Source organism: Ursus maritimus, unplaced genomic scaffold, assembly GCF_017311325.1.
Source record: "Ursus maritimus isolate PB19 unplaced genomic scaffold, ASM1731132v1 scaffold_6, whole genome shotgun sequence".
Classification (NCBI taxonomy): domain Eukaryota; kingdom Metazoa; phylum Chordata; class Mammalia; order Carnivora; family Ursidae; genus Ursus; species Ursus maritimus.
The window spans coordinates 65,404,034-65,476,122 of record NW_024426774.1 but is presented as its reverse complement, the minus strand read 5'-3'; positions in this window follow the sequence as shown (position 1 = coordinate 65,476,122).

The following is a 72,089-nucleotide window of genomic DNA, read 5'->3' as shown; positions in this document are numbered from 1 at the left end:
GGAGGGGGAGAGTAGATGAGTCAGGGACAGCAATGAGTCCTTCATTGGTTAGGTTCCCATAACCTTTTGCACTCAACTTCATGGTGGCACTTACCATGCTGATTTTGTGAGATTCTGCATTCTTGTTGATATTTCCATTAGATTATACATTTCCTGAGGGCAGGACTGTGCTTTATTTATTGTTGAACCCTGAGAGACTACCCTAATATCTTGCATATAATAGGCTGAATGCAATATTTAGTAGTAATATTGGACAGAGCAAATTTACATGGAAAAAATCACAATATTTGCTGAATTACACGTCCAATCAACCTAAGAGCATACAACAAATGATTATTTGGAATCTCTATGCTTTTTCTTAAATCGAAGTGTAATTGACATATAATATTCTATTAGTTTCATGTGTACAGCAGAGTGATTGGGCATTTGTATACATTGCAAATTCATTACCAAAATAGGTCTAGTTATAATCTGTCACCATACAAAGTTAATACAATATTGTTGATTGTATTTCTCATGCTGTATATTATATCCCCATGACTTATGTATTTTATAACTGGAAGTTTATACCTTTTGAGCCCTTCACACATTTCATGCTTCTCCAGCCACCCACTCTGGCAACCACCACTCTGCGTTCTGTATCTGTGAATCTGGGTTTATTTTGTTGTTTGTTTTGCTTTTTAGATTTCACTTATAAGTGAAATAATGTAGTATTTGTCTTTCTCTGTCCTACTTATTTCACATGGCATAATACTCTCAAGATTCATTCATGTTGTCACAAATGGCTAGAATGCATTCTTTTTTATTGCTAAGTAGTATTTCATTGTATATATACCACATCTTCTTTATCCATTCAACTATCAGTGGACACTTAGATTATTTCCATATTTTGGCTATTATAAATAATGCTTCAACAAACATGGGGATGTTTACATCTTTTCAAATTAGTATTTTTGTTTCCCTTGGGTAGATACCCAAAAGACAAATTGCTGAATCATATGGTAGTTGTTTTTTAAATTCTTTGAGGAATCTCCATACTGTTTCCATGGTTGCACCAGTTTACATTCCCACCAACAGTGCAGGAAGATTCCTTTTTCTCCACATGCTTGCCAATACTTGTTACTTCTTGTCTTTTTGATACTAGTTATCTCACTCATGTGAGGTGATACCTCATTGTGGTTTTGATTTGCATTTCCCTGATGATGAGTGATGTCTAGCATCTTTTCATATTTCTCTTTGCCATCTCTATGTCTTTGGAAAAATGTCTATCCAGACCCTATCCCCTTTTTAAATCAAATTGGTTTGGGTTTTTTTGTTATTAAGTTGCATGAGTTCTTTATATATTTTGAATATTGACTTATCAAATATCAAATATATGATTTACAAATATCTTTTCATTCAGTGGGTTGCCTTTCCATTTTGTTGATGGTTTCCTTTGCTGTGAGGAAGGTTTTTAGTTTAATGTAGTCCCATATGTTTATTTTTGCTTCTGATGCTCTTGCCTTTGCAGTCAGATCCAAAAAACATTGCTAAGAATGATGTCAAGGCGCTTACTGCCTATCTTTTCTTCTGGAAATTTTATGATTTTGGGTATTAAATTCAAGTCTTTAGTCCATCTTGTCTTAGTTTTTGTGTATGGTGTAACATAGTGGCCCATTTTTATTCTTTTGACTACAGCTATCCAATTTTTCCAACATCATTTATTTCAGAGACTGTCTTTTCCCCATCGTATATTCTTGCCTCCCTTGTCATAGATTAATTGACCATGTACGCATGGATTTATTTTTGGGCTTTCTTTACTGTTCCGTTTATCATCATGTCTGTTTTTATTCCAATACCATATCGTTTTGATTACTATAGCTTTGTAGTATAGTTTGAAATCAAGGCTTATCATACCTCTGACTTTGTTCTTTCTCAAGATTGCTTTGGCTACTTGGGGTCTTTTGTGATTCCATACAAATTTTAGAATTATTTGTTCTAGTTCTGTGAAAAATGTCATTGACATTTTGGTAGGGATTGCACTGAATCTATAGATTCTTTTGGCTAGTAAGGACATTTTAAGAGTATTAATTTTTCCAATTCATGAACATGCTATATCTTTCCATTTATTTGTGTCTTCTTCAATTCCTTTCAACAGTATCTTATATTTTATAAGTGTACGGGTCTTTCACAGGTTAAATTTACTCCTAGGTGTTTTATTCTTTTGATCCAATTGTAATTGGGATTGTTTTCTTTATTTCTCTTTCTGATAATCCATTATTAGTACATAGAAATGCAATAAATTCTGTATATTAATTTGGTATCCTGAAAGTTTACTGATTTCCCTCCCTTTTGAGGGTAGATTATCTCTGCCCTATTCTTGGTCAAATGACATATTTATGTCCCCACATTCTACTGCAGAAGCATAAATCATCTCTGAAGACTTTCTCTGACAGATTCCTTTTCTCACTACCTACCATGGGCACATAGTGTTTGTTCTAATCAGACTCTTCTGAGATTAAATTTTGAGTGACCGATCAAAGATGGAAAAAAATGGCTATAATTTACTTCAGCAAAGGCTCCCTGACTAGTCCATGTCTGCTAGGAGTCCATCCTTAATAAATCTTTTATTCTAGTTAGCTGGGGTTTCCTGGGTTCTTGCCATTGCCAAGAAATTTCCACTGTTCTTCCTATTGATTATGACAGCTCTCATTAGCCACTGTTCACCTATTTTTTTTTTTCTTATAACTAAAAATCCCTAATCATTCTAGTGGCTAAGAACATAAGCTTCAGAAGCAGATAACCTAGGTTCATATCTTGGTCTTCCACTTACTAGTAGTTGAGTGAAATTTCCTTTATCTCTCTTTGCATATTTTCTCAGCTATAAACAGGTATATTAATATCTAGTACCTAGGGTTGTTCTAAGAATTACATTAGGCAACATAGATAAGATATATAATATAATTTCTTGGAACTCAAAAAGTTCTCAAAAATCGATAATGGTAGTAAGTTAATTGAACCTTAGTTTCCTCAACTGTAAAATAGGGAATAATAATACACTTTACATATGTTTTCTGGGAGAGTAGAAAAAAATATGACATGTATGGATTTATGTAAAGCATTATAACATGCCTGGTACTCATGTGTTATCTTTGGTGGATGATTCTGTAATGTTCCTTGGCTTGGCATGATGTCATCATGATCATCATGGGTATCTTTGTTATCATCAACATCTCACATTCGTATAGGAAGCATTTTGTTTTAAATATTATAGACAATATATCTGTAGTAATGAAAAGATATTGTTATACTCATCTTATAGGTAAAGAATCTCAAGGTCAGAGGATTTAAGTGATTTGCCCAAAGTTTCTCAGCTAGTAGTAGGTAATCAGGGACCTAAAACCACTCATGTCTGAATCCAAAGCTCATGCTCTTTGTTACAAGGCTCTGAAGGGGAATGAAAAGTTCGCAGTTTGTCCAATGGGCCTGTCTTTCAAGCAGAAAAAAATGTCTAATTCTGTGAAGTGTATTAACCAACTAACGAAAAAAGAACCTTTTTGTCAAGGTCTCTGGTCCATCTTTTGGTTCTGAATTCTTTAAACCAGTTGAATTTCTCGCTTATTATTTGAAATACAGAGCGTATCGTGTCACACACACAAAAATGTAAGAAGTTTCTAAGTAGAAGATGGAGTAGTTACCAAAGTTTAATTTTCTGTAAACTTTATGTGGAAAAAAAGGCAGTTCTTACAGCATTGTTTTTACAAAAAAATTAAAATTGAACGGTTAAATTTTGTCAAAATCTGTGCTTCTAAGTGCTGGAGCTATGAAAATTTGCTGTCTTTATTAGACAAGGTATCATGTAAAGGGTAAAGTGTATAAGTAAACATTTACTCTAGAACACAACATCTCCCAAAGGAAGGCTTTTTCTACATCTCTTTCTCATAATTTAACACTATGTCAGGGTGTTTTTATTTCTTACCGACTGAAAAATAAGAGTGATTTCTGGGGACTTGAAACTTACTGGGTTCAGATTCTGAAACTTAAAGGAATTTCCTTCATGTTGATATTTATTTAGTCTTTGAACAACTACAAACTTTCAAAACATGCAATATATGCACATGAAAGCTTAAATAGGTGATTTGAACCATGTACCTGACCTGTTTAATGGAATTTCTATGATACATTTTCTCTAGGATATATCAATCCTTCTTAAAATCAGGGTTTTGTTTTGGTTTCTATATACAACTATAAAACTGAATAAGGCACACATTTATGTATTCACTAAACAAATACATCTTGATTTTCTTCTTTGTGCCTTGTGATAGGCTATGGCTGTGGATAGAAAGATGAAAGAGAATCAGTTTCCAAGAAACTCACAGTCTATAGGAGAAATCGCAATAGAGGCAATTATATTAAACTAGGTGATCTGTTATGATAGAGACACATAATTGCTTGGCCTGGGAATACTGAGGAACATTTAATCTGCATCTCATATTTGACTATAATATGAGAAAGCTAACCTTCAGTCAGAGTTGAGTATTGATGGGAGTGTGAAGGAAAGCTATGTTCCTAGGCTTTAGTGTTAGGGTGATCACAAAATTCATCATTTAATTGTATTGTTTTCCACACATTGTTATAAGATTGATATATAGCCTAGTGTTTAAGAGTATAGCTTCTGCAATCAGATATTTTCATGTCTAAAACCTGTTTTACCACTGGCTTGGGCACATTTTTTACCATTTTAAAACTTCATATTCCTTAATTTTAAAAGGTAGATGGTAGTTGTTTCATCTCATATTAGCACCATTTGGGTATTAAATCAAACAATCTGCATAATAAATGTTTAACACATTTTCTGTCATGTGGTCAATAAGTGACAGCTACTATTACTGTTATTGTTATCATCAGTAGTATTTCCTCTCATAGATTGTACTTTTGTTTTATTGTGGACATGATACAGTTTTTTAATGGTAGAAAATTTGGAAATAAGAAAATGTAACCAGCATTTCTTCTGGAGGAAAAGAAGGATTCTTGTGCTGGCCATTAGGTGAAAAAAGGAAGCATATGAGGTACAGGCTTTCTGAGCAGCTTGGAAAGATGGCTGCTTTAGAGGAAAATGCCAGCCAAAGGATTCTCAACTTCCATATAGGGCATAACACTTGGTCTAACATAATGCCATTTTTATGGTTTTAACATTTGTCCACAAATTCCCCAATACTCTCTATTTAGGAGGTAAAGCCTAATTCTCTTACCTTTGTAGGTTGTGTGGCCTTGTTAGAAGTTATTCACTTCTAATAGACTATGGAAGAAAATGACAGTAATTCAGAGAGTAGGTAATAAAAAGCCTCTGTAGATTCTGTGAAGGTTTTTCTGATTCGTCTTTCTTGGATTACTCACATTGTGAGGAAACTCTGTAGCCTATACAAGGGCCCATGTGGCAAAGAACTGAGGTCTCCAACTAATAGCCAGTGATGAACTGAGGCCTCCCAAGAACTTGGGTCTGAATCCTTCCCTAGTCAAGTCTCTGGACTGCAGCCTCATGAAAGTCCTGAGTGAGAGCCAGTCAGTTAAGCAAATACCCCAACTGATACATTCTAATTGATCCCAATTTTCTTGTCTTTATATATTCTCAGACACTTCCATCTCATCCATTAAGAGATTGTTACAAAGGAATTTTGAGATTCTTGTGAAACTAGCTCTCCTTCCCCTAGTGTTGGGAGAATACCTTTGCCCTACTTAAATATCTTTTTGGCAAAAATGCCACAAAATGATGTTGTGCCCTTCTCAGTGTATCACATGATATCCATATGTCTTGTTGATGATGCTAACTTTGATCACTTAATTGTGGTGATGTATTCCAGGTTTTGCTACTATTAAGTTATTATTTTTCACTTTATAATTAATAAGTATTTTGAAACTATACAAATATTCTGTTTTTTAAATTCATGTATTTGCCTATTAATTTTAGCTTGGGATAATTATTACTGTGCTGTTTGCCAAATGGTGATTTTTCTATTTCTATCATTATTTCTACATTTATAATTGGAATTCTAGTACAAGGAAGAGCATTCCCTTCTCCCCTCTAGCTTATTTATTTAATTACATTTTAAAGATTTTTGGGTACTACTTTTGTAACTTACTTGCAAATATGAAACTCTTTCAAAGTAAAAAGTTAGAAAGTTTTTAAAATCTTAAAAAATCTCTTAATGTTTAGTCAAGGAAGCCATTGAAGTGTCTTATAACTTTAATGTAGTGTAGGGCTATTTGTAAATTTAGATGTTTTCAAGTAATATGTACATCACTGAAATAGAATTGAAGATGGTATTGTCAAGATCACCATTGACTCTGCCAATTATGATAATACGATTTCTATTAGAGGATAATCATCATATACAAAAGTTTGAGACAAATATTATAGTAGTTATTTCTTTCAATTATTGAAATCTATCCTAGTAAATTTACTTTCAAAGTGAATATCTCCTAACTCTAAATAATGAACAAATTCGTTTTTTAAAAAAGAACAGTATATTGAAGAGTCTTTAATTTTATCCCAGCTTTTCCAGTGCTGCTACAAGCATGAGGCATAGAGAAATGGCCAAAATAAAAAGGTCTTAAGTTTTTCATATTTTAAAATCTTTTAATATTCTAGATAGTATCAAGGAAACTAAAATTGATTAAACGTATACCATTTAGCTGCCTCTGTTATTCTATCTGTACATATATTAGACAATGTTTATTGACACTGATAGATATGTTCACTGATTAGATTAATGGATCCTCAACACAACTGCTATGGTGAATATTATCTTTATTTTAGATGAAAACATGAACTCAGAGAAGTTAGGTATCTTTTCTCTGTCTCCCTGCTAGAACTATGAGGATTGTGATTTGGAAACCACATAGTTTTTTCCTTTGTATCACAATATCTTAGTCTATAATTCAATAAAGATCCATGTTTAAATTATGACGTATTTATTGAGATTGTAACAATTCTATGTATTTTGTCTCTGTTTTCTAGTGTTTTTTCTTTTACTAAGCTCTTTGTTGTTTTTTTCAAATTAATATTGTAATTTCTTGCTCAGAGTGGAAATTGAAACAAGTCCATTTTCTTGAAATGTACTTTTGATGCAACTGTTTCACAAAGAGAAAAATAGAAAGAAAATAAAGATTTCCGTTACTGTGTTTATGATTACTTGACATTATTAGAAACTGACTATGTTTGGTAAAGTATGGTTTTTATTCTTTATAATATATTATTAAATATATTGCTATTTATCTTGCCAAGGAAAATGTAAGAGGAAAAAATAAGCTGAAAATATTTTCCTTTAGCTGGAATGTTAGTATCTCTATTTTCACTTGATCAGGATTAGTTGGCAAGAGGTGCCCTGGTGATGGCCCTTGACTTTGTTTTGGCAAGGAGGTCTCAGAAAGATTTCCCAATTAGTTTGGATGCAATGAAAAGTGATGAAGCAGCATAGCTGGTTGGATATATGGAACAGGAATGCATATTAAAGGGAATTCATGTTGTACAATATACTTTCAAAAAGAAGATGCTTATTTGTACAGCTAGAATTGCAGTGCCCTAATGTTTTCCTTTCCAAATGATGTATGATTGTCTGTAGTCATCTGCATTGTTTCTAAGTTGAAAATATTGTAAGGACAGTGTGATGGTGAATTTTATGTGTTAGACTGATTGGCCATGGGGTGTCTGGATTAAACATTATTTCTGGGTGTGTTTGTAAGGGTGTTTCTGAATGCAAATGGCATTTGACCATATGGACTCTATATTGCCATCTTCAGTGTGGATGGGAATTATCCAGTCTGTTGAGAGCCTGAACAGATAAAAAAGATAGAAGGAAGGAGAAATTCATCCTTTATACTTGCCTCACTGACTGAGCTGAGGCATCTCACCTTATTTTCTCTGGCCTTCACACTGGAATCTATATCATTGTCTCCTCTGGTTTTCAGGCTTTTGGACTTGTACTGAATTATACCACTGGCTTTCCTGGATTTTCAGTTTGCAAATGGCAGATTGTGGGACTTTTTGGCCTCCATAATTGTATGAACCAGTTCCTCACAACAATTTCAATATAATAAACACATATATATTATATGTGTAATATATATTATCATATATATATACATATATTATTTTATATATACATATTATATAAAATATGTGATAGATGATAGATAGATATCTTATTGGTTTTATGTTCTCTGGAGAACCTTGACTAATACAGGCAGGAACAAAATATTTTAAAACAAATGATCTACAGCACTTTGTACACAATTGCTATCCGATTAAGTATTTATTGACACTGACTAATGCCTTTGTCTAGAGTCAGTGAATTGATGTGTAATACCTTCAAGAATTAAAGTTAGAGTAGATTAAATCTGAAGAGTTATTCATAGCATCCTGGCAAATGGCCTGGTTTCCCCTTCTTTGTTCTGTTTCTATCTGCATTACCTTGTGTTTCATTTTTTAAAACTGCAGGACTCTGATGACACTGTTCCAGTCCCATGTATAGCCCAGCAAACCTTTTAGAGCTAAACGAGCAAAGACATGAATCAGCTCATTAAGCAGATGCTGGGCTCTGGGTCTGAAAGAAATGGACAACCTAGGTTATAAATATTAATTGGATAAAATAGCAGTCAGGCAACACTCCTAATTTTGAAAAATGTGCAATAACAAAGGGTGTTATAAGTACATGTTAAATAAGCCACTCTGAAGACATCCTCTGAGAAAAATTCCACATAAAAATGCACAGAATTGTAACTTGTTAGGGTAATAGAGAGAAATACTCTGATTTTCCAAAGTATTTTTAGAATAGACACCTTATTTTTCCTTGTAATTCAATCAATTTAGAATGTCTATTCAGGAGTAATGTCAGTAAGAAATCAGAATAGGAAGTCTCAGCCCTTGTCTCCCACAGAAACACCAATTTAACAACAACATATGGACCAAAATACTTTTCTGAGAAGTTTTGAATCCAGTTAAGAAGTTGCAGTACTTCAGACAAGCACAAAACCAAAAAAAGCCACATTGAAATGGGTAAAAAGAACAATCTCACTTTACCCGTATCAGCCCCACCTCCAAACGACCATAATTCAATGACTTGGTCTATGACTTATCTCTCAAGGAAAAAGAGAAAGTGGAGTGTGCATTCATTGCCCCAGGACTCTCACTGCATTGCCTGAAAAACGAGTTTCTTTCTTTTTTTTTTTTTTTTAAGATTTTATTTATTTGTTTGACAGAGAGAGACAGCCAGCAAGAGAGGGAACACAAGCAGGGGGAGTGGGAGAGGAAGAAGCAGGCTCCTAGCAGAGAAGCCTGATGTGGGCCTTGCTCCTAGAACACTGGGATCACGCCCTGAGCCAAAGGCAGACAATTAATGACTGAGCCACCCAGGCAACCCTGAAAAACAAGTTTCCATCTTACCTCACCAGAAGTACTAACAGAACTAGCATAGTTTTGGCAGCTAAGAGCAAGGAAAAGTATAGTGTCTTGCTGTTGCTGGCAGAGCTGTGAAAGATTTGGAGAATGCGCAGAATCTGAGGCATAGAATCTTAGGGAGATGAGCAGACCATGCCTCCAGCATCCTGGTGTTTGGGTATGTTTCCAAAGGACTGGTTTCTGGCTTGTTGCACATGGAGAGCTGATGGGATGAGCATTGTTTGGGTGCCTAGGGACACTTAAAAACAAAGTGAAAAGGCAGGAAGCTTGCTATACCCTGCATTGTTCTACAAGATTGGGGCAAGGTGCAGAACCTGAGGCTTCTTTCCAAGAAGGGAGAAAGAGTGCAGCATGCCTCCAACATCCTGGGTTGCAGTAGAGCAGCCAGACACCCAAGGGAACAAGAGATTATGGACTCCTGAAAAAAGTTAAAATTCTTAAATTCCTATAATTAGGAATTCGTGCACAAAAGCCCACAGAAGATACATCCATAAAAAGGGTTTGAGAAGCTCCCAGAATGTATAGCTCAGGTGATTCGTGACTATCTTTCCCAGTTGAAGCCAACTGGTAAAGACTGGGACGAATAGCTGTTTCTTCAAATATGTAGATATCAACACAAAGCTACAAGGAACTAAGAGAATCGGAAACATGACCGATCAAAGGAACAAATAAATCTCCAGTAGCCAACCTAAAGAAATGGAAATCTATTTATTATTTGACAAAGAATTCGAAATAATCAAAGAAGCTGATTTATAAGAGAATTATAAATGCATTATAAGAGAACACAGGTAACTAAATGAAATTAAGAAAATGATACATGAACAAAACGAGAATATCAACAGAGATATTATTATAAAAAAGAACCAAAGAGAAATCTGGAGCTGAAAAGTATAGTAATTGAACCAAAAATATTGCTAGAATTATATAGCAATTGGCTTTATCAAGCAGAGGAAAGAATCAGCAAACTAGAAGACAAGTCATTTGAAATCATCTAGTACTAGAAACAAAAAGAAAAAAAAAATGGAAAAGGGTAAAGAAAGCCCAAGGGATAGACAGATTACAAGCCATCCAATACATTATGGATGAAAATTTCCAAATCTGGGGAGGAAAATGGATACTCAGATTCATGAAGCCAAAAAAATTTCAAATATGATGTATCCAAATAATTCTATGCCAAGACACATTATAATCAAAGACAATTTTGAAATCCGTAAGAGAGAAACAACTCATCACATACAAGGGCACCCCCATAAAACAATCAGATTTCTCAGTAGAAACCTTGAAAGTCAGAAGGGGTATGGATGATATATTCAGAGTGTTGAGGAAAAAAAAAAAAAACCTAAGAATACTATATGTGGTAAAACTGTCCTCCAGAATGAAGAGAAAAAAACTTTCCAGGCAAACAAAAGCTGAAGGAATTCATCACCTCTAGACTTGATTTACAAATAATGCCACAGGGAGTCCTTCAGATTGAAATAAAAGCCATTGTACAACACCACAAAAGTATATGAAAGTGTAAAACTCACTGGTCAAGGTAAACATGTAAACAAATACAGAATACTTTAATGCTGTAATGCAGCTGTATAAGTCACTTTTAAGTCTAGCCTAAGAGTCAAAATACAAAAGTATTAAAATAGCTATTATTACAAAAATATGTTAAGGGGACCTGGGTGGCTCAGTTGGTTAAGCCTCTGCCTTTTGGCTCAGGTCATGATCCTGGGGTCCTGGGAAAGAGCCCTGTCCTGCCTAGGGCTTCCCTGCTCAGAAGGGTGTCTGCTTCTCCCTCTGCCCCTCCCCCCACTCATGCTCGCTCTCGCTCTCTCAAGTAAATAAATAAAATCTTTTTAAAAATATGTTAATGGTACACAATATAAAAAGACAAAGTGTGACATCAATAACATAAAATGTGTGGAGGTAGAAGGGAAAGTCTGGAGTTTTATATGCAATCAAAGTTGTTTATCAGTTTAAAATAGACCATTATAACTATAAGATGTTTTATGTAAGCCACATGGTAGTGAAATACCTAGAGGAGATGCGAAAAAGTGGGGGAGAAGAGATCAAAATATGTTCTAAAAAAATTGAATGATTCACGAGGAAAGAAAGAGAGGACAATAGAGACAAAAAACTATGAGACAGACAGAAAACTGCAATAATAAGTCCTTCCTTGGTAATGATTGCTTAAACATAAGTGTATTAACTTTTCTAATAAAAAATATAGAGTAGATGAATGGATTTAAAAAACCGAAACTCAAGTATATGATGTCTACAAAAGACTCACTTTAGCTTTAAGGACCATATGGGCTAAAAGTGAATGGATAGAAAAAATCCTATATGTGAATGGTAACCAAAAGAGAGCAAAGGTAGTATATTTACCTCAGACAAAACATATTTTAAGTGAAAACTGTCACTGACAGAAAGAAGATCGTTATATAATAACAAAGCAGTCAATTCATCAGGAAGATATAAAATTATAAATATATATACACCCAACACCAGAAAACCTAAATATATAAAGCAAATATTGATGGATATGAAGGGAGAAATAGACAGCAATACAACAGTACTAGGAGACTTCAATACCCCCATTCAACAATGGATAAAACGCCCAGACAGAAAATCAATAAGGAAACAGCATACTTGAATGACCCTATAGATCAAATAGACCTAAGACACATATATAGAACATTCCAACCACCAACAGCAGAATACACATTCTTCTCAAGTACATATGGAACAGTCTTTAGGATAGATCAACTTAGGTCACAAAAAAACTGTTAACAAACTTAAGAAGATTGAAATTATACCAAGTAACTTTTCCAACCACAACGCAATGAAACTAGAGATCAGTAACATACGAACAACTAGAAAATTCACAGATATATGATAATTAATGTACTCTTTAAAAGAATTGATAGATCAAAGAAGAAATCAAAAAGAAAATTTAAAATCTTGAGGAAAATTAAAATGATAATATACCAAAATTTATGGAATGCAGAAAAATCTTTCTAAGAGAGAAGTTTATAGTGATAAATACCTACATTTAAAAAAGAAATATTTCAAATAAAAACTTTGCACCTTAAGGAGCTAGAAGAAAGAACAAGCTAGCCCAAATTGACCAAAAGGAAGGATAACAAGTATTAGAGCATAAATAAATGAAATAGAAAAACAGTGGGAAAAAATCAAAACTAAGGGTTGGTTTTTGAAAAGATAAACAAAATTGAAAAACCTTCAGCTAGAAAGGTCTAAAAAAAGGAGAGAAGACTAAAATCGTAAATGAAAGGAGACATTGCAAATGATACCACAGAAATACAAAGACTATAAGACTTCTATGAACACTTGTATGCCAACGAATTGGATAATCTATAAGAAATAGACAAATTGCTAGAAACATAGAACCAACCAAGACTGGATCATGAAGAAAAAGAGAAAATAATGAACAAATAGAAAATATGAAGAAACAAATAATAAGAAGATGAGTCAGTAATCAAAAACTTCCCAACAAAGAAAAACCCAGGACCAGGTGACTTCCCTCACTGGTGAATTCTATTAAACATTTAAGAAAGCATTAATATAACACCTTGTTATATGTCAAATAAATTTCAATTTAAAAAACCCAAACATCTTTATTACATGTACTTTAACCATTTCTCTTAATGCATTACAGAAAAGCTATCACATTCATTATCTGAAATAATGCTTATGTCAAAGTACCTTGCACAAAACACTCATATACTCGTGGTTAATAAAAATAATAATAATAATAATTCTTCTCAAACCCTTCCAAAAAATTGAAAAGGAGAAAATACTTCAAACTTGTTTTACAATGTTAGAATTACTCTGATACCAAAGCCAGATAAGGGAACTACACAAAAAAAGAAAATTACAGTCCAATATCTCTTGAACATAGGTGCGAACATTCTCAACAAAATACTGGTAAAAAGAATTCAACAGCACATAGAGTGGATAATACTCTATGATCAAGTGGGATTTATCCCTGAGATGTGAGGATGGTTCAACATATGCAAATTAATAAGTGTGATACATGACATTAATAAAATGAAAGATAAAAATCATATGATAACCTCAATAAACACCAAAAAAGATTAGACAAAATATAACATCTTTTCTGGATAAAAACTCTCAACAAGTTGGGTATAGAAGGAATTTACCTCAACATAGTAAAAGCTAACAACTGTTAGCTAACATCATACACAATTGTGAAGGATTAAAATCTTTTTCACTAAGATCAGGAAAAAAGACAATGGTGCCCATTCTCACTACTGCTATTCAACACAGTAGTGAAAGTCCAAGCCAGAACAATAAGGTAAGAAAAAGAAATAAAAGGCATCCAAACTGAAAGGAGAAGTAAAAATTATCTCTGTTCGAAGAGAACATGATCTCATACAGGTATACGTCATTTTAATGTGCTCACTTTATTGCACTTTGCAGATTCTGCCTTTTTTTTTTCACTAATTGAAGGTTTGTGGCAACCCTGAGTTGAACAAGTCTACCAGCACCATTTTTCCAATGGTATTTGCTTACTTCATGTCTCTGTATCACATTTTGTTAATTCTCACAGTATTTCAAACTTTTTCATTATTATTGTATTTGTTACAGTGATCTGTGATCAGTGATCTTTGATGTTACTTTTGTAATTATTTTGGGTGCCATGAACCATGCCTATATAAATTGATAAATGCTGTGTGTGTTCTAACTGCTCAAGTAACCCACCATTCTCCCGTCTCTCTCCCTTTCTGTGGCCTCCCTATTCCCTAAAACACAACAGCATTGAAATTAGGCCAATTGATAACCCTACATTGGCCTCTTAGTGTTCAACTCATACATCTCTAACTTTAAATCAAAAGCTAGAAATGATTAAGCTTAGTGAGGAAGGCATGCCAAAAGCTGAGATAGGGCAAAGCTAGGCCTCTTGTGCCAGTTAGCAAAGTTGTGAATGCAAAGGAAAAGTTCTTGAAGGAAATTAAAAGTGCCACTTGAGTGAATTCATGAATGGTAAGAAAGCAAAACTGCCTTATTGCTGATATGGAAAAAATTCTAGTGATCCGGATAGAGCAAATCACCCACAACATTCCCTTAAACAAAGCCTAATCCAGTGCAAAGCCTGGACTCTCTTCAATTCTTTGATGTTTGAGAGAAGTGAGGCAGCTGCAGACTAAAAGTGTGAAGCTAACCGAGGTAGGTCCGTGACGTTTCAGGAAGGAAGCCAGCTCTATAATATAAAAGTACAAGGTAAAATAGCAAGTACCGATACAGAAGCTGCAGCAAACTATCTGGATTTAGCTAAGATAATATATGAAGGTGGTTACACTGACCAACAGATTTTCTATGCAGAATAAACAGCCTATTACTGGAAGAAGATGCGATCTTAGACTTCTGTAGCTAGAGACGACAAGTCAATGCCTGGCTTCAAACCTTCAAGGACAAGTTGACACTCTTGTTAGGCTCTGATGTAGCTGATAACTTCAAGCTGAGGCCAATGGTGATTTACCATTCCAAAAATCCTGGAACCCTTAAAAATTATGTTAAATCCACTCTGCCTGTGCTTTACAAATGGGACAGAAAATCTTGGATGACAGCACTTCCGTTTACAGCATGGTTTGCTCAATATTTTAAGCCCCCTGTGGAGACCTACTGCTCAGAAAAAAGTTACTATCGAAATATTACTATTCATTGACACTAACTCTGCTCACCCCAGAGCTCTGATAGAGATGTACAGTGATATTAATGATTGTTTTCATGCCTGCTAACACAACATCCATTCCGCAGTCCATGGATCAAGGAGTCATCTTGACTTTCAAGTCTTAGTATTTAAAAAAATGCATTTCTTAAGGTTATAGCTGCCACAGATAGTGATTCCTCTGGTGGGTTTGGGCAAAATAAATTGAAAACCCCTGGAAAAGATTCACCATTCTAGATGCTATTGAGAACATTTATGATTAATGAGAAGAAGTGAAAATACCAACATTAACAGGAGTTTGAAAGAAGTTGACTCCAAACCTCATGGATGACTTTCAGGGGTTCATGACTTCAGTGGAGGAAGTAACTGCAGATGTGGTGGAAATAACAAGAAAACTAGAATTAGAAGTGGAGCCTGAAGATGAGATTGGATGGCTGCAATCTCATGATCAAACTTGAGCAGGTAAAGTTTCTTCTTATGGATGAGCAAAAAAAAAAAAAAGTGTTTTCTTGAGATGTATACTTCACTTTGTGATGATGCTGTGAAGATTATTGCAATGACAACAAAGGACTTAGAATATTACATAAACTTAGTTGATAAATCTTTGGCAAGGTTTGAGAGGATTAACTCCAATTCTGAAAGCAGTTCTACTGCAAGTGAAATGCTATCAAATGCATCACATGCTACAGAAAAATCATTTATGAGAGGGATAGTCTATAAATGCTGCAAACTTTGATAAGGTGTTATTTTAAGAAATTGCCACAGCCACCCCAGCCTTTAGCAACCACCATACTGATCAGTCAGGAGCTATCAACATGAAGAAAACATCCTCCATAAGGAAAAGGAATATGACTTATTGAAAGCTCAGATAAAGGATAGCAATTTTTAGCATAACATTTCTTTTAATTAAGGCGTGTGCATTGTATCTTAGAAATAATGCTATTGCACACTTAATAGGCTATTGTAGAGTGTAAACGTATATTTTTTAAAGATTTTTAAAAATTTATTTGAGAGAGAGAGAGGGAAAGGGAGCACAAGCAGGTGGAGGGGCAGAAGGAGAAGCAGACTTCCTGCTGAGCAGGTAGCCCAAAGCAAAGTTTGATCCCAGGCCCCTGGGATCATAACCTGAATCAAAGGCAGACACTTAACCAACTGAGGCACCCAGGTGCCCCTGAACATAGATTTTGTACACACTGAAAAACAAAAAAAAAACATTCTTTTGAATCACTGTATTGTCATATTTGCTTTATGATATTGGTCTGGAAGGGAATCACAGTATCTCCAAAGTATGCCTGTATATAATATCACGTCGTCTATAAATAGTGACAGCTTTACTTCTTTCCAATTTAGATGACTTTTTTTTTCTTACCTAATTGCTGTGGCTGGGATTTTCATAACTGTATTGAATAAGAGTGGTGAGAGTAGGCATCCTTTTCTCTTCCTTTTCTTAGAGAAAAAGCTTTCAGTTTTTTCTTGGGTACAATGTTAGCTGTTAGCCTTTTCCTATGTTGAGGCACGTTCTTTCTGTACCCACTTTGTTAAGAGTTTTTGTTATAACTAATTGTTGAATTTTGTCAAATGCCTTTTATGCATCTATTGAGATGAACATATGATTTTAATTCTTTGTTTCATTAATATGGTATATCGCATTGATTGTTTTGTGAATGTTTATCCTTGAATCTCTAGAATAAATCCTACTTGATCATGGTGTATGATTATTTAATGTATTGCTGAAATTGGTTTGCTAATATTTTGTTGAGGATTTTCACATCTATATTCATCAGGGATATTGGCCTTTAATTTCCTTTTTATTGGTGGAGTGTATCTTTCTCTGATCTTGGTATCAGGGTAATGCTGACTTCATAAAATGAATCTGGAAACATTCTTTCCTCTTAAATTTTTTGGAATAATTTCAGAAGCATAGGTACCCTATTTCTTTTGGTCACATTTGTTTTTTCTAGGGATTTATCTAAATGGGATCATAATATGTAGTCTTTGGTTTCTTTCACTTAGCATAATATTTTATGTTTATTTGTGTTGTTTTTTGTTTAAATAGATGCTTCTTTTAAGTTTCTGAGTAGTGTTCTATTCTATGGAAATAAAACAGTATGTTTATTTACCAGTTGGTAGACATTTAGAATGTTTCTAGTTTGGGCCATTACAAATAAAGCTGTTATGAAAATTTAGAACAAATCTTTGTTTGAACACAGGTTCTCTCTCTCTCTCTCTCTCTCTCTCTGTTTCTTTCTCTTTCTATAAATGCTTAGGAAAGAGATTGCTGAATCTTATATGATGAGTATGTATTTAAGTATATAAGAGACCTACAAACTGTTTTCCATAGTATTATGCCATTTCACATTCCCACGAGCAACAGAACTCCATCTGCTCCACATCCTTATTGATCCTTAGTATTGTCAGACAGTTTAATTTTAGTCATTCTAATGGGAATATAGAAGTATCTCATTGTGGTTCTAATTAACATTTAGGAGGGGGGTGGGGGAATGGGATAGACCGGTGATGGGTAGTAAGGAGGGCACGTATTGCATGGTGCACTGGGTGTTATACACAACTAATGAATCATCGAGCCTTACATCGAAAACCGGGGATGTACTGTATGGTGACTAACATAATATAATAAAAAATCATTATTAATAAAAAAAAAAAAAAGAAAATATGGAATAAAATGTAGTGGAAACTATAATGTGATTCGCCCTGGGTTTAGCTTTAGATTCTAAAAAGGATGTCATAGTAATTCAACTAAAATTTTGCTTGAGCTATGTCTAATTGATGCTGAATCACTAATTATGTGATTGGGGAGAGTGGACGTTTCATTGTATGTTTCTGGCTACAGTGACTTACATTAAACCTTTCTGAAAAACATAAAACTGAATGGCGTTGTTGGCATTAGAACTAGGGAAATGCAACAGAATACTTAAAAGAAAGTGAAACTATCGTTAATGCTGTGGATATTTATTTATTTATTTATTTATTTTAATGCTATAGATTTTAAAGAGATAAGTATTAATGTTGCTAACATTATCCCCCTAAAAATAGCCCTACATTACTAATTTTCAGTATAGATTTAAGAACACTTTGGAAGGCAAACTTTGAAATTCATTTAGGAATATAAATTTTTAAATTAATATTTATTACTTAGTGTATATATTTTATTACATAGGTTATTTTATTTAATACTTTCAGCAACCCAATAAATGGTATTACTGCCATCCACTTCATAAAGAAGAAACCAAAGTTTGGGTAAATTAATTTATTCTTGTAGGTTCACAGCTGGTAAGAGAGAGAGCTGGCTTTTGGGTTCAGGCACAGCTAGATTCAAAGTTCATGTTCTTTCACCTTGCACAACTCTGGACAACAGTTAATACACAGTGAATGATAAATAGTAGAGCTTATGGAATTTTATCATTCTAAAAATGAATGTTTCCAAAATAAACCTAAAAAGCCATATCATTATCAGTAGCTTTGCTTAAGGAGTTGAAGGAAATAATGTAGTATGTGATAGAATGTAGTTGGTTGGTTGCCTTAGTTCCTTCTCTTACAGAACTAGAAATTGCTTAAATGCTATTACCTATTTTAAAAGGGAATACTTCTGACGGTCTTTTATACCATTATGGTTTTAATATTTTTGATTAAGTTATTAAATATAGAATTATGAATTCAAGGATAACAAAGTTAACAAGCTTTGTATTATCGTCGCTACCAAACTAGCACAAAAATAATGCTATCAATGTTTTAAATGAGAAAAAAATAAAATTAAGAATATATATTAATGTACCGCTGTGAGAAAATTGAATAATAAGCACAGCACTAAAGCACAATAAAAATAAAGACATATAATAGAAATTTTCGGGCCGAAAATAATAGGAATATAAAGTAAATTTTATTTAGCCTTAAAATAACTTTGAAGTGCTTATTATTGTAAAAATAGAAAATATTGAATTTAAACTTATTACATCTGTGGATAATGAAATAGTTCTTGTTGCCATTTTGTAGAGTCAGTTAAATTGAAATGTTTTTAAATTTGAGGAAAAGGATTGATGAAAATGGGGAAATGAGTTAAATTTTAGATTAAATATAATATATTCAGGGAAGGATGTTAGGATACTTTTATTGCTCCAAATAAGATTTATAAGGGGCTGAGAATAGACTAGTGCAGATCCATCAATAGCACATTAGCAGTAGGAGATACTTTTTAACATAGCCCAGAAGATTAGGGAAGGACACACAGAAAGTTAAAGAAGATATTCAGAAGAATAACAGGAGAGTAGATTTATATGGTAACTTTCATAAAGTAATGACTTTGAAGTGCCTTTAAAAAGAGAAAGATAGCAAGCCAACTGTTTTTCATGTACATTTAAAGTAATAGGTCCAACGGCCCAGGAATACGAAATTGTGGAGGAGAGAGCTACTTCTTCACAGTACACAGGGCAAAAAAATGAAAAGGGAGGTATGTCCAGATTGATACCAATCCAGTATCGATGATCCATGCTAGACTGCTGAACTGGACTTGCTAAATAAATGGAAGCGAAATTTTAGAAGCAGTTCAAGGCAAACAGGGATGTGCTCCATATCTCTGCCCTGGCCAGGAGAAACTAACATAGTATTAGCAAAATAGAAAACTAACTCAGTTTCTTGGAAATGATGGAATAAATTAGACTGCCCTTTCCTTCCAGTTGCAGTGGGTACAATATTTTGTTTGGAAACACACTTAAGTTGTGTTCACTTCTCATCTGATCTCTCAGTTAGTCCAAATCTCATGATTTGTCTGGAAGGCAGCAGTATCGCTGGCTGAGGGTTGGAGCTTTTAGGAACAGCGACTGGCCCATTTGTAGGCTGCACTATGTAGTGATTTTATGATGCCATAGTCTAATCAGAGCAATTCAAAAATTATTTCAGCACTGACGTGTAGCAGGTGAGGATTTAAGTTTATAGACTCAAAAAATAAAAGTTTAAAACAACAGATCTCTAGAACATATTGATCTTATTTAACTGAAACTTTATGCCCAGTGATTAATAACTCTTCCTCATCCCCTCCCCCAGCTCCTGGAAACCATCATTTCACTCTGATTCTTTTAGATTGCTCATGTACGTGGAATCATGCAGTATTTGTCTCTGTGTCTGGCACATTTTATTTAGCATAGTATCCTCAAATTTCTTGCATGTTGTCACATTAATGCAGAATTTCCTTCTTTTTTAAAAGCTGAATAACATTCCATTGTCTATATACCATATTTTCTTTATCCTTTCATCTGTTGAATGACATTTAGGTCGTTTCTATATTTTGACTATTGTGAATAATGTTGCAAAGAACATGGGAGTGTTAGTATCCCTTGGAGACCCCAATTTCAATTCTTTTGGATAAATACCCAGAAGTAGGATCTCTGAAAGCTTCTTTTCGAGAATTATAAAGATTTTTCAATTCTATTTTTCAATGTTCAGTTCAATATTTCAGTTTTCTGGACTAGTTTGAGCACCCTTTCTCACAGTCCCTGGCCAGCTCCTGTGCAGTACGTAACTCCAGAAAAGCCCTATAGAGACCATGCTGTGCAAAGTGTCTCCCAAAGCTCTGCACTGCAGTGCCCTCCTATCTTGTCAGGATGAGAAAAATAACCTCAGCCAGTTTGGGACTGCTACACCCTATTCTTCCTGAGGGTGTCTCTACATAAAAGGGCATGGGGATCAGCATCTGATTTTTTGTGTGTCATTTGCCCATGCTCACATCTCTGAAATATTGTCTCATGGTTCTTTGCTCAGTGATCTTTGCAAGTTGTTGCTATATGGGAAATTCTATGAGGAAGGATGGGTCAGGCCCTCTGTTGGATGTAGGGGTGAAATTACAGTTCATAATTGATTGACAATAAGGGGAGGTTTTTTGGTTTTGTTTTTTTTACCTTAGGACTCTCAAGGTTTTTTATCCAGAGATTTTGACGTTACATCAATAGTGTTATTTCTTTGGACTCTGCCAACAGCATTTGCCAGCAACTGCTGGCGGATTAAGAACAAGTTGATAATTTGACACCTAAAGTACTAAATGAATTTGTTCTGCTAATCCTGGTTCAGTATTGCTGTAATTTTATAAAATTTCACTATGATTTATTGTTAACTCTGAACTGAAGCTTAATACATAAATAACTGATTTTGATCATGTGCATTCTTTGAAGCTATAATTAGAATTACTACTTACCAGTATTGCATTTCTGTCTCTTCTGGTAAACTCAGTTCTTATCTCTATCTATCTATCTATCTATCTATCTATCTATCTATCTCTATCTATCTATCTATCTATCCATCTATCTCTTTGTTTTTGGGTAATAAAAATTGTAACTCGAACTGACTGATTTTTTTTTATTTTAACCTGAGACCAATATTTAAGCATGAATCGCCACTCCTCTAAACCTTCTGGTAAGTAACTTTCACTCTGGGCAAGTCACTTAACCTTTCTGGATAAATTTCTTTATATGCAAAAATAATTTTGAAACAATCTCTAAAATTTCTCTGAAATCTATAATTCTATGAATTTATGATGTTCATCTATTGACATGCTGATACTTAAGTATAGACAATTACTACGTGGAAGGTTGCGCAATGTCTGGCCTGAGAGTCAGAGCTGCTGTAGTAGCTACAGTACTATTTAAGGCCACGAAAGTGATTTAATCAGAGTACCTCTTGCTCAACAGACCAAGTGCTGTAATAAGTAGTAGCAAGTTTAAATAGGAAGCCTCATTTAGAGGTAAGATCTGTATTTCATAGCTAAATAAATTACAACAAAAGTCAAAATTCACAGAATAGGAAACAAGGAGTCTTACAAAATGATTTGTAGAAATTAGAGAGGAACTAAGTCTTCCAGGGTCTTATATCAGTGTCAAGAAATTAGTAATAAAGCAAAAATTAAGACGCATTGAGATGTTTTAGGCAAAACTCAGGTTTGAGGTTTAGGTTAACTACTTATGACAGTGAGAGTGGATCTGAAAAGGCTACACCAGTGGAAGAGAAAAGGAAAGAGACGGGTCTCAATTGAGGCAGTGGATGAGGAGACAGGATCACAAGCAGAACTAGCTATGAGCAGCTGTCAAAGAAGATGTCAGGGGAAATTACAGAATAAAAGACAGACACTGCATTCTGAAATTCTTCATTCATACCTTTCCTGTATCTTCAAACAGATAGTCCACAACTTGAGTTTGAGGCTATGATACCTATTTCTTTTTTTTAATCTCCCATAACTTGTAGCAGAGACTGGACTCGGTTTTTGCTCAGGAGATAGTTTTCATTTGTCTTGACCAGTTACACCAGAATAAGATCTCTATGAGCCAGTATTTTGACCTGATAGTATTTTGTATACTTGTGTGTTGTCACCCTTTTCCAGAGGTTTCCTGACATAGTATTGGCAATTACTAGAAGCTTTGTGAAATTCGGCCCTCCTTATTATAACATCAATAAACCTGACTTGATAATAGCTATTGACGTCAATAAAGTTTAAGTGTTTTACCACAGTCATTATGTCATTGGTGCTAATTGACATTAATACTAAACCCAATTTATGACTATTTTTATTGCTGTTTTATGAACTCATGTTCTCTGTGAAGGCAAGCAAAACACTGCATATAATTTCCCTGTTCCCTCTATCTGAGTATAAAGAATATAGTTGAATCTTTTCGGAGTTTGAAACTTGTCAGTTCACTGGAAGTGTGTTAAACTATGGCATAAATGCATATGCATATAATGTTTCTGATCCATTGGCATTGACTAGTGGCTCTCAAACTCACAGGCCTATGTAAGTAGCATAGTTCATGAAATAGTCTCATTGGTTCAAAAAGTCTAATTAGTAATTTAAAACATACACACACAGTTATGTGGGAAAATTGTTATTCAGTATATGCCAGTTGGGAAGTCAAATCCTTTAAGATATGAAATTCAAGGTAAATAAATAGTTAATAGCATCCTTGGAAATTAAAAAAAAAAAAAAAAGGATCCCGGACATAGGATAAGTCAAGATCTCTGAATGCATGCCTAATCAGAAAACAAGTAGATGGAGAGAATTTCTCAACACATATTCATTAAGCAACACTATGCATCAGGAATTGTTTTTGGTACCCATGATACATCAGGGAGCAGAACAGAAGCATATCTCTTCTTAGTAGAGCTTATGTTCTGGTGATATTTTATACAGTACTGCCAAAAGGCAATTTATTGGATTGTAGTGGGTTGTGGAGTTAAGAAATATTGATAATCTAGAAAGAAGGAGGAAGTGTTTCAATGATAATATTAAAAATGACTATAGAAATCAGAATGCAATAGAGATTTCTGGGTAGCTGTCATAAATGCCCTGCTTCTATTAGTAATTTTCTGCAAAGCCTGTCTCCTTTTCTAACAATTTCTATTTCTTGATATGAAGACTCTTTGCAAGGTAGGGTACTTCTCATTTCCAGAGAACTATATCATTCCTCTGGTGACTGAAGTTATTTTGTGGGTGGCCTATTTTATGCCTCTTCTCTTCCACATAAGTGAAATTGTACTATATGCCGTGTGCTAAGTATTGATTAACTGTACTATGAATGAGTAAGAAATGATACATGCTGATGACCTGCATGAGGGTTTACTTCTATTAAGCTATATGCTCTTGTTTCTTTTAAGACAAAGTATCAAGTAAAAGTTCTGTTGGAAATTATATCTCTGGAATCTACTCCTTTCAGAGAGAACAAAGCCATAAACTATAGGCGATTTGTGGCTCTTTCATGAAAGCACCATGACATCAAAACTGGCTCCATTTTATTTTATTTGGATGAATAACAATATTTTAAAATAAAATTTCATTCACTGAAATGCTCATAGAGATGCTAGAGTGTCACAAGAGTTAAATACTTAAAAAAAAAAACCAAACAGGTGAGGTGGCGTACTGAATTATCCTGATAATAATAACTAAAAGAACATGCATTTTGTGGAGAAATTTGGCCACCACGTTACAGATCACATATCTGCATAAAATAAATCCATAAGGTTGTTATTGAATTATTTTCATTTGTTACCTCCATAGACATAACTTTAAAGCAAATAGAGCTAATTGCATGCATATGGTATTAATGTTTAATCACCATGGTATTTTTCATTATCAGTGAATGTTTTATGTGAATTTTGTTTTTGGAATTTTCCTTCTGACAACCACAAAATAATGAAGAAAATACATGATAAAATATTATAGGGGCCCCAGGGTGGCACAGTCAGTTAAGTGTCCGACTCTTGGATTTGGCTCATGTCATGATGTAAGGGTCTTGAGATGGAGCCTGGTGTCAGGCTCCAAGCTCAGAGAGGAGTCTCCTGGAGGTTCTCTCTCTCTCTCCCTCTGCCCTTCCCTGCACTCACTTGTGTGTGCTCTCTCTCCCCCTGTCATAAATAAATAACATCTTTAAAAAAATATTATATTCACGTTTATTTTGAGGTTGGCCATGGTCACAAAGGGACTCAAACTGTTTAAGGAGGTCTCTGATTTTCCATTATATATAAATGTGTATGTAGTTATTTCATAATAATAATAAAAAATTTCAATATTTTTTACATGCAAGTGTTCTACTCATGTAGTAGTTTCAGTATTTTATAACAGATTGTGAAAACACAAATGAAGTATGAAATGAATTCATTTTATAGGATGAAGGTGATAGGAGTTGTCTTATTTAGTCTATCGGGTAGTTTACTTTATAGGTAGAGAACATGTGTTCTTTATGTTTCCCAGAGGCTGTGGTAAGGAAACTGCTCAGGGACAGATTTCTGCCCAGTTAGTGGTTTCAGGGGGCCAGGCTACACCTCTCAGGATTCTGTGTAGGAAGGCTGAGAAGAGAATCAGTGAAAAGATGGGATGCCATGCAAAGCATGACCTAACCCCTCTCCTGTAACCTCCAAAGCTTTAGTAAATTTAATTAAAATCACAAGATGCATGACTTAGTGATTTTTTTTTAATGGATACTGAGACAAGATGGCAGGAGCAGAGATAAGGAAAGAGTGGTGAAGTAAGTATGCATGAATAGAAAATAGGAGATTTATACCATCCTAAATTGTGATAATAGAGTTTGGATGAAGTTCACAAGAGAAAAGTTGGCTCCATTTGACATGGCTTCAATTATATTAAGCAGGAACCTCCTTTATTCTGCCTACCGATGGCTCTCTTCTCACCTCTGTGACTTGACTTATCTTTTATACTCAGTACTTTGTCAGATGCTCTGCTTTCATAAAGCAGACTTCCAGCAGGTATCCAAATAGTTATAATTTCTTACTTCTATGTATTGGTGCTTCTGTGCTAATTTTCTTATTTAGTTTAGCAATGCCAGGTACATGTCTTCTATCCTGGCACTATGTAGAACAGTTGTGTAATGGTGACTGTAATAACAAGTTACATTTACCACCATGCAACCTTGACTTAGTAAGAAGTGAAGCATTTTACCACAGCTGCTTTCACCAGCAGTGCATGCCCCTCCAAAAGAATCAGCATAAGATAACATGTGTTTTTTTTCTGTAATTCAACTGATTTAAATAAATCCAGAGGGTATGTACAGTTAAGGAAGTGTTGTTACACATATGAGTTTATATACTAGGAGTTTGGATTCAGAAGACTGGCATAATCAGAAGCTTGTCAGTGCAGATCTTTAGGGCCATATTCAATATTTGTGTCTATAAATCTAGTTTGGCAGATTTAGTCAGTTTTCCAGCCAGCTGTAGAAAGGCACAAAATAGATATATTGAAATAAGAATGATTTTCGGGTCTTTTGGTGTATGTACACTCCTAGAACGTCCGTTTCTCTTTTCTTCTTTTTCGTTAGAGGATTATTTCTCTCTCCATTTAGAAGCTCCTCATTCAGCAACTTTTCTTGTAAGAAAGGCCACTTTACATGATGAGCGCCTGTGTCTGCCCATACTATGATGTGAGTAGCAATCTCTCTCATTTAACAAAGTAAAATGCAGTAAGAAAACAAGTCTAATCTTTCTAATAAAACAAGTATTAAATGTAGTAGGGTACATTTCTTCCACATTGGAGATGTCTAATTAAATAGATGTAAAGAGAGACAGATTGAATTAAGAGATTCGTTCTCCCAGATTGTGTGCTACTTGGCCACATTAAATTCTGATTTTATCTTTGGCTATGCAGCCTTACTTGGATTGTACAAGACTATTTGTCCTTCATTGCGTTGTGTTTTTGCAGTGAGGCCACCAAAGAGATCCCCAGTCTTTAATAAGAAAAGGAATCTTTTTAATGTTTAGGGACCTTGAGACCAAAAATATTTGTTTCAGTGGAAATCATACCTGAGAAGACCTGGGATGAATGTGGCAATGAAGGACAAATACTGATTTAGAGAGTAGACTGTTCAAGTAAAGGGAAGGAGCAGAGATGAAGAAGCCCTAGAGCATGGAAAGTAGAAATAGCCAGAGCCCAACTACCTCTTCCACAACTGAGAATCANCAGGAACTAAAGAAAACAGAGAGGAGTAGTGACTCAGCAACAAACCAGATTAAGGCTCCTGAACTCCCTGGTATCTTTCTTCCTCCCTCATTTGCTTTCTCCTTATCTTCCAGCCATCCTTCATAGACCCTCTTTCCAGTATTTGTTGAGCAATGCCTTATTGCCAAACTTTGGGCTAAGTGCTGGGGATATAAATTGGCAATGACCTTAAAAAGCTAACTGATACCTATTTTAAAAGTATGAGAGGGTAAGGACAAGATTAAGAATAAATTAACCCTTCTCGGATATAGGGGGAGAGCATGGTCCTTTTAGGGGTTTGCAAGAGAGCTGGTCTGATTAGAACCCAGAGTACTTGGTTGTGTGTGTTGGAGAGAGCAGTGCAGCAAAGGGGTGCATTACAAAACATAGTGTAGAGAAACAAAGTTTGAAAGATAAACAGGGACTGGTATAAAGCTGATCAAAAATATATAATAATTTGGACATTATCAGGAGAACAATGGAGGCCTGCTCAAGTAGTTTAATTAAGAACTGACATGATTAGTTTTGGATTTTTGCAAGATAATTTGGCTGCCATGTAGAAAGAGGATCAAGAGGAAATGAAATTTATATATTATTCATTAAAGTATTGAAACTGGTCAGGGAGCATCTTCACAGACAAGTCATCTCTTCATTTACTTAAAAAAACTAAAAGAGATTTAAGGTTTTGTTTTGTGACTTAGAAACATCATAGATTAAAAAAAGGGAGAAATACTATAGTTAAGACAAGAATAGGAGAAAGAGCACCCATATTTGTGCATGGATGGGGCTTCTCAGATTTGAGAATTGTTTTTATAGCGATTTCTTTATCCCATAAATCTCTAGACACACACACACACACACACACACACACACTTTCTGTCACTAAAAGAACAATTATTCTCATTTCCATTTGTTCTTAAAAAATTATTTTTTTTACATAATTTTTTAAGAACATGATCCATACAATGGTTTCTCATAGTTACTTGTCATGGTTAGTTGTCATGTTACTTTCTATATCTAAGAAGGGTTGATTTATTCTTAATCTTGTCCTTAGCCTCTCATACTTTTAAAATAGGTTTCAGTTAGCTTCTTAAGGTCATTGTTACCTTATATCCCCAGCGCTTAGCCCAAAGTCTGGCAATAAGGCATTGCTCAATAACAAGGCCTATCTCTCATTTTAGAGTCATCCTTGGTTATGAAGACCAAAACCTTTTCAGCCTGGCTAACACTAAGCTCTGAGCTAGTGCCTAGAGATCCCCAACTGATAATAGTTATTCGCCATATTTGGTTTATAAATATACTGGTTTTCATCACAGGGCTGTTATTTCCTGCTTAAAAATCTTTGTCAATAGTGTCAAGAGGATAGTGATAAGAACGACTTCAAGGGGCTGATAGGAGTTTGCACATTGGAGTTTTCTCTTTCCCAGACCAGTCATGGAGTCTGCATTTGGCTTTGCTTCCTCAGGAGAATTGTGTGTACTGCAGAATTATCACACAATTTAACACAGCTGGAACTCTGGCCTCAAGAGAAACCAGAAAAAGATTGGGGAAGATAAATGGTAGGCAGGTCAAACATAGACTAAGAAAGGGTCCTGGAGAATAAAGAATCTCATTATAAGTTCAGGGATATTTTAAATCTCTGAAATTTTCTTTTCATACTCAGCTAAATTCTACTAGGATTGCAAAGTAGTAGTATTTGATTATTAGTCTCCCTGTGACCACATTTAATATAGTTTTCTAAATGGTTTTCTACCTTACTACCTCTTCATCTTTGCACTTTCTTTTGAGTTGCAGAGTATAAAATATTTGTCATTTGTCATGTGAAGACAATGAGGTGCAAAAATATTAAATAACTTATCCAAGGTCATATAATTAATGAATAACAGAACAATGATAAGACTCCAGTAAAACTCCTAATCCTAACCTCTTTTCACTCAGTGGTGATCAAAACAGATTTGGATATAATCATTAAGTTCTGTAAAGAATTAAAAACAGTCATTTGATCCATTATGTGGGGTTTGATTATTTGAGCATCACTCCTCACCCCCACCACCTGTGAAGACTGAGCAAATACTAGCAAAGATGAGGAAAATATTTGAATATGGAAAAATTTGATTTTGTGAGGAAATTTCTTATCAACAACTGATTTTCTTGTTTTTCTTCAGTAGTTTTCATCTTTCTATTTCCTTGATTTCTGCTCCTGTTTTATTCCCTCCCACTACTTACACTGAGTTTAATTTGCTCTTCTTTTTCTAGCTTTTTTTTTTAAGATTTCATTTATTTATTTGAGAGGGAGCAAGAGAGAGAAAGAGAGTGCACAAGAGCAGGGGGAGGGAGAAGCAGACTCCCCGCTGAGCAGGGAGCCCTGACATGGGGGGCTCCACCCCAGATGCTGGGATCATGACCTGAGCTGAAGGCAGAGGCTCAACCAACTGAGCCACCCTGTTGCTGCCTTTTTCTAGCTTTTAAGGTAGAAGTTTAGGTCATTGATTTTATATATTTATTTGTTTCTAATATAAATATCTAAAACTATAAATTTCCTCTGAGCACTGTTTTGGATACATCCTACAGGTTTTGATAAGGTGTATTTTCATTTTCAACCAGCTGAAAATAATTCCCAATTTTCCTTGATATTTCTTTATTTGCCCATGTATTTTAGAAGTACATTTTAGAATAATATCCTTATACATTAATATCCATACATATAAGGGATATTCCAGATGTGTTTTGTTACTGATTACTAATTTAATTCAGTTGTGGTCATAGAACATACTTCTTATGATTATAATCCCTTTTAAATTTATTGAGAATTGTTTATGGACCATGTGTATCTTGGAGAGTGTTTCATGTGCGTTTGGAAAAAATATGTATCCTCTAGTTGCCGAGTGGAGTGCATTAAACTGTCAATTAGATTCGTACTTATTTTGTGTCTACTTGTTCTGTGAATTACTGAAGCAGGAGTTTTGAAATTTCTACCTCTTATTATGAATTTATTTATATCTCCTTACATGTCTGTCAAGGTTTTTCTCCTTGTATTTTGAAGCTCTTATTTTAGTTGCATAGACATTAGGGTTTGTATTTCTTCTTGAAGAGTTGACCCTTTTAAATGTATGGTCAATTCTTATTATTCATGGTAGTTATGTTCTGTAATGTCACTGTGAATACTGAATTAGTGGACACTGAGCCATTGCTGCTAGGGAAAATATACACATATATGTGTATATATGACATCAATTAAATCCTAAAAACAACATGTCCTGGTAGATTCTACTTTCTTTTCTACATAACAGAAAATATGGCTCAAAAGTCTTAAATGACTTGCATGAGGCCATGCCACCAACAGGTGCCAGAGTTTGAAATTTAAACCCTATCCTTCTGGCCCCAGAGATGGAGTTTCTTGTACTACACCACATTGCCCTTTACCATCTCTTTACTCTGGTGTATGAGAGCTGGGAAACAAAGGAAAAATATTACTTTGTTCAACCTCAGCTAGGAATGTTCATGGCAGAAGACTAAAATTATTCCCCACCCTGCACATGTCCACCAGTGACCATAAAAGTATGGGGAATATTGATTTTCAGGTTATAAATAAATTTTAGCCAGTGTCAGATTCACAATATGAAATCCACACATACTGAGGATCAACTGTATCTTAGAAAAAGTTGGTAGGTAATAAGTAATATTCTTTGTTCTGAAGTCTCTTTTATCTAACCTTCAAATAGCCATTTTACTTGTCTTAAAACTAGTGTTTTTGCATGGTTGATCTTTTTCCATTTTTTTTTTACTTGCAGTTTAACTATATATTTAGTGTGAGTTGTTTTTAGATAGCATATAGTTGAGCCTTGAATTTTTTATAAAATCTAACAACTCTGTCCTATTAATGTTTTATCCATTTACATTTAATGTAATTACCATTATGTTTTTTATATACCATGTTGCTATTTATTTTCTATTTGTGCCATCTTTGCTTATTCCTGTTTTCCTCTTTTCCTTTTTGAAAAAAATTTTGCCTTAAGTGATTTTTATTATTACGTTTGTCTTTACTTGTCTCTTACTGCTATACCTCTTTTTTTTTTTTTCTTTACTTTTTTTCTCTTGGGCAGAGGCTCATGTGCATCTTTGAGCCTCTTAAGGAGTCTATGAGGTCAAAATTATTTTCACAGTAATGCTAAGAGTTATTTGCATTTTCCCTCTGTTTATTTCACAAATGTACCATGGGGTTTCTGAGAAGATATATGCCATGTCATGTTACATCAGATTAAAGGTGGAAGAGATTTGAGAATCTTTCTTCTTAGGCCAACATTAAGAAAATTTGCAAAATGTGAAGTAATGACATACTTTTTACTCTTTTTTGTTTTGTTAGATATAGTAATTTTTCATAAAAATACTATACTTTGTTAACATGAGTCTATTATTACTATTTTTAAGCAAATATTTAAAAACTAATTTATAATGTGATAAAAACTGATAGATAAAATCCATACAAATAAATTCTTTAGAGTCCTCAGTAATTTTAAGACTATAAGGCTTTGTGAGATCAAAAAGTTGGAGAAATTCTTCTGTGTTTTATCAAATGAGTGTCTAACTTATTACCGTCTGCCTGAAAATAATATACTATATAGTATGTAATATAAAAGCATTGCAATAATATCCTTTTTTTATCTTCCTTTTTCTGTGTTATTATTATTTTTTAATTTAAATTCAATTTAATTAACATATACTATATTATTAGTTTCTGAGGTAGAATTCAGTGATTCATCAGTTGCATACAGTACCCACTGCTCATTACTTCATGTGCCCTTCTTAATGCCTGTCACCCACTTACCCCATCCCCCCACCCACCTCCCCTCCAGCAACCCTCACTTGTTCCCTATAATTAAGAGTCTCTCATGGTTTGCCTACCTCTCTGTTTTCCTCTTATTTTATTTTTCCTTCCCTTCCCCTATGTTCTTAAATTCCTATATAAGTCAAATCATATGGGATTTGTCTTTCTCTGACTGACTTATTTCACTTAGCATAATAGTCTCTAGTTCCATTCGTGTCCTTGCAAATGACAAGACTTCATCTTTTTGCTGGCTGAGACATATTCCATTGTATGCATATACTACATCTTCTTTATCCCTTCATCTGTCGATGGATATCTGGTCTCTTTCCATAGTTTGGCAATTGCAGACATTGCTGCTATACACATTGGGGTATATGTGCCCCTTCAAATCACTATGTTTGTGTCCTTTGGATAAATACCTAGTAGTGCAATTGCTAGGGCATAGGGTAGCTCTATTTTTAAGTTTTTGAGGAACCTCCATACTGTTTTCCAAAGTGGCTGTACAGCTTGCATTCCCACCAACAATGTAAGAAGGTTCCCCTTTCTGCCCATCCTTGCCAACATCTGTTGCTTTCTGAGTTGTTAATTTTAGCCATTGTGACTGGTGTGAGGTGGTATCTCATTATGGTTTTTATTTGTGTTTTCCTGATGCTGAGTGATGTTGAGCATTTTTTCATGAGTCTGTTGGCCATTTATATGTCTTCTTTGGAGAAATGTCTGTTCATGTCTTTTGCCCATTTCTTGACAGGATTTTTTGGTTTTTGGGTGTTGAGTTTGATAAGTTCTTTATAGTATTTGGATACTAACCCTTTATCTGCTAAGACATTTGCAAATAGCTTCTCCCATTTTGTAGGTTATCTTAGTTTTGTGGACTCTTTCCTGTGCTGTGCAAAAGCTTTTTATATTGATGAAGTCCCAATAGTTCATTTTTGCTTTTGTTTCCCTTGCCTTTGAAGGTGTGTCTAGCAAGAAGTTGCTGCGGCCAAGTTCAAAAAGGTTGTTGTCTGCATTCTTCTCAAGGATTTTGATGGATTCCTGTCTCACATATAGGTCTTTCATCCATTTTGGGTTTATTTTGTGTAATGTGTAAGAAAGTGGTCCACTTTCATTGTTCTGCATGTGGCTGTCCAATTTTTCCAACACCATTTGTTGAAAAGACTGTCTTTTTTCCATTGGATATTCTTTTCTGCTTTGCTGAAGATTAGTTGACAATAGAGATGAGGGACCATTTCTGGATTCTTTATTGTCTTCATTGATCTATGTGTCTGTTTTTGTGCCAGTACACATAGTCTTTGTGTACTGCTTTGTGTTAGAGCTTGAAATCCAGAATTCTGATGCCTCCAGCTTTGCTTTTACTTTTCAACATTCCTTTGGCTATTTGGGGTCTTTTCTGGTTCCATACAAATTTTAGGATTGTTTGTTCCAGTTCTGTGAAAAATTTTGGTGGTATTTTGATAGGGATTGCATTGAATGTTGAATCTTATTTCTCTGTGAAAATACAAATTTCCTTCAGGTGTCATTTTTCTCCTGCCTGAAGAATTTCCTTTAACATTTCCTACAGTGTGACCTGCTGTCAATTAATTTTCCCCAACAGGGAAGTCTTCAGGAGTTACAAATATAAGATAGTTTTGATGAGTGACTAAATTAGAGACATAGCAAATAGAAGAGATATTTTAGAACCACAGTTGGTAATATTTGGCAACTAATTGAATGGATAGGGTAAAGTGTGACATGCTAAAGTGCCTCTTCTGGGGTGCCTTGGTGGCTCAGTCAGTTAAGTGTCTGCCTTTGGCTGGGGTTGTGATCCCAGAGTGAAGGGATTGAGTCCCACATAGGTCTCTTTTTGCTCAGCGGGGAGCCTGCTTCTCCCTCTGCCAGCCACTCCCACTGCTTGTACTCCTTCACTCTGACAAATAAATAAAAAAAAAAAAACACTCAAAAAAGCAAATATTGGGAAGGTGTATCCAAAAGTATTATTATTTTTAGATGATAAGATTGTCATCTGGAAAAACCAGAATTCACTGAAAAATCACTATCCTTAATACATGAGTTAATGTGTACATGAAATCAATAGCTATCCTGACCACAAGAAATAATCTATTAGGAAACATAATGGCAAACAACAGCAGCAGCAGCAACAACAATTAAAATTATTAAAGATTTATTTATTTATTTTAGAGAGAGCGAGTGCATGCATGAGTGCGCGCAAGTTGGGGGAAGGCCAGAGGGAGAGGGAGAGAGAGAATCTCAACAACTCCCCACTGAGCATGGAGTCCAACAGGGGGCTTGATCCCATGATCCATGAGATCATGAGCTGAGTGGAAATCACAAGTCAGATGCTTAACCAATTGAGCCCCCTAGATGCCCCAACAACAATTAAAATTCTTTATCAAAATAGAACAACTAATTAAAATACCTGAGGTAAGGAGCTACTAATAAGAAATGTAAAAAGCTGATAAAAAGAAAAGTGTAAAGGACTTGAAGGAAAAATTAAATAATTAAAAAGATATATCTTGGAATTTGAGGCTTCATATTGTAATTTGCCCATTCTCTCCAAATGAATCTATAGGTATAATTAATTCATAATAAAAATTAAAACAGATTAATTTGGTAACTTTATTCTAAATGTTTATTGTGAATGAATGAGAGTATGATATAAGCCAACCTTTTTAAATGCTAAGGAACCTTGTCCTCTCAAATATTAACATATATTATAAAGTCATAATGATCCTAGTACAGTAATGATTATTCAGATTAGTGTAATAGAATGAAAATCATGACCACATTTAAGTTTATATCAGGATTTATTATATGAGGAATATGGGCCAACTTGGAGGAAATGAGAGATTAATAGTATTGGACAAGAGCTATTGTTTGGAGAAAAAATAAAATTAGATCTGTATTTCATAATACCTGTTAAGATAAATTCCAAATAACTTAAAGATTTGAATATAAATGTAAAACCACAAAATTACTAGAAGAAAAATACAAGTAGATATCTGTGTGATCTTGAGTTTCAGGATTTCTTAGCATAATAACAAAGAAATAAAAATTAAGAAAATTACTTATTTTGGCTCATTTAAAATACATGGCTAAAAATATTGAAAACCAAATACTATAAAATTCCATTTATAAATTTAAAATAAAACCAACAATTCATAAAATCCTGTGATGGACAATGGCTAGATGTAATTAATATGTGAATTCAATTTACTAATCAATATGGAAAAGATGTCTATACACTAAAAAATTGGGCAAAGCATATAAACTGGTAATTTGTTAAATAGCAAAAACATTTCATGAAGTGACATATGAGAAGATTTTTTGGCTTCAGTAATAAAAGGGGGTTATTAGGGATAATAATTAAGCCACTAGAAATAGCACATAGGATAAGTTAGACAAGAAAAAATAAAACCCTAGAAGAAGAGCAAGGAAAATGTCAAAGATAAGATGTGCAATAAGTTAAACTACTTTTTATTATAAACGCTTCACTCCTTTGAGGGGAATATACTTTCTTCTACAATGAAGACAGTCTGAGCCATGTAATTTTCTTTGGCTAAAGAAATGTCTACTTCAGGCAAAAGTTCTAAGAGCCATTTTGTTCTTTGCAAGATTTTCTTTTTATTGGCTACCATGTTGGAGATTGCACCAAGCAGAGGCTCCTGGTGTGTCATACAGCAGACCTGCAGCCAAACCACAGTGGAAATGTAGTCTTGGTGAGAAATAGACCTTTATTGTTGTCAGCCACTGAAGTGATGGGTTTGTTTGTTACGTCAGCATGATCATATTCTGGTCTACTTTATGTTTTACGTTTTTGGTTTCCTGTGGGAAAGTTGACTGACACATAGAGTAGAGATTCTAAAGAGAAAAGATAATCTACCTAAAGAATGTGTACAAAGAAGAGAAGATTTGGTAGGAGAGAAATCGTAAAATATTGGTTTGATATGAGTAGAAAGATTTAATAGAAAGTGATGAGAAATACATGTAATAAAAAGGAAAAAATAATAGTAGAGTGTGAAATGCCTGAATGAGAGTTTGTATTTAATTGAAGACTTGAATGGCAGTGCTTCAGTTTGGAGACTACTACTTTTTTCTTCTTCCTCTTATTATTGTTTCTATTTATTATTATTGTTGTCATTGTTGTTATTATCATCTGAAGTATTTATATGGGAAAAGGGATAGTTATAAGGGAGAAGTGGCTCTCCAAATTATCAGTGGATAAATATGTTCCATACTACCACTGTTCCAAATACACCAGTCATAAAACTCACATGACCCTTTGAGTTTTTACCAATGGAATCCTAGTAATACTTCTTGACATGTCAACTGTCCATTTTCCAAAGTGTCAAAAGGATGGAAAGATATCCACAGAGAACGCAGGTGACAGAGAAGTTATGTGGAAGCTTTTTAAATCATAAATAAGACTAGCATGCAGGTGCCCACAGTTCTAGCCTACTGCTGGACCTAATAAAATACACTGGCTCTGCAGTTATGAAGTTTGGAGTTGCTATTTTTGCGCAAAAATTTCAGGCCCATGGTGGGAGACTGAGACATAAACTGTGTTTGCCTCTTTGAATGGTAAATGACATGCTCCTTTGCAGTGTGTTTAGTGTGAGAACATTGTGAGGCTATGTGCAGGTCACAATTACTGGTAGTAGCTTAGCAGCTTTGAGATATCCTATGTGTGAGTACCAACTGCTGCCATGACTTTCTTTTTCACTATTTAATTCACTTTTTCTTTTAAAAAAAATATTTAAATTCAATTTAGTTAACATATAGTGTATTATTAGTTTCAGGGGTAGAATTCAGTGATTCATCACTTGTGTATCAGGCCCAATGCTCATCGCATCAAGTTCCCTCCTTAATGCCCATCATCCAATAACCCCATCCCCCAACTCACGTCCCCTCCAGAAACCCTCAGTTGTTTCCTAGAGTTAAGAGTCTCTTATGGTTTGCCTCCCTCTCTGTTTTTATCTTATTTTTCCTCCCCTTCCCCTATGTTCATCTCTTTTGTTTCTTAAATTCCAAATATGTGACTTTACTTTTATTCATAACCACCTTTTCTAACCTTCACTGTATTGTCTTTGACTTCCTTAAGGTCTGTGGATACCATGTTTCTCTCTTTAGCCATTGTTTCTTTCTCTGCATAATCTTTCTGGTGGTTCTCCCTGGAGTTCAGTATCAGATACATTCGATAATGCCTATGTTTGTGTCTCTGGATCATACTTTTCTAGTGAGATCCAGGATTGTATCTTTATTTCTCTGATATCTCAAATTCGAGTTGTCTAAATGAGTTTATAATTGTTTCCCTAATGCACAACTAATGGTACTATCATTCACCAAAACACTAAGTCAACAGCCAGGATATCGCCCATAGTATTCCTTTTCTTTGCTTCTTGTAGTTTATTAGTTTTTAAGTCCTATCAATCATATTTCTTGAGTATTTCTTGCATTTATTCTCTCCTCTCCATTTCCATCTGAATTGGTTCTTATCACCTCTCATATAGATTATTTAAATAACCTCAAAAGGTCTCCATGGTTCCAAACTTCTCCATCTCTGATTTATCCCCTCTCTATACCAAGAATTATGATTCTAAAACATAAACCAGGTCCAATTATTTCACTTCTTAAAAGCTTCCAATATTTATACATTACCTAGTGCAAGACATTCATATTTATGCTTACACAAAGCCCTTTGTGGTCTGTTATCTTGTTGAATTCTAAGCAGCATTTTCACTCATATCACTCCATGCCCCTAGAGCAAGCACATTCTGCTGCTTCACACCTATTGGCTATGTACATGCTTCTCACTCTGAAATAGCCCTCTACCTACTGCTCACCTACCAGTCAGACTCCTACTCTCACTCACAATCAACCTGAACACTCCCTCCACAAAGCCCTGGGTGGAAAGTGCTTGTATGTTGGGTTGTTACTGTATCTTCCTTCCCCTACCCTCATTTTAGCCATTATCACAGGCAGTCCTTTGTTTACTGATCAATTTTTACAATAGATATGTTCCTTTAGGAAAAAAATATGTCTCTATATATCCAGGACTCTGCTCAGTACCTGGCACATAGTAATCAATAAAAAAGTGCTAAATATATGAGGAAATAAATAGATGCATAGATTTTTGGTAAAATATCAGTATATCTCTTCTTCCTGCTGTAGTAAGAACGATAGTTTGAGAATATCTTAGAGACTTGTTAATTTTATTTGCCCATTAAATTAATAAAATCATGGCACTTTAAGCTGGTGGGGTAGCAATGGTAATGGGTAAGGGCTGAGGACAGGCAATATTAGACTTCTTATGCTTATTTATACTCTTATGGATAATTATAAATCATTTTTTTCTTCTGGTTAGTGTCTTACATGCTCAAAGAGAGACAAAAATGATTGATGTTAAAAAGTTTTTCTTTGATTAGAATTTAAAGATTCTTTAGGTCTTCTGAGGAAAAAATATTTATTTATTTTTCAATGTAGAAATAAAAGCAAAATCCGTATTTTTTTTTGAATCTGTATAAAATTTGTTCTTTTGATACAGTAACCTACATTTAGGTTGGTTTGAAAGTTGTTTCTATTTTAGGCAATTCAGACCTTACAAGTCATATAATGATGCATTTCCTCAGTTCGTGGGACCTGGCATCATAAAACACTCTTGGAGGTGAAACACGGTGGTGGTAGGGGAGTTGTTTTTATTTAATAAAAAATATTGTTATACAAAAAGCAAAACTATTATTTCAAACAAGGCATGTAAGGATTTGGTTAGATCTGACTCAAATGAAAATGAATAAACTAATTTTGATTCAAAAGCTGCAGACTTTGCTTAGTTGTGAAATAAAGGTTTTGTGAGGTTGTAGCCATGGCAACCAGCACTGAGGGAGCTAAGCTTCCAGTGCCTTTGTCCTCCATCACTGTCAGGTTATAGATCCCCTATCTAGAGGAATGGTATTGGCAGCTTGGTAGTGAGAAATCACCAATTGAACCATTTACCACCATTAAGTCTGTATTTTGTATAATTAACTAATGATTATAATTCTTAGGTAACCTCCTATCATATTAAAAATTGGAACTATTTCCAATAGAAAACCCAAAGCTTTTGGTCTGCCTTTTAATACATACATTTATACACACACACACACACAATATATATATATATATATAATATATATATATACACACATATATACATAATATATATTATGTATATATACACATATATAATATATATTATGTATATATGTAGCATATATTATATATATGTTTTCTCAATTCATTGTGTTTCTATATGAGTCTGTTTGTGTTGGAGAGCAGGTATGGTCATACCATGAAGAGTGTCCTGTCATTACTTCTTTCACCCCTGTCTTGATTACTCCCTCAACATGCCCACACAATAAGTTGTTAGCATGGTAAGAGAAAATTGATGGCACAACACTTTGCTCAACGTAGGGAAAAGACCCAGGAGGACACACAAAACCTTTCAGGAAGTTTATCTGAAATTCCTTTGAGTAAAGATTAGGTCTACTGCTCCTGAAAGGCTCCTAAATGCTGGTAATGGTTTTTGAAACAGAATGGTAGTTTGGACTTTCCAAAGCCTTCTTTTTACTTCTTCTCTTCCACTTACCTCCCTTCATTCTCATCCCTACAATAAGCATATAATGAATTCTTATAGATTGGTTGTTAACCTTTCTTAATGACAGTGAAGGTAGGAAAGAATGTTGGAAATATTAGAAAAGTGGAATAATAGTAATATTATGATAATTTCCAGATCTTTATGTGAGATTTTGTGCTGAATACTTTATATACTACTAGTTGTTTTAATTTTGAGTGATCCAATGAAACATTATTATCTTCATATTACAAAGGAGGAAGTTGAGTCTCAGGTAGGTTTAACAACTTGTTACAAGGTCAACAACTAGCTTGTGTCAGTACTAGAACTTGAACCCAGACTTGTCTGGCTCCAGTGTCTGGATTTCTTAACCTCTTTATTGCCTCCCATCTGCAGATCTATAGGGATTTTTAGCTTTCAGATTGATGTTAACATGCAATTTCTCTTCTCAATAATTCCTTTTGGATTCCTATTTTTTATGAGGCCAGGTTTATTAATTTAGTCAGTAAATATTTATTGAATGTCTACTATGTGTCAGGTGATATTTTAGACATTTAGAATATTTGTAAGAAAGATTAGCACCCTGACCTTAGGGATCCTGTGATTTAATGGAGGCCAAAATTCAAACAGAAAAACAAACAAATAAAGAAAAATTTTAGCGGCAGTTATTCATATTCTGATGGAAAAAAAAGAGATAGAATGTGTCTTGAAGTGTGTATATATAATCATGGGGGCGGGCTATTTAAGAAGATGAGCCCATTAAGGAATAACTACTTATGAAGGAAACAGTTGCTCTAAAACCTGAGTGATGAGAGTTAGACATCACATTGTGGATTAGGCTAGAAGACTAACCAGGCAGAAGTTCTGAAACACACCTAGCATGTTTCAGCAATCAAAAGAAAGTCAGTATGAATCAGGCAAAGTCAAGAAAGGAAAACAGAATGGTACAATCTAAGACTGGGGAAGTAGACAGGGGTCAGATCATATGGGATAATGCAGACCATGAGTAAAAGATTAGATTTTATTTTAAAAGCAAAGGGGGAAATTTAGAAGATATTAAGCAGGATAGTGGCATGATCTGATTTATTCCTGTAAAACAATGACTGTGACTGTTGGGTGGAGAATGGATTATAAAGCAATGGACAAGAACAGGAGCAGGGAGATCTGTGAAGAATTCTTGGTGTAATCTTGATTAGAAATGATGATAGTGTGGATTAGGTTGGCGATAGTGGCACTGGAGAAAACTGCACAGATTCAGGATACGTTTTGAGGGCACTGCCAATAGGTCTTGCTGGTAGATTGGGTATAGAAGTACGAAGGATAGGGAGGAATTAAGAGCAATTATTGATTAAGGGCAACTCTGCAGTTTTGGACTTGAGTAACAAGGTGGATGACTGTGACATTTACAGAAATGTGGACAGCTGAGCAAAAAGCAGGTTATAGAACTGGGGATAATTGAGCGCTTCATTTTAGGATTAAGTCCAAATTCTTTAGCCTGGTACCCACAATGTGTATTTATGTCTAGTTAGGTGCTGTCTACGTAGCAGTATTTAATAAATGTTTATGGGGTTGACCTGTGGAAAAGTCAGTATGCTTACCTAGTTTTTCTCAAATTCAAGTGAAATCATTCACTGAGAAAAGCTTGCTGATTCAAAAATCGTATTGCCCGTTTGGGGAAAAGGTCAATTCTGCCCCATTAATCACTAAATAGGCATAATCACTTACTCTCTAAATTGTAAAATTGCCTCCTCATAATTCACCAGACTTCTGCAAAACCCCTATTAACCCACTGCAAGAAATATTCACTTCCTAAGTGAATACAATATTTGTATATCAGCTGTAACTAGAGAATCCCATTGTCACTTTATGAAAATTAGCTTTCTTTTCCCTTGAGGTATATTGCAGATTCTTGCAAATAATATAAAATGTGACCTATGTTCCATATGATAAGGGAAATATCTCCAATCATCCAAATTGCTCAACAAGACAGACTTATTTTTTTCACTCTTATTTTAATTGCTGTAATGTCAGCCTCAGAGCTCATTAAGTTTTTTAAGGCACCATATCTTGGGTGTAAAATATTTTTATTGAGAAAATGAATTTTTTCCTTCCTTGAGAATAGCTCTCTAATTAGAAAGCACATACCATTAGTGCAAGTATATCACATTAAACATACACTCTGATGAATTGATAATTCATCTCAATCTCAAATTATAATCATTTTATTACCTTTCTGCAAAAATGAAACCTCTAGTGAAAGGAGAAAAGCATGAAGATATTTGAAAAATAGGACTGCTCTTGGTTCACTGAGGTCTCCTGAACAATCATAGTTGCCTAGATGGTTTATAATAATTTGATAATTTTCCCTGATTCTGTCAGCAGCCAGTCAGCATTTGAACCTACTGCCTCCAACCTGCCACCCTATCAAGACTATTACATAACTGTTTAAAAATTATTTTGCTATTTTGCAATTTTTAAATTGCTTTGAAGGGGCTGCAATAAAAGTTGCATCTGTTATCATTAAAATATGCTCCATTTATTCTAGATGTTGGGGTGATTGTATGAAGAGCGTGGTCTATATCTTATGCAGACGCTGAATAGCACCAGCAGAGAATGATCGCCTGCTGTTGTCACAGAATCAGCAGTTTAAAGCAGCATATAATACATTAGCTTTCAAATTTTCTTCATTAGAAACTCTACAAGTTTAATTTACTCAACTGTATGGAGGTTAAAGACCTGCTGGTAAAGCACTCATCATTAACAGCGATTATTCATCCTCACTTTTGAGTAGACAGATTCCACTTTTGGAGATTTTTCTCTGCTAGGGAGAATTAATGGGAGCTGAGAAATCACAGTGGGAAGCTCCAGGCCACTAAAACTTGAGACGTAAAAATGGAGAGGACCCTAGGAGTCTCTCTCAGGTGGGCAGCGTTGTATCCTTGTCAGAAAAGAGAGGCAAGAAGGGAAGCAAGAGTGATCTAGATAGCCTTATTTCCCTCAGCTTGACCCTCAGGTTTCATCCTGAATTTAAGCCCTTGACCTTCCTTTAAAAAAAACAAAACAACAACAACAAAAACATTAAGTTTAGAAAACTTGAAACTAAATTTGGCCCCATTGAGATACAAATCATCCACAATTCAGGAATGTATTTCACAAGGACCTGAGCCATCCCTTGGAACTATAATCACCAAGAAAGAGAACACTCCAGTCTCCCACTCTCTCTGTGAAGGTGGGAGCCCAGCTCTGATTATCAACAATTAGCAAACAGTGTTGGCCTAATTACATTAATCAAACTTGTGCCTACTTTTTGGAGATTTTTATTCAGAAGATCTTTTAAAAAGCTCCAGTCTTAATTGGGAGATGGATCTAGAATATTCCTCTCTACTCTTTCAAGCAGCGAGAATCAGTGAGGCAAGCATCAGTCTTTCAAACTGGATCCGGGTTGGTGGTACAGCGGTGAGCACAGGTGCCTTTCAAACTGGATCCAGTGACATTTGCATGAGAATCACTTGCACAACTAATGAAATGTGGATTTCTGGACGATTCCAGAAAATTAAGCTTAACCTATCTGGGCATGGGGTCTCAGAATCTCTAAAATTTCTCACTTCTTTCTTTTACACCCTAAGATCTGAGTATAACTCTGCACAGGAAATCATTACAGTAAACATCATAATAAAAAAAAGTAGAATGTAAGGAAAGTCTTGAAAATATAGAACTTCAAACAATGGAAAGGAGAATTTTAATTCTTTTTTATAGTTAAGAAAGCATTGAGGTAGAGGTTTTCAAGATACATTGTAGTGAAGAAAAAAAAGATGTATTGTACTGAGTCAGAAAAGTAATCGTAAAATCACTTGATTTTTCTTCCTGTGTGCAGTTTTTCCCATAAAGAACCTCATCAACTGAGAATGTATTGTGCTCTTCCAGAATTTTTCTCACTTGTTCATCAGAACATTCAATGATTATGTTTAGTAATGCTACTTTGTGTATCATTCTGAAGCTCTAACTGCAACTAAAATTTATTTCTTCTTACTCTGGACGTTGGGTTGTGGGAAACTAATGTTATAGTAGAAAAAGAAAACTCTTCCCTTTTATATTTATTTGTCTGAGAGAAAAATTACACTTAAAAAATTTTAAAAGTTGTTTTTAATCCTTTGATTTCTGGAACAAGGATGATGGTGTCCAGAATGAAAAATTCCCCTGGTCAACTGAATCTTAGCACAGTGATTTGGTTAATTTTTAGAGCCCTTTCTCTGGACAATATTTTTTCTCTTGATCCCTATCATTATATAACTTCCATCTCTTTAAAGTCTGAAAAAAAAGTTCCGTCGGCAACTATTACACTAGACACTATGAATTTGTTTTATTATTTTTTTAGAGAGAGAGAGAAGGGAACAGGGGGAGGGGCAGAAGGAGAAAGAGAAACCTAGGCAGGCTCCATGCCCAGAGCAGAGCCCGATGCAGGGGGGTGGATCTCAGGACCCCGAGATCATGACAGCCAAAATCAATAGTCAGATGCTTAACTGACTGAGCCACCCAGGCGCCCCTAGACAGTATGAATTTATTATATCGCTTGCTTCTTTCTGATATTTCCACTGTAGGAAGTTTTCCATTATGGAATAAAGTATTTTTCACCACCAATAAAAAGGAGGAAGTCATTCTGATAGCAGGAAGACCTTTCTGGTGCCTCTAAGATTTACCTGTCTCCTCCTACCACACCATCCTCTCTAAAACCAACGTTTCCCTGAGAACAACTGTACATCCCAGGCCATTCTCCTTGGTACAAAGAAAGTGGCCCCCTCATGGTAATTAATACAGAAAACCATGAAGGAAAAGAGGCAGAAAACCAACTAAGGGAATGATGATAAACAGCCCTCCAGGTGGGAACTTTTCAGTCTTGTTTCCCTATCGTTTTTGCCATTTCCTACCCACTGTCTCAGGATGACCTACTTGGATATGAATGTAGATTTTCCCTGCCACCGTGTCCTACTGTGTGGGCAAGAGAACTCTGGCATGGAATGCAGGACCCGTGGATTATCTCTGACCTGAATGAGGGCCCTGTATGAAACGCCACACTATACGGGATGGAACGCTGGAAGAAAGCAAACCCGCTAAGGAGAAGACTTCTCCACACACAGAGATCTTCTGATAATGAGCAATCACTGCGGCAATACAGGAAATGGTAAGTAGGTTGACTTGCTTTTTTGCTTTAATGTTCTCCTTGTTTGCATCTGTCCTGGTGTGGAAAGCCCCCCCTCTGTGTGTGAAGCTACCCTGCAGCCTTCAGTACAATTAAAGGCTCAGTGAGCAACTGAAGCTTAAAGAGCTCAAACAGAGCCTTCGTTTTTAGGAGTAGATGAGCAGGGACTCTGTAACACACACAGATGGGGAGAAACACGGTGGCCTAAGACACGAAAGCTTCTACCCCCCAGAAGAAGATGTTGTGAATGCTCAGAGAAATGAACTTTGGATGTTAGCGATGCTTACAAATTGCCTATGTAACTTTTCTTTTTTCTTTTTTTTGTAAGGCTGAAGATGAGAGAGTTTTGCTGATTAATGTAATAAAATTATGAGATTCTGTGTGGTTGTAGGATAGAGGGACAGGGTGAGCGGTAAGTCGTGAGAGAGTGCCGACTAGAGGCTTTTGGGACGTGATCAGAGAAAACAAGAAGACATGGGCTCTGCAGACGGACAAGAATAAGAACAGTAATAAAATTTTGCATCTGACCAGGATCTGAGAAGTGAGGAGGCAGAAGTGGATCAGTGGAAGCCTTCGTGTCTGGCAGAGTAATCCATTTTTTTTTTCTTCAATATTTATTGAACAAGTGCTATAAGTCAAGGGTGCTGGATCCTGAGGCTACTGAGAAGAATGAGACATGCTTAGGGATTTCCCAGGCAAAGAAAGGGAGAAAGAGTAGCTCAGATTGAGGAAACAGAACACCCAAGGGTATGTTGTGGAAGAGAATATTTTGTGTAGAAAACACTGAATATTTCATTTATGGGGAGAAGACAGAAATGGATTGAGAGAAAAATAGGGAGGAAGATGCGGCAGACCAGCAGATGTGTAGGAGGGCAAGAGAGGTCTGGAGTTCTGCACTGGACCAGTGTTGGCAGAAGTGATAGGTGGAGGGTGTGGATGTACAAGTCAGAAGGTCAAGAAGGAACACCAGCCACGTGAAATCAGGTGCACTTAATTCTGAAATGTAGCTCCAGGCCATCACATGCTTTTTTGATATTCACTGAGACTCCAAATCACAGAAACTAAATCCAGATTGTTAAAAAGCAAGTTCCTGCATATATGTACTTGGAAAAGATGATTTAACTATGGGAATTCACCAAATCACCAAAATCAATTGCGCTTTTATGGGCATGGTACGATACTACGCACACTTAGTATGGTGAAGCACTTATTGTCAAGAAGCTTATAATTAAGCAAGGAAGAAGTTTGTGCACTTCGATTATTTTAAGAGGCTGTAGGCTGCTCGTGTCTCAGGATAGTGATCCAACCAAGGGCCTGCTAGGTACGAGGCAGTGGGCCCAAATGTTTGTTGGGAATTCCCACACTAAGTGAAGTAGAGATTATTACCTAATTTTAAAATGAAAAGCATGCTTTAAAAGCCTATAAAACTTCTCCAAGGATACCCAGATAATTTTTTTGTGTCAGAGCCAAAATCAGTTCAAGTTTACCTAACACTAAAACCTGCCTTTATCCTCTAATGTGAGCTGCCTCAAATCAAGTATAATATAAATATTTGCAATATAAAGAAGAAACCTAAATTTTTCTTTTTTTTTTTTAAGGTTTTATTTATTTGAGAGAGAGAGAGTGCATGCGACAGAGAGCACAAGTGAGGAGGAGTGTGAGAAGCAGGCTGCCCTCTGAGCAAGGAACCTGATGTGGGACTTGATCCCAGAACCCTGAGATCATGACCTGAGCTGAAGGCAGACGCTTAGCCGACTGAGCCACACAAGCACCCCATAAACCTAAATATTTCTTATGCTACGTCTTGTTTAAAGAGTGCTGTGAGGACTTTTCTGGAAGGAAGGGACTCCAGGTGCAGAGACTGGTGTAAAGAAAGGCTATGTAACTGATTACCCAAACCCTCAGCTGGTGGCTTATAGCTTAGTCAGTTAACTATCATCCTGGATCTCTTAGGAATTGAATCAAGAAAATGACTCTCTTACCACTCTTACCACGCTCGTAAGACACCAGTGTAAAAGCCACAAAAGCCACATGTTACATTTATACTAGGCCACTAATCAGACTAGACATTCACTTCTGATGCACACATATTCTTTCCTCATCAAAAATTACAGAGAAATCAAACAGAAAGTTGCTTGTTAACAAAGCTAGGAGATGGATGAATTTCTAAATGCCTATCTAAGATACTATCAAGATTAACTGCGTTCATCCAGTAAGGAATTATAGAACACCTTGACATGAACTATCATATTTAAGTACTGTGCTAGGTCTTGAAGGACAATCTGGAATCAAAAGATCAAACATCACAGTTACTTTCCTCTGAAGCTCTCAGTCTGCTGACAGAGGCGGCCAAGAAATAGACAATTCATTTCTTAATGGATACACCTGGAGAGCCCTTTGCTCAAGATGGGATCAGGTGGGGGACGTTACGGAGGCCCTCTGGAGTACGCAACACCTGAATTACATCATGAATGATGAGCAGAAATTCCCTGAAGGAGGAAGGAAGGGGTATAAGAGGAAAGGGAGAATTCAGATGGAAACAACAGCTCAGCTCGGGACCGGGAGCACCGAAGGGCTTGGAATCTGCAGACTGTAAGTAGCTCATCTTGACTAGAGCCCGGTCTAAACGTGGTGCTGGGTGCAGGGACATGAGGCGGGGTTAAATAACAAAGAATACATAGTGTTCACTACATGCTGGTATGTTTGTGGGAGGAAAGCAGAATTAACTTTGCAGATAAGGGGCTCCTTTCTCTTTCAGAGCCAGTTTTTATCTTGGGTTTTTTGTTTGTTTGCTTTTGTCGTGGTGTTATATGTGTATATTAACATTGTCATTCAAGTTTTATATTTCTCCATTTAGTTTGTTAATGCTGTATTTATGGTTTTTTGAGTGCAATGTTTACATTTTAACTAAGTTTTTATATTTGTTGATTCACAGTTGTTAATAGCCTTTTTATTCACGGTGGTTATACCATCTTTTTTTTTAATAATGTTGGATATTTGTGATAAAAATCCTTTGTGGTTTTTTTTGTTGGTGTTGTTTTGAGATTTCATAACATTATGTTTAGATGTAGGTGGTTTTTAAATTTATTACTCTTGTTACTTTGAGTATAAACTTTAGCTCTTAAGAAAAGTTCCAGAGAGTTACCAGCCATTACCTCATTTTATTCTAAAACGTTGATTAGATGTTTTATAGAGCTTTTTACTCTAAATGTCTTTCATATTTTTCTTTTTTTTTTCTATGCTGCCTTTTGGGTAATTTCTTGAATAAGTCTTGCAGTTTTCTAACATTTTCCTTGGTTTTCTGAAATCTCACATCTAATATGTTCGTTGAGCTTTAAATTATCATAATTTTCAGTTCTGGTTTTTTTGGTTTTTTTTTTTTCAAAACTGTTTTGGAGATCTTACATACTCTTCTCATTTTTAGTATTCGGCTCCTATTTCCTGGAACAAATAAAACATTAGTTTTTAATTATGTGATGAATCTAATATTTGAATTCTTACAGTTTTGATTCTAATGACTGGTTGTGGTTGCCACTGGTTTTTTGCTCTTGGCTTATTTCCTTATGAGTTTTGTGATTTATTTACTGTGCTTATATTCCTGGAAATTTTATTGTTTGGGATCTTTAGACACCTGAGTCAAAAGCTGGTGCTCTAGAATGTATTTTCTACTGTTTTTGACAAGCACTTCAGAGTATTACCATTCTGGGATTACAGGTCATTGCTGTTTACCATCATAAGGGCTACCTATGGTTTTGTATTTTGAGGGGAGGTTTTGTTTTTGTTTTTTCCTAACCCAGTGCTAAGATTTGAGACAGGTTTTTTTCATACTTCCACTTCAAGGAAAGACATGGATTTATTTCTGGTCCTTCATTAAACTGACAGGTGATTTAGGTTGACAATTAAATGTGGTGGTCTTCTTTTAGACTGTTGACTTCAGGAGATTCCTAAACTAAGTCTCTTTGCACTTGAAACTCTTAACCCCCACCTGTAAAGCATGGAAGTTAAAAATCAATAGGAATTGGCAAGGACTCTAAAAATCGAAGACCAACTTCAGTGTTCTGTTTACCTCGGTGGGTTCTGTTTTTACTAAGATTTTGGTCTCAGAGGAGCTCTTTTTATTGTTGAAGACTAATAAATGCACTTAAAAATAAGCTTTAAAAACATATTATTCCAGACATTTTAAGTTCTCAATGGGAGCATATTAGCCCGATATATTGCCATCATTGAACCACATGCGTTTTTATTTGTGGGTAGCTGATAGACTGTGTGTGTGGGGGGGTACAGCTGGCATTCTTAGAATTCCCCCCCTTTTTTTAATGCATCAACACATGGTTAAAATGTAACTCATCAGAAAGAATATATCAGCTTCTTTTCCTTTTCCTTTCCTGTGCTTGATGAATATTGTAATATCAAACTGCGACTAGAAATAAGGTAGTATTAAGATAATAGGTAGAGAAGTTGGCCTATATTGAAAGCAGGGAAGAAATAAACTCTGGCATGGAGCTGTTACTCACTGAGTAGTCAAATAACAGAAAAGCATCCAATTAAGCTGAGTTTATTACTCTTCAGATATTCCAATAATGGTTTTCTGGCAGATAATGATGTTCTTGTTTGTCAGCTTTTAGAAAGGATGAAAAAACCTAAGATAAAAAAGAGTGGGTCCGGTTTTATTCTAGCCACCTGTCATCCGTGTAGATAGTGCATCTGCAGTGTGATTTCATGAGGGAGCAGTGGGCAGAAAGGTGGAGACTTTCTGTTACGTGGATGAGCCAATAGGCCGCAATCTCCAACGGGAAGATTAAAATCCTTCAATTTGGCCATTTAACCCTGTGGATTCAACAGAATCCATTCAAAGCACAATGATGCCATTATTGCTGACATTGTAGAGGCCCAGCAGAACGAATGGGGGGAGGGGAAAGAATCGTACCTCCTTAGAACTGTGAACTAAATATGTATGAAATATCCCACACCTTGGCTTCACCACCTCCTCAAATCTGGCTCAGGGGATATTTGGAAAATACAGATTTGACAAGTGAAACATAAATAACCTATTTAGTTTCTGGGTAGCTAAATATATTTTTGTTGTTAACCTAGAGAGATGGCAAAAGAGAAAATCAACTATTTAAGTACCCTGTGGGTAGCCTGCTCAGGAAAATGACAAAACAAAATAAATGGCCGTTTTCATATTGCTCCCCAGTGCAGCTAGAAAGGAATGGTATTATTTCTTGAGTCTGACATAAATACTGGATTTCCAGATCGCTAGATTTTATACGTGTATTTCCAAGTGTTATTTTTTTTGCAATGTTCTTTGAAAAATTAACAAAAGAAAATGACTTCAAGGTGCACAAAATCAATTTTTCAAATAAGTGATCTGTGGGGGAGAAAAGGAAATATATTTGAGGAATTAAAATTGTAATCATCACAGATGTTTTTTGAACAATATTACATGGAACTTATAAACGTTCACCAGTTTTTCTTAAAACAGCAAATATCTGGATCAGTTATATAGTTGATAGCTGAAAAGATGAATTTCTATGTAGTTAAAATTCCTTGTAGAACAGAATATATTTGCAGATAGCATTCATGGAAAATAGTAGTGAGATAGTTTCCTCATTATAAAGTGATTTCACTCTAAGGAAATCCAATGGCAACAATGCCATTGTAGTCACCTATTCTTTCCTGGTTGGAGGATTTTAAAGTTGTCTGTCACTAAGATATTAAAAACTCCAGTGATTACAGGAATTATTAAGCTCAAAACACTAGATCTGTTTTTAGGAGAATACTTTTGTTACCTGGTTTATTTCATTTGTTTAACTAGGTTTTCCTAATCTTTATGTAATCAGTCCATACATTTATGATTCATACACTGAATACACCTTGAAGTCCGTTTGCAAGGAATAAAACATGGTGCTAAACAGAATATAAAATCTGGCTTTTAGTTGTAGTTCTTCAAAGAGCAAGCTGTGCAATCTCTCAATTTTGAAGACTATTCTGGACTTAAGCTTCTTGACCTATGAATGGAGGAGATTGCACCAAATGTCTATTCTCATCTAAACTTGATAAAGCTTAAGAAGTGTTATTAACTAGGATGAATCAGTTGCAAAAGACAGATGGCTGTGTCCAAGGTTTTCACTGAGGGCCTCCACAGTCAACTTTTTGTTGCCCATCTCTTGCCTTCCAAATGCTTTCCTTTGCTTCTTTTCCAGGCCAGCTATTTTCATGCATTAATTATGAAGTTCCAGATTTAATCATTCTACATACAATGCCAGAGAAAGAGAATATCTCCTTTCTAATTCTCCAACGAAATCCTAGAATTTTTTTTTAAAGATTTTATTTATTTATTTGACAGAGATAGAGACAGCCAGCGAGAGAGGGAACACAAGCAGGGGGAGTGGGAGAGGAAGAAGCAGGCTCATAGCAGAGGAGCCTGATGTGGGGCCCGATCCCATAACGCCGGGATCACGCCCTGAGCCGAAGGCAGACGCTTAACCACTGTGCCACCCAGGCGCCCCACGAAATCCTAGAATTGATACTGACTTATCTGACTTGGGTCATGTGCCCATCCCTGTCCTGTGGCCAAGGGAAAAAATTTTCTGATTTCTTAGGCATGGGTCATGTCTCTACCCTTAGGTTGAGGAGAGAGAAATGCCCCTTCTTCTCAAGCCACTTGAACAAGATTATTTGGCTCCTGTAAAAGAAAATTGAGGTTTTTGTTACCTCAGATGGAAAGGGAAAAGGTGTACCTAGAAAGCAAAACAGATTCTCAGCACAGATGCTTCTTATTTGAATAAAACATCAAACTTACTCATTTTAAATCGTATTGACATTGACAATATACTTTGCTATGTTTCTCTAGCTTAAAATAATTTTTCAAAAACAACAAATTAGTGTAGAAGGAATGATAGTTTTAAAATCAGCATTTTGCATACTTCAATGTAAGTAGTTTCTTTCAACAATAATCATTACCCTAAGCTATAACATTTAACCACAAAATGCCATGTGAAAATTGAAGTGGATCTTGAATTTAAAAAAAAAAAATGCTATAAAGTTACTTTTTGGAGTAATAGGGAAAACTTAATATGGGCTACATGTTAGTGATATTAGTGATGGTTTTTGATACTGGTGTTTGGTTATTGGGGAGCATGGCTCTATTAGTCGATCTACTGAAGCATCTTAGAGGCGGGTAGCTAGGATCTGCAACTTATTTGAAATAGTTGAGCAGAATAAATATAACACATACTTCTGTGTATATTTATGCACATATGTATCTATATCAACTAAACATAGAAAAAGAAAAAATCTATTTCATTTTTAAACAATTTGAAATTGTGTTAACAATGAACATATTAATATACTTTGGGAATGCCTTTATGAATCCTATCACTCTAGTCCTTACAACCTTTTTGATTCTTCTGTCCTATCATATTCCCTAAGTTAAAAATAAATAGTGCTCAGAGATCACAGTTCATGTGTGAAGATTCTTTGTTGTCAATTCATAACCATATTTTAGCCATGCCAGTTACTATTAATAGCCAGTTATTTGCCACTTCTATTCAGTGAATGGTTCCAAAAGAATCAGTGAAATTTGGAATGACCTCTTCTGCTATGTAACATTTATAATTTTTTGAGCATTTGCTGTATGACAGCATAACATTAGATGACCTAATACCCACTGGAAACCAATGATTTAAATAAGAATTATTGCCCTAATCCCTCCCCTAGTCAAATCTTCATCATCTGTCTCGTCACTGAATTACTACTCTAGGCTCCCAATAGTTTCCAATACTGTAACTGTTGAAAAGATCCTCTCCACAGCAACTAGAAGGACCTTCCATAGGTCAGGGACAGGGATTTCTGTAGTCAGAAAATCCTCAGCCTTGGTCAGTGCCTGGCATACTGATGGTGCTAAATAAATACTGATTGGATGGATGAATGCCACTTACCTCTTTCAAACATTTTAATGGCTTACCTTTGTGCTTAATACGCAAAGCCCTTACCTTGGTTCACAAGGCCTTCCATTAGTTTTTTCTTTGCCTATCTGTCTTCTTTGTACTTAATTCCTACTATCCTTCTCTGCTCAACCAAACTAAGTTTGTTGCTGCCTCCATGTTTATCATAATTTTTGAGGGGGCAGAGGTGTATTCCCTCTACCTGAAATCATCTGCCTCCAGATCTTCCCTTGGTTGGCTCTGTCTTTTCATATACATCTCAAGTCAAATGGCTCTTCCTTAAGCCTTCTTGACTGCCACCCAGTCTTAATACCTCTACCTAGACACTGTTGATCACATCATCCCCATTTGTTTTCTTCATAGCCCTAATGATTGCGCTTATTTTGAATGAAGAAAACATGGCGCATAGAGGTCAATAGCACATATTTGTGATGATTTGAACCCAAATATGTTGTTACATTTTATGCATATTTATCTTATGTATGAATTAACTCTTACGTTCCAACCAGAGCCAAAATTGGGCACATTTATCTTTGGGTATTTTCTCTGATTCTGTTTACTGGAATACATTATACCCTCAGTTGTAGATTCAAGTAGAACAATGGAAGAGCGAAATATTCTTATTTCCATTGAAGTACCACTTCTTAAAATTTTTTCTGATATTTCAGGCTGGCCTAGTCTATACCTTCTCTTGTTTTCTCTTGAAAACAGTGAGAAACCAGAAACTGTAATTTAAAATTCAACCTAGAACTTCAGTTGTAAGGGATAATTCTGTGCAAAGCTCTCTTTCGAGATGGACCAAGAAGGTCCCATTAAAAATTCAGATTACATGTGTTTCAGTCCTTTCTTTTTCCTAATGAGATATATGAAATTACACAAATGTGCTACTAAATAGAAAGCATTACAGTTGTTTCCCACACACACACAAATAGAGTAGGTTTATGTCATAAACTCTATTATCTATTCTAAAGTCCTGGTATTTGTAACAGTTCAAAAATCTTTGACCTACATTGACTCAAAATAAATTTAAAATAGTCAAAGGAGGAAGGCATGTCAAAATATCCCTTTTCAAAAGATTAGGACATGGAGGCACAGCATGGTAAGAAAGCTACATAGGGAACACATCTATGTAGTGATGGAAAACAAACTAGACCAATCAGAGCTGGAAATTAGGTCTCTTGATTCCTTATCCAGGATTACTCTTTTCATGTGAGATAGGATATAGATAATAGTACCAATAAGTAAATGTTTTTAGAAAAAAGTTAAATGGAAGTATTTTAAAAAGTAAAAGAACACACAATCAGACTTTAGAAAGTTTATGACCTCAATATTTTGAATGAGATGCAGAGAGAACAACTTTTCATTGTTGTTAAGCACCTAAAAAGAACAATAGAAGTAGCCATATTATTAGGCATTTGAAATGAAGCTGTTAAAGCAAAATGCCTATCAGAGTGAAGGCCCGTACTAAATCTCACTTTTACCATTTATGAAAACTGTACCCTTCCTGAACATCAGGAAGTATCTCTCTTTCTTTCTCACTAACATCATAATTTAGACTTAAGTGATCATTGAGTCTGAATAGGAGTAAATTTGACTCTGTTTGATTCTTCCCACAAATGATATATGTGGATAAACACTTAAAATTCAGCTAATAATCTATACAGTTTTTTCCTTCATAAATGTTAAAACTTTCTGATGAAGATGATAATATAAAGATGAATTTATGAGTTAGAATCCCTTTAGCAAACGTGGCACAAATTAGAGCTAATCAAAAACTTATTTTCAAGGGTGTGAGGAGGGTACAGGGTAGCCTTATTCTGAACTCCTTCTGGACCCAAACCTGAAGCTAGATGCAAAGCCGGTCTCTGAGGGCAATAGGCAGGATGGGGAAGGGTGAAATAGACTGGAATAAGCAGAGTGAAAGTGTCCAGCAGAGTGATACTGGTAATGATGATGATGGTAATGATAAAGCTAGTATTTACTGAGTAGTTGACATCTACGTACCTCTGTACTTACCTTTTCACTTTGTTCGGCTCAATCCTCATATATACTCAAGAAGTCAGTATGTTTCCCGGGTGATAAAACTAAAATTTTGAGAGGTTACTTGATATCTAGTGAATTTCTTAAAGGTGCATTTGCGATGATCCATGGACAGAGAGTCCATGAGGAAAGAAGAAACAAATGTCAGTCTATGGAAGCATGAATTCCCCCACAGAATATTGTTATGATCATTTCTTTTGGAAAAATAAAGTAATACTGGCATACATATTGGGTATATATTTTGATTTAAAATATGTAATAAAGGACAGATAGCTTTTTTATAGCTAGCTAGACCTGAGAAGAAGAATGTTTTGATAACAAAATTTGCCAAATGAAGTCTTACTGGATAAATGCAGTACATAAGCCAATAATGATGTCTCCTAGCCTACCACCAGTCTTCTGGTTAAGCAGTAAGGGAAGAAAAACCAAGGAGATAGAATTGTTGGAAATAGCAACTATAGAGGAAGGAAACCAGTAAGAAGTTAACCCTATTCATGCTACTTGAGACCTGAGACATAGCCCTTTATTACTGGGTCTCCTGCAATAGGAAAAGGGAGGATCCACACAATGGACCCATCTTCTGTTAAGTCATGAACACCACTGTGTTCAGCCTGGCCAAGACTGTGGGTGTGATGATGGGTGGGGGAAAAGGAGGGAACGAGTGAATGCTTTTGTTTTCTTTCTTGCTTGGAATATTCAACAAACTGACTTTCCTTACTTCTTTACTAAGTGACTAGAATAAACATGGCTAAAATTGAGCCACATTTGCAGAGCTAGAAAAGATCTGGAAAAGATAGCACAGAAACCCTTATTGTGGCAGTTTCCCAGGACCATTAGATAATAAATATTGGAAATGGATTTTGGACCCTCATGTGCTTTCAACGTTCATCCCCTTGCTCCTTTCTTCTGCATCTACATGAGGGAAGCAAAGTACAATTAAGAAATTACTAGTTTTTGTATAGTAATGTGAAAATTGGTTACTGTCTTCCACATTCTACTGTGTTCTATAAGGATACATAAAATGGGTGTGAACAATAGCCCCACAGCGCATGGAAATGAATGATTTATAAAGGAGAAATGTAAAAACAATTTTATCTAAGATAAGTGGCACTAACTCCTTTATCTGGGGACTTTATCGTAGGCCTCTTTAAACTCCATATAAGTTGCTTATATCCTGTAGTAGTATCCTATTTGACCAGAAAATATGAACAATGCAGATAGACCCAAGTCCTTCAAACCTGATACTCAAGGACTGTGAAGGTTCATGACTCAAAATTAACAAAACCATATCCACTTTTGCTGTACCCCTGCCAGTCCAGCTCCTGCCTCTGTAAGTTTTACTTCTCTATAAAATGGGTATAGAAAGCTTTAGGGGTTTTCAGGAGATTGATCAAGTAATTTGTAGAAAGTACTTTTAAATCCTCAGAGATTCTTACAATCAATTCATTGTAGATATTTCTCTATGGTTTATTTGACCAGTTGAAAATTTGCAGGCCATATCATCACAAAAAAATATCTGTTCTAGTTTACTACGTGAGAGATGGAAGCATGTGTCCTGTGTGCTATTTTATTGATAGAACATTTTGGTTGAGCTCCGTGGAGAAATGGAAACCATGAAAGAAATGATTACTTTGCTAGAATGACACTTGTGGGAACTGCACCACTTTATGGGTCTCTTAGATGTTACCATATAACACAGCAAACCCTCCCACCTCTTTTTGGGGGAAAAAAATAGACACTATGACTAGAATAGACAGAATTTTCTAATCTTGTCTTTCTACACTTTTCAGCTTTAAAGTACTTGCTATTAATTATGTTCTGAATTATTTTTAAATGTTTTGAGAGAGCGAGAGTGCACACGAGCAGGGGAAGGGGCAAAGGAGGAGAGAGAGAGAGAGAGAGAGAGAGAGAGAGGCAGATTCTTGACTGATGCAGGGACCCTGAGATCATGACCTGAGCCGGAAACAAACATTTAACCTACTGAGCCACCGGGACGCCCCACATGTTCTGAATTCTTAAAGAGCCTAATGTTGACAGTACTGTCCTAACCCATCTCCATAGGATGTCTTGGCTTCCTCTAGAGCATGCACTCACTTCTCCATGTATTCCGGTGAATCTGCTTGGATTAAAAACAAATCAAAACAGCTCACTGATGAATGGAAAACAGACGGCTGATATTCAGCTTTCCTTGCTGGCTACGGTCTGTGCCACGAAGCATTACTCACAAAATGGGCTTTCTTCCTGGCGTTGTTTTCCTTCACATTTCAGTTACTGAGTCTGTGAATATGGATCAGAGCTTGAAAAAGCCCGTGATTTGCTCTGAAAAAGATTGCATGAAGTGCATCAGTGCTTTCCTGGCTGAAAACATCTGTTAGGAGGCACAAATTTAGCTTCTCATTGTTGGCTTCCCTGAGTATCAGACAGAGTTTATTATTTAACTGATGACTGGGGAAAAATGGGCTCTTGCAACAATCCGGCCACAAACTGAAGAACGTTTTTGTATTTGTTATTTAAAATACCCTGAAATGGAAGGATTTGGGAATGAAATGTTGACCTATAGCCCTTGCCAGCTAAGAAATCAACTCTAAGAATATTTTTAGAAATACATATATTTCCTCTTTAACTGTACACTTCAGGAAGCTACTTTGCTTCCTTAAGAACAAGACAAAAATTATTCAAAAATTGTGTTTTAAAATATGAAGTATTTGGGGGCACCTGGGTGGCACAGCGGTTAAGCGTCTGCCTTTGGCTCAGGGCATGATCCTGGCATTATGGGATCGAGCCCCACATCAGGCTCTTCTGCTATGAGCCTGCTTCTTCCTCTCCCACTCCCCCTGCTTGTGTTCCCTTTCTCGCTGGCTGTCTCTCTCTCTGTCGAATAAATAAATAAAATCTTTAAAAAAAATATGAAGTATTTGAATTTGGTTAAGATAAACGAAAAAGGATGGAATTGCTTTAGGAGTTTTATTGGAGAGTGAAAGGTAGTACACGGAGATCAAATTACAGTTAATAAATACCCCAGTACACCATAATAGACACTGGTGGACCCCGTCGCATGAAGTATATAGTATTAGTTATTAATGGCAGCATTCCCAAAATTCGGTGCCTTACCTAAATGTTGAGGAAACTGGAATGGAGAATAACTTAACATCCTCCATAAAATTGCTAAAGGATGCAAATGTTCTTGAATATATTATTTCATTACATTCTAGAAAAGCGTATTTCCAACCATGTGATCATATATTTTACTGTCTGCAAATAGCTTATTCTTCTGTTTCTCTAGCCTGGTGCAGTGGTGTTCAAACCTGACTGCTCATTGGATTACCTAGGAAACATTTTTAAAACCTACCTGAGCCTAGGCCCCAATTCATATGTGAGTCAATTTTTCTTTCTTTTTTTTCTAAATTATGTTATGTTAGTCACCATACAGTACATCATTAGTTTTTGGTGTAGTGTTCCATGATCCACTGTTTGCGTGTAATACGCAGTGTTTCTTACATTGTGATGGAGGCCTGGATAAGCAACTGTGCACTTAAAGACTAAAGTTTTTTTGTTTGGACTTCTTTAGCTGAACCCTGAAGTAAATAGACATATACTCCCTCAGTCCCTTTGAGGGATACAAACAAAGTCGAGGTTATCCATTCTTTCTTTTCTCTTTAATTCACTTTTTATTTTCATTTTATATTAAAAATTTTTTAAGTCAGGTTTAGTTAACATATAGCATTGAATTAGTTTCAGGTGTACAGTACAGTGATTGAACACCTTTATACATTACCTAGTGCTCATCATGATAAATATAGTATTAATCCCCTTCAACCATTTTACCCATCCCTCTACCCACCTCTCCTCTGGTAACCATTAATTCATTCTCTGTAGTTAAGAGTCTGTTTCTTGGTTTGCCTTCCTCTTTTTTTTGGATTTTTTTTTCCTTTGCTTGTTTTGTTTCTTAAATTCCATACATGAATGAAGTCATACGGTATTTGTCTTTCTTTGACTGACTTATTTCACTCGGCATTGTACCCACTAAATCCATCCATGTTGCTGCAAATGGCAAGATTTCATCAATTTTTTATGGCTGAATAATACTCCATTGTATATATATGCCACACCTTCTATATCCATTCAGCTATTAATGGACATTCGGGTTGCTTCCATATTTTGGGTATTGTAAATAATGCTGCTATAAACATAGGGGCGCATATATCTTTGCAGATTAGTGTTTTCATATTCTTTGGGCAAGCACCCAGTAGTAGAATTGCTCGATCAGATGGGTAGTTCTATTTTTAATTTTTTGAGGAACCTCCATACTGTTGTCTACAGTGGCTGCAACAGTTTGCATTCCCACCAATAGGGTAGAGGGTTCCCCTTTCTCTGAATCCTCACCAACACCTCTTGTTTTTTTGTGTTGTTGATTTCAGTCCTCCTGACAGGTGTGAGGTGATATCTCCGTGTGGTTTTGATTTTTATTTCCCTGATAATGGGTGATGTTGAGCATCTTTTCATGTGTCTGTGGGTCATCTGTATGTCTTTTTTGGAAACCTGTCTATTCATGTCTTCTGCCCATTTTTTTAACTGCATCATTTATTTTTTGGGTGTTGAGTTTGAAAGTTCTTTCTATGTTTTAATATATTTTATATATATTTCTGTATAACCCTTCATTGGATATGTAATTTGCAGATATCTTCTCCCATTCTGTAGGTTGCCTTGTAATTTTTTCCCCCTTCACTGTGCAGAATCTTTTTATTTGATGTAGTCCCAATAGTTTATTTTCGTTTCTGTTTCCCTTTCCTCAGAAGACCTCAGATTTTGCAGCATCCTAAAGAGTTCTGAACCATTTTTATTTTTATTTGTCTACATTATTTTTGATTTGCTCTTTTATTTCTTGGTTGATCTATTCATTGTTTGGTAACACATTATTTAATCTCCATGTCTTTGTGTTCTCTCCAGATTTTTTCCTGTGGTTGATTTCTAGTTTGATAGCATGTGGTTGGAAAAGATGCATGGTATGACTTCAGTATTTTGGTATTTGTTGAAACTAGTTTTGTGGCCTAACGTGTGATCTATTGTGGAGAATGTTCCATGTGCACTTAAAAAATGTGTACTGTCATGTTTTAGAATGGAATGTTGTGAATATATCCATTAGATCCATCTGCATGTGTCTTCAGGTCTGAAATGGGTATCTTGTAGGCAGCCAATGGATAGGTCTTTTTTTAATCCATTCTACCTCCCTATTATTTGGTTGGAGTGCTTAGTCCATTTACATTCAAAGTAAGTATTGATAGGTATGTGTTTGTTGCCATTTTGTTACTTGTTTTACAGTTGTTTTTGTAGTTCTGCTCCATTCCTTTCTTTTCTTCTCTCATGGTTAGTGGATTTTCTTTTAGTAATATACTTGTTTTCCCTTTTCTTCTTTTTCTTTCTTTCTTTGATTTTTTTTTTTTTTTTTTGCTTTGTGGTTACCATTAGTTTTATATATAACATCTTATGCATTCAGCCCTCTATGTTCAGTTGATGCTTAAGCTTGCCCTCATTTTGTACTCCTTCTGCCCCCACACATTTTAGGTGTATGTTGTCATATTTAATATCTTTTTATTTTGTGAATCCCTTCTCTGATTTTTATGGGTACACTTAATATCACTGCTTTTGTGCTTCCTACTTTTCTTATTCCTATTAATGGTCTTTCCTTTCCATTCACGTAGTCCCCTTTAACATTTCTTGTAGGGCTTGTTTAGTTGTGATGAATTCCTTTAACTTTTGTTTGGGAAACTGTATATCTCTCCACCTATTCTGAACGATAGCCTTGCTGGAGAGAGTATTCGTGGTTGCAGGGGTTTTTTCTTTCAGCACAACGAATGTATTAGGCCACTCTCTCTGGCCTGCAAAGTTTGTGCTGGATCAGCTGATAGCCTTATGGTGTTTCCCTTGTATGCAACTATTTTCTTTTTCTTGCTGTTTTTAAAGTCGTCTTTTCATCAGTACCTCTTGCCATTTTAATTACTACATATCTCATTGTGGATCTGCTTGGGTTGATTTGGTTGGGGGTTCTTTGTGCCTCTTGGATCCAGATATCTGGGTTTGGGAAGTTTTCAGCAGTTATTTCTTCAAATAAAAATTTCTCCTCTTTTCTTTGTTTCATCCTTTTGGAATCTTAAAAATTTGAATGTCACTATGATTGATGGTGTTGCTGATTTTCCTTTGCTTATTTCCATTTGTTAATATTTTTTTTTCACTCTCCTGTTCAGCTTAAATGCTTTCCATTACTCTGTCCTCCAGATCACTCACCTGTCCTTCTGCTTCTTATAGTCTATTCTTTCTAGTGTATTTTTAATTTCAGGTTTTGAGTTCTTCATCTCTGATGGGTTCTTATGTTTTCTTTATTGAGGGTCTCACCGAGGTCCTCCACTTTTTTCTCAAGTCCTGTGACTGTCTTAAAAATATTACTTTAAATTCTCTATTAGGCATATTACTTCATTTTGTTGTTTCTTGCTGTGACTTTGTCCTATTGTTTTATTTGGAACATTCAGCTGTCTACTCTTTTTTTTCTAAGTCTATATATCTCTTCCTGTGAGTTAAAAAAAAAAAAAAATCCACTAGGTGTCCAGCTCTTGGAAGTAGTGGCTTTGTGAAGAATAGGTCCTGTAGTGCCCTGCTGTGCAATGTCTCCCGTTCACCAGAATCTGGTACTTAAGGGTGTCTCCTTTACATGTTGTGTACGCCCTACTGTTGCAGTAGAGCCATGTTTGCCTCCAGTTGAGTCATCTGCAGTGGCCCTTTTTGCCTGTTGGGGGCAGGGTTTGATCCTTGCGTGGTTTGTAGGGCAGTGTGGAGCTTCCTTGGGCTTGAGTTGAGTTAGACCAGGCATATGCCTAGGATGCAGTAGCACGAAACTGCAGGGAGCTTTCCTTGTGTTGTCCCCTGAGGAGAAGCGTTGGTTGGTGGGTGCAGCCTTTAGTCAGACCAAATGTCTGACCCCAGCTTGCTGCTGGGGCCACAGTCAGACTGGTGTGTGTAGTTATCGTCACCTCTTCTTGGGTCAGGAATCACTTTGTGGTGATGCTGGCCCCTGTCAGGGCTTCTTGTATACTGCCAGACTTGTGGTCCCATGTTGGTTTGGCCCCGGTTAGGCATCTATTAGAGGGGGTTAGTCTGCAGGCGGATGGGGGGGGGGAGGGCAGTGTGCCTGGTGCCGGCAACATCGATACTGGTCCCCAGTCTGAGGGGGCCTATGGTTACCTATGAAAGTTTCTCCAGGGCAGGCCTGGTTGGAGAGGGCTAGCAAGCTAGGTGGAGAGTGTTTGTGCTGTGCTCAAACTACAGGTGTCCATGTATCTCTTCTGGGGGGCGCAGGAGGATAATGGTGACTGCCAGGTCTTTCATTCTTGGAGAAGTCTCCAAGTGATCCCTGCCCCTCTTAGCACATGCTCTGAAATTAGTAAGTAAATATACTTCCTATATGCCCCAGGCATTTTTCAAGCTGCTGCTTCTGTGTTATATCTCAGTGGAGCTTTTTGTTGTGCTGTATCTGTAAGGGTAGGGACTCCACCTTTCCAACTCTCCCAGGGCTGAGCCCACTGATTTTTAAAGTTCTAGGTGTTAAGCCCCACTGATGGTTAGGCCCCTCTGGTTTTCAAAGTGAAATGTTACCAAGATCTGTCTTCCTTGTGTAGGTCCCCCATGCCTGGGGTGCCTGGGGTGGGGGTTTGGTCCTCTTCCTGCCTGTTGCATGCCTTCCAACTTCCTTTGGCCTATGACTGTGTCTCCACCCTTTCTAACCTCTTCGATATGGTGTCTTCTCTACATTCATCTATGGAGAGTCTATTCTGCCAGTCTTGATGTCATTTTTCTGGGTAACTTACACTGATGTGAGTATTACCTCGTTGCATCCCTAGGTCTAGGTGAGTTTAGGATCCTCCCATTCAGCCGTCTTCCCCAGAAATCACCACTTGTTGTTATTTTTAAATGGTTTCAAGTGAGGTTGTGGATTTAAATGGAGTTGAAGTCAAATTCTCCACTTCATCAAACTTCTTGGTTTTTATTCCTTGATTCAACCTCTTTTTTTATAAGAAATATTTTGATCCTCCTTATACTACCTTGAAATAAATTTTATTCATAATGTAATATATTTCAAAAAACTAAAAACATATCCCTGAATGAAGATAATAAAAGGAAAGTAATTTAACATGAAATAATGTGCTGCTTACTATTTTTAGACTAAATACCCAGGTAGGACTACACTGGAAGATGGTGTAAAGCAGCCAGCTGCTTGTACCTATAATTAACCTTGGAATCACTGAATGCCACAGCTATGCATGCACATGATACAGGTGTGTTACACAGGCAGCTTGTGTACCTTGAGCAGCACTATAGTCAAGTACATAGTTTTTCCAAAGGTGAAGCTCTTGATACATTTCTGAACAAAACAGAATTTTCCTCTTGATTTACATGTAGTTGCAATAGCAGAAAACTCAGTGTGTATTAAAATTTTGCAGAAGATAATTTATATGTATTAAATGGAGTTACATTCTGGGCTGTAATTACTATAAACAGATCATTCACTTACCTGACTGTTCAGAGCATCCAAAAGCCATATGGAGTGCCTTACTCTTCTTCTTTGCATGGGACTCTCTGGTAAATTTCAGAAAGATGAGAATATCTAGCCCTGGCCCCCTGAATGAGAGTAGAACCCCCCCCCCATCTTGGGATAACCAAAAGTTCCCCAAGAAATTCACCAAATATAATGTAGGGGATAGCAGGACCATTGTCAAGACCTACTATAATGCAGTAGACTGCCTAAAGATCTCCCCTAAGGCTAACTCTTTATATGTGAGTCTTGTGGTTTTATCTTGCGGGCATACTGTATAGTGGTTAAGTGGGTAGCTAAAAATTATTGTTATTATGTGCTTAGTCAAGATCTATTGTTATGCATTTAGTCAAGGAGCATATCCTCTGAAGCTTTCTGTTTTTAAAGTAGTATCTCTTAAAATAGAGATTAATTACACAGAGGCAAAAGGTGAAGCTGTAGAAGAAATGTGATGCTGATCTCACTCCATTACTTTAAAGATTGGAACACAGTGACACATACTGATGTTCTAGAAGAGAATAAAAATCTATTTTTCTGTCTAAGATGTTCCTGTGACACTTGAAAAATTCTTAACAGGGATTTCTCCTTGACTGTATGCTGGCACACAATGAAGCTAAAAATAGTTTGTGCTTCAGGCATTCTTTTTCTCTAAGTGACACTGCAAAGGAGAGAGTGACAGGTGTTTCCCTTCAGTTACTTAGAATGTGTTCTCCCTTTTGTTTCTGTCCTAAACAATGGCCACCAAAGAAGTCCACTTTGAATTAAAACTCTGAAAACTGAAGAAGTGGGGTATTTATCCTTGTCATTTTTCCCCACTATGATTCACCATTCACTTTTTATTATAACTAGGTTTATTTAATATTAAAATATTTTATCTCTCAAAATATAGAACACATTTATACTTCAGTTGTCAAGGAAGCATTCTTTTACATTGTTCATGGCTGTGTGTTGTCTTGACCTTTGAGAATTTCACCTGCCCATTGGTAGTGAGGAAAGGCACTATCAATATTGTTAACTTCCAGGAGAAATTTAATTTGATTAATTAGAAATAGAATGCGTATCGTAGCCTCTAGTGTATCCTAAACTTACTTCATTTCCTACCTGCCTAAAGTTCTTGATAGGGATTAAATTTTAAAGGATGCGATTGGGGAAAAAAAATTTTTTTTCTACCTGGGGAAAATGTTGAAATAAATGTTTTTTGTTCAAACATCATATCTCTTCATACCAATGACAGGTAATTTTCACAGGTGGAGACTTGCTCTTCCTCTTTTTTCCAGTTTAATATGCCTTTGAAAAATAGGTTTTGGTGTCAAAATGGGTATTTTTCTCAAGTAAAAATACTTGTCAAATGATACAAAAAACTTTGGGCTGGTTGAATTTGGGAAAAGTTTACATTTGCAGTGGTTAATAAAGAGTAGAGTTGTCTTATAAAAATTGGTAGTTTCTCAGATGTAATAGAGGAAAAATGTAAAATTGGACTGAGAAGGAAATAAGTTAATACCCCATACTCTTAAAACATAAACTAAATTCTGTGCCAAGTCTCAAATATATCCAGGTTCCCTTCCTATAATGATTAAAAAAAAAAAAAGTAACAAATACCAAACACAAAAATAGAAGAACCAAAGTGATAGTAAGCTTTTAGCAGCTGACAAACTCAAATATTACTGATCAATACAGGTTTTCTCAATGACAATAATGAGAATGAAGTAAGAGGGCAAAATAAATGGGTTATTTAGGAATAGAGTTTTTACCAACTGTGGGGTTTTTAAAAATCTTTCTATTTTTTTAAAATAGAGCAAATCCATTGGTATTCCTCCCATCAAGAGATGAAGGCTTCTTTGACTGTAGGCTGGAGTTAGCGATGCTTCTAACGAGTAGAACAAAGCAGGAAAAGGCACATGAAGAGATAGAAGCCACTGTGTTGTTTTTCTGGCCCTATCTTTTTTGTTCTTTGTCTTGAGTCATTTTCTTAGGGAAAGTCAGCTGCCTTGTTATGAGGGCACTCAAGCGTCCCTGTGGAGAGGCCCATGCACTCAGGCACTGAGACCTCCTGTCAACATTATATGAGAGCCATTTAGGAGTGGATCCTTAAGTCCAGGTCCAACTTTCAGATGACTGCAACTTCAGGACCCTGGCCCAAAGCTCCTGGACTTGATCCCTCTTGAACTCCTGGTCCATAGATACTATTAGACAATAGATGTTTGTTGCTTAAAGCCACTCATTCTACAGTAATTTTTATACAGGAGTGGATAACTAACACACCAATAATAGGTCTTTGATATTCATTGATATTTAGAGTACTTTAAATTTGATATATTGCAAATCCAAAGTATTCACTAGCTTAATGTGCCGACTAAGATATCCAGGGAGGTTAAGGGTATAATTTGATTAGTTTTAGGCAATCTTGCACAATTTTTTCAAATTATATACTACTCTCACGTATTCTTTCTGGTTTACAAATAGATATCTCACTGTAATTAATAATAACTCCATCCTTTTATGATGGAAAAAGAATTGATGAGAGATGCCAGGACTAAAAATGGTAGTAAATTCCACGGGTAAGTTCAGGAACTCTAGAGCCAGGCTATGGGGATTCAAATCCTCCCTGCAGTACTTACAGCTGCATGACCTGGGGCAAGTCACTGGTTTCTCTGTGCCTCAATTTCTTCCTCTATGAAATATTCATAATAACACTACTCTCTTCACATGAGTTTACAAAAATTTGCTGATGGATTTAACACCTAAAAATTAGCATTATAATTTACCACATTAACAGAACAAAGGAGAAAATAATCTAATTCATCTTAATATATGTAGAAAAAGCACTTGATAAATGCCATATCAATTCACAATTTAAAAAAACCCTTTTAAACTAAAAACAGAAGTGAATATCTCTAATATGTAAAAAGAGCATCTACTATACATTGAAAAAAATCTTGGATTCAAAGAGAAAATGCTCAACATTTCAGCATTAAATTTGGAAATATTTTTAAAAAGCTTTGTTCTTTGTGTTACTGGTACCTTAGAAATGTAATTTAATGTTTTATTGGCTGGTTATAAAGCAACTTACCTCAGTGCAGTTACTAATTCTAATTAATCTATAGAGTGCTTATTTCTTCACCTGGGTGATAGGGTGTTTTGGCAGAGGGGAAAAGGATGATAGAACTCAAAACAGCTCTTAAACAACTGTTTGGAAGTGGCATACATCCCTTCTATACACGTTTTATTGGCAGAAGCAAGTAAGAACCAAGCCTGATATCAACGGAGCACGGAAGTATAATCACCCCAGAGGAGAGGCAGAGAATATTTGGAATAATTACAAAATACACTGCATAGATTTTTTTATATTGTGCCATTTATAAACAAGACAGAGAATCTTAAAGTGACCCTCTTCATGCTAAAATTACAGAGGGGGACTTGTCAGTGACTGTGACAATTTACAAGAGTTTTTTTTTTTTTTTTTTTTTATCCCTTATTTTGTTATTCTCACACAGGAATTCGTATGTTAATCTTCAACCTTTCTTGGAAACTTTAAGTCTTTGTATCCAAGATTTCTGAATATGGAAAATTGTGCCTATGGAATAATCTATAATAAAGTAATACAAATATTTGTGTAATTCTTTATAGTTTACCGGCATACTTTCATGTTTATTTTATTGAGAAAAAAGTTATGATAAAGTTGGACACCTCATTGCCTTTTTCAGTTATGTTCCCCAGTAGACAGAAAAATACAAGTGAAAATATGGCCAATGCTAAACTCCTTTCCCCAGCCCATAGCCTGGCTCTAGAGTTCCTCAGAGTCTAACAATGTCTGACACAAGGAGGGACTCATTTATGGAATGAAATAAGATTTAAGTCCTTGTTTGAGGTCCTGGTGCTCACAGTTGTTGGACCCAAGACTGAATGTAGGACTTCTGGCCCCAATAGTAGATTTTGCTCCTAACCATCATGGCTTTCCTAATAGTACCTGGCTACGCAAGGGCAGAGAACGTGGAAACCCAGAGATGAATAATAAATGTATTTTCTCTGAAACTGATCAACGTTTCCACTTTCAACATGCTGGCAGGTAAACAGTTGAAGAAGATAAAGCATGGGTCACTAGGACGGCAACTGCTGAGAAGTCCCTGCCATAAAATACCACCAACGTGCCCATCTGTTCGATATTTAGACACACATTTTTCAAAATTAACATATTTAGATGCTTTTAAATGAAAACCATATGTTTGGAAAGATATTAGAATGTGCTGCTGAAGGCTGATAAAGTCTAAGTTCTCAGAGAACATCAATACCTGAGTACCTTATTCTGGAAAGAGTTTCTTAAGCTAGCAGAGAAGTTCCCAAAAGGGAAGGTCTGCAGTTGTCTGAAAGGATAAACTTGAACTGTGTAATTTCAGTGGCCAAGGCCTTTGAGCATAAGCAGCATTCATCAATTGGTTTTTTATCTTGAACAAATTGATATTATAACTGAAATAATTTTCCAAAGTCAGGCCAATGTTCCTCTTTCAGATGAACGTAATCATCACTAAGCACAATAAAACATTTTCTCAATGCCCCTCTGTACGGTGTTTCAAACTTCCTGAGTTTAATCTCCTTGTCTTAATTTTTTGTATTATCCATGTTGCCACTCAATACCCATTTTTCCCATCTGCTTATGGACATCTAAGTGTTCTGGATGGTAGAATCACAAATACAAGTGTCTGTCTTTATCTTCCTGAAATTAACAATCTCTATAATAGAGGAGAACATACGAAGTAGCTTCATATTTTGAACAAATTAGAATTCCTTATATTAGCACCTGTTTTAGGTCAGCCAACTGTGAGAAACGCAAAGAACTGAATCCATCATCTTTGCTGGAAAATAATACCTACAGAAAACATGAAATGATAACTATATTAAAAGACTAAATTCAGTGCAAAACTAAAAATACACAATATTGTGAAATAATCGTGTTGCTCATGTATAGTGTGTATTCTGTAATATAATTGTATTGCATACAATAGTATAAGGGTGATCAAATACATAATTTTATTGCTAAGTGATTTAAAACGGATTTTAAACACTGAGTTTTAGTAGAGACAGAACTCAGAGCTGCTGTAAGTAGGAAATCTGATGAAGGAGGCAAAGACTTGAGATATTCTTTGACTTAAGAAGTAGTGTCCAATTTTAAGAGAATACAAAGTAAACGAATGATCTAGGCTATGGAGAGAGTAAATCAGGTGGTAATTCCAAAGCAGATTAGAGATTTAATTCTATTTTAGAAGATTGGGATAATATTGGAGGGAGAGGCTAAGCAGTGAGACAGGAGATCTATTAAGAATAGGGAACCGAACACACTATGTTGGTCCGTATGCCACTTCAGTGTATTCTTGAGAAGGACTTTAACCTCAATGTTTAAGTGTTTTCATCCCAGCCTAGGGATGACACCTGTAAAAATTGGATGTAAGTCAAATAAAGATAAACAAGAAAGCAAGGCTCTGAAAATAGAGCGACTCCTTTTTCAATCTCCAGTGCTCTTCCTCTTAACTTTGTTTTTTCAAGATTCCAAAGAGAAATCCTCCATTATTTTCAAGCAGTCGTCATTTGGATTAATCAGATACTGTATTGGGCAGATAAAGATAAATATTAAATGTGTTGGTAAAATAAGCCTCTGTCCTACTTGATTCTACATTAATTCTAATCGTTTTGTCTTTAAAAGGAAGCAGGATAGAAATGCAGGTGTATTCCAACATACGGATGCGATAGATGAACCCTCACTACCCCTTTTGCAATTGCCGCCAAGGTCTTTGTTTTGTTTTCCTTTTCTCAGACTGTAGGAGTTCCCGAACAGGTCACTATTCTTGCTGCCTTTTGCATTGCAATTCCTCACGATCAGGTGCATACTAAGTTTTTATCTGCCTCTTCAGGAGCACGTTCATCATGAGATAATCTACTTGAACTAGAACTTGACTTCATTTCCTCCCGAATACTACTCAGCCCAGGTCACCAAAATTTGGCAGATCAGTGTGATGTCAAACTACCCATTTTAAGGGTTTGAATGTTGAAGAGTCTCAATAATACATGGGCATTTTTACCTCCATAATTTCTTTAAAGCCACTCTCTGATTCAGGCAAAATGACTGATAGGTGTCCCACCTTTTTTAGTCACTTTTTATCCTCTACTGACAGTTTGGTTTTTTTTTTTTTTTTAATGGAAGTATAGTTGACACACCATGTTGTGTTTTCCGGCAGTTTCTGAATCTAAAATTCAGAAACATCAAACATCCACTTAATGTGAGTCATTAATTTGCCTTTTACTATTGCAGAGCAGATTGCCAGTCCAGTGACTCATTAGTGAGAGGGACATTTCTCCACCATTCATCTCCACTCCAGTAATGTTCCCTGTGGGCTGAAAATGCACAAGGTTGATTCACAGAGAAAGGTCACAAAAGTGCCTTAACTCATTTCTCACTGAAAATGGAAGTATAGGATCATACTGTGAAGGGGTCTGGTATACATCCACTGACATAGAAACATCTTTAATTAATCTGGACATACTCATTGAGAAGACCAGAGAGAGATGATTACAACTATTGATCTATTCCTTTCACTCTGCTAGACACAAAAGAATAAGTGAACCTTCTTGTCCTTAGGAAGTACAAGTTTAATAGAGAATAATCACACACACACACACACACACACACACACACACACACTAAAGTAGGTACGGTATCAGAGGTGTAATGCATACCTAGAACGGCACTGGGATCTCAGTATGAACTCCGTACATGGCAGTGTCACCATGTCACTAAATCTCTTCATTCAATATAATGTTTTCATGGAGGAAAAAGTGATTGAGTCTATTCTGTTGGATTAAGGAAGGTTTCCTTTCAATTATCAACTGTTCAGAATTAGCATGATGTTAAGTGTAATTGACTTTGATTTTTATAATAGAAGAAATGGAGATTAAGAGTAGCTTATTAACTTTCCTCAGATCACATGACTATCAGGTGGTCGTGTTCAGGTTTGGATCTAAAACTGTCTGATACCCAGAACCATCATCTTTCCAGCATGCCGCCTCTTTATCCTTCATTACCATTGTGAAGATCCTGTGAAGACTACAAGCAGATAGACTGTTCATTTTTTATACCCTTAAAGAATATACAAAAATGTGTAAGAAATCTCCTTCTTCCTTTAAACACACACACACACACACACACAAACACACACATAACATTTAACAGAAACTTCTTTCAACCAAGAAGAGCTAGACTTTGCAGTTTCAAGGTTTCAAGCAAGGTCACTCTTGAATTTTTTTTGAAGATAGATGTGGTTAGAGTTGATTTCTATACCATTTTTAGTAGCACACTGCAGGCTCCAGTGAATATTGAAGATGGTGATAAAAGAAAAAGGAAATACTTGTGAGTAGTGCCACAACTCTTTTGGGTATGGAAGTATTCCATAAGAGAAAAAAAATCCCTCTGACCCACAGAATCTTAGGTGATTAGTCAAATAATGGACATTCTCTTGAATTTTGGGGGAGTATTTCTCAAATCTTTAAAAAAATCATAAATTCGATTTTGCTTTAAAATGCTTTGTGTTGATAAAGCCTCATGACCTAGATAAAAACTGTTGGTAAAATTGTGTGATATTTTCTATCACTCTGGTAGCATTCAGCTGCTTATCTTTAATAAAGACTGTTTTGTTTCTGTGAAGATCAGGTGAAAGGAACATAATGAGTTCTGGGTATTTTTCAAGGGAGCAGGCCTCGCTGCCAGAAAAATAATGGAGAAGATCGCAAAGGGACAAAATACTAGTAAATGATTCTTTGCACAATGTGGTAGTAAACGATTTTTTCACTCCTCAGTTACCTAAGTCAGTTAGAAAGATATTAGTAAAGTGTTTCAATGTGAGGTGTTAATGACTAATTAACTAGTTCAACAGTCAACATTCAATACACAATTAAATATTATGTACTAGGGGTGATGTACTTTGCTTCTGGATCCTGTGGAAAATGAAAAAAATTTAGAAGCTTCCTGCCCTTAAAGAGCTCAACAATTAACCAATTAAAAACCATGAAAGTAAGGTATTGGTTGATTCTTGCAAAAATTATATTTTTATATATATATATATATATATAATCACTATATACATATTACATATATATAAAATGTATTAGGCACAAGCTTTAGGCCTTGGGGATGGAGTGGTGTATGAGATGGACCGATGTCTCCTTTCATGGAGATTACAATTTCTTGGAGGTGTCCAACAACAAATTTCTAAATACATGTATCTGATTATTAAGGAGAAGCATTAAAAAACAAGTGTACCAGCAGAGGTGATACATGTGCCAACTATGCAAAAATCTGAGGCCAGTGTGTTCTGCTAGGGACAGACAGCAAGCACAACCATCTGGAAACAGGTATAAAAATGGAGTGTTCAAAAAGTGTCAAAGTAGAACAATGTGCAGGAGCTCAGTGGACAAGGGACCCCATGGGATAGGATGCGGTCAAAGAGGTGGGCAGGACCATTTCATGAAGGGTCTTGTGGGTTCTGGTATGCAGTTTTGATTTTTAATCCAGTTGCCATGGAAAGCCAGTCAAGGGTTTTCTGGTGGTATGAAATATGTACATGTAATTACACGCATAATAGGATGCTATCCAACTGAAATGAACAACCTAAGAGCTATGATTGTTGAGAGGCTGGACACTTCTTTTATCAGAGAATTTAGGATGATTTCATAGGGAAGTTTGCCTCAGAGCTGAGTGCTGAATTACACATGAAACTTCATGTGCTGAGGAAACGGTGTGAACAGAACTCTCAGGCAAGAAATCCTAAGATGTTGACAACTGCCTCAGATATATTTGCTTCTTAAGAAGGGAAAATACTTGAGCTCAAAGAAATGAATGTTCAATGGGACATTGTAGGTGCCAGCAGCAGGCTGAAATGTGCTGGTGACTAGAGTTTGAGAGTGATGAGGTTGGGCTTTACCCCTCAAGCTACACTAATGGCAGCTGTTTACTCTGACACCCTGGAAACTGACCCTGTTGTTTGCTTTGACATCCTGAAGGACAACACGATACAGTAAATGTCAGGATAAAGGTGTTATGTTTCAGAGATCTGCCGAGGTCACAGGGAAAGGTCTGTACATCTTCAGACTAGAAGAAATTCTCACTAGTGAATATAAATGGGCTGCCCTCTACTGCCTTTTCTGTTCCGATCAGTGATTATGCAACAATGTGGCCTGCATATGGAACGGCGACTTAAGTGCTAGAGAAAAGGAACTGAAAAGGTCTTGGCTTT